Source organism: Sphaerodactylus townsendi, linkage group LG02 (genome assembly GCF_021028975.2).
Source record: "Sphaerodactylus townsendi isolate TG3544 linkage group LG02, MPM_Stown_v2.3, whole genome shotgun sequence".
Taxonomy (NCBI): Eukaryota; Metazoa; Chordata; class Lepidosauria; order Squamata; family Sphaerodactylidae; genus Sphaerodactylus; species Sphaerodactylus townsendi.
The window spans coordinates 104,075,545-104,147,633 of NC_059426.1; the positions used below are offsets into that span (position 1 = coordinate 104,075,545).

At 41.5% G+C, this 72,089-nt stretch overlaps 1 long non-coding RNA gene across 1 annotated transcript; it reads left to right on the plus strand.

The window, feature by feature from the left end:
- Window positions 1-12,426: 12,426 nt before the first annotated feature.
- LOC125426009 lies at window positions 12,427-31,005 on the plus strand. Its single transcript, XR_007243483.1, has 3 exons — window positions 12,427-12,563; window positions 30,179-30,247; window positions 30,922-31,005. It is a non-coding gene; the product is annotated as an uncharacterized LOC125426009 (long non-coding RNA).
- The last annotated feature ends 41,084 nt before the right edge of the window (window positions 31,006-72,089 follow it).

The window sequence follows — 72,089 nt, forward strand, 5'->3', positions numbered from 1 at the left end:
GCTGTGGTCTGGTAGATCTTGTTCCTAACATTTCACCTGCATCTGTGGCTGGCATCTTCAGAGGTGTATCACAGAGAGAAGTCTGTTATAAGCATATCAGCAGGGTCGTCCAGAGAACCAATGTCTCCAGGTGACATTTTCCCCTGTACGCCTCTGTAACAGACCCTACTTCCTTTCTGCAGCAGACTCTACTCCATTCCCTCTCCATAACCCATTACAGTGTCACCTGGAAATATTAGCTTGAACCAGTTACTTCTAAGCATACCTTAACATGATGAATGATTTCACATGTCATGTGATTTGCCCGTGCTGATCTGAATCATAGATATTCCAAACAAGCCAACAAATTTTCAGTATACAACAGCAGCAGCCGCTCCCCAACATCCACTGTGTTGAATAGCATAAGCTGCGCCAATGCAAACTATATGAAATGCTGCTAATCTGAAATTATGAAGAAATAATCAGTATGATCATCTTGAGTGCCTTTATGGCCATTGAAAGCAAGACAGATCTCATTTTTTTAAACATCTCTGTGGTGGAAAGTGCTATCAAACCACTGCAGACTTATGGAAACGCAACAGATTTTCAAGGCAAAAGACAAACAGAGGTGGTTTGTCATTTTCTACCTCAAGCAACCCTGGACTTCCTTGGTGGTCTCCTATTCAAGTATTAACCAGAGCCAATCCTGCTTAGCTTCCAATGTCTGGTGAGATCAGGCTTGCCTGGGCCATCCAGGTCAGAGCTGTAAAAACTGAATCATCTCTAGTTCTCTTAAACAAACTGCACATTACCTTTTGTAGTTGTATAAAACAATGTTCTACCCATGAGCATTCCAAGAATAGGATAACAAATCTAAATACAATATTTTTTTCTTAAGAAGTGACAGCTCTAACTCCCCATGCTCCCATTTCATCTGTGTATTATAATTTTTTATATTTTTGCTGAATCAGGAGAATAAGGGTATTTTATCAGCACTTTTTATCAGACACTTTTACTCAAATAGCATGTTAAGATTTACAGGGCCACAATATTTTAAGGTCATATTATCCTTCTAAATCTAATGGATCATCTGTACCTTGAAATTATCCTCTTAAAAGTTGAAGATGTGTATGAAACACAAACTGACCATCCTCTGTGAATCGGGAGTAAGTTCAGTGTTTCCTATAGAGTTGTTCCAGAGTTTTACTAGAGTAGCCAAGTCCTGAATCTAGTTCTTTGTGAAATGGACTAAGTGGTACTTTATTGCAAAGGGCAAAAAACAGGAAAGAGCTTTATCTGTGTAATGTAACACTATACACGATAGACAGCTTAATAGCTAAACCTCTGGCAAGTTGGCTTATTTGGCTTTTAAAGTTCCTGAATGGACTCCTTGGATGTTCTAATTCTTTGGAATCTGAGCTCCTGCTGTGATGGATTTAAGGGTCTTCTGGCCTCTGTTATACAAACCTACCCCTCCCCAGGTATTTGCATGAAAGCTTAACTGTGGTAAAATTGCAACCAGCCTCAGAGGCCACCTCAGCTGGAATTGAAAGACAAGATGCGTATGTTCTGGAGTTCCCACCAAGAGTGAATCTTTTCCATAAGGGTCAGAGAAAGGAGGGATACAGACTGGTATCTGTGAAACGACACCAATCAACTGGAAGGCTACAGCTATAAATATTTTTCAAAAGTTCCTGTAGAACTCTCTGAAAATATATGAAGTATCCTGCCCCTCTGAAAATAAAAGAAAGCTACTCAAACTTTAGAGCTGAGCTATCTTTTAAAAAGTTTGCCGACTTTTTAGTTTTTTCCTATTGTAAAACAAAATATTTCCCTTATTTTGGATGTGCTTGATCTGCCCAACATAAAAGATAACCAACTTTTAATTGGCAAAGCAAGCAGTCTGTGTTCCCCCCTCTATTTTGATATTACACCTGGGAAATGTAGGATAGCGGGCTATTTAAACATATTGTTTGATCCCAAGCTGAGATAGGTGGTTACCAAAGCAATAATTAACACATTTCCTCTTACACTATCTACAGGGAGATTTACGAAATCTCTACACCAGAAGCACATTTGTGCATATTGTCTAACTTCTGAAAAGTCGCTGGAGCATATTTTGTTTGCCTGCCCAAAATTTATGGAATTTGGACCAATTTTTTTCCTTAAGGCTCCAATTTTGGCAAGCCCTTGCCCTCCTAACTCCAAATTGGATTATCTCTTGAATAATCAGGATTCCATGTTATTGGAAATGGTGGCCAATTTCCTGATTAATACTCTAAAATAATTGTCTGAGCTTCTCTCTCTGTATATATTATGTTTGTACACTTTCCACATTCCTCCCAGTTCTTTTATCTTGACTATTTGTTATTCAGTGTTTCTCTTTTTGATGCCTAATAAAGGCTTCTGTACTATATAAAAGATAACTGGAGCTGCAGCCACACATCTGTCAGAAATTGTATTATTATTGTGCTATCACAATAATTGACTACTGGATTTCTCTGTGTGGGCATGACAATCCTATTGTGAATTATTGTGATAGTGCAATATCCAAGGATGTGTAGATGCGGCCCAGAATAAAGTTTCCTATGGGTGCCTTTCCTGGATGGTTGCAATGTGATCTTGTCGAATTGCCCCATTGGATGATGGCTTTATCATGGATTTGTGGAGTTTCAAAGGGCAGTAGAGTGCATCAATGCCACTGCATAGACAAGCATGTTTGGAGCTCAACTAAATGTGATGGTGTTTGAGCTCTCCAAAATGGGCAGTGGGAATAGGCACCCTTTCTCCTATTCCATGGTCCTAATCAGAATTGCCCCCCACAGCACTTGTGAACAGTGGTTAGTTTGTCCACAAAATAGCTGGACTTTGGGATGTCATTACCTCTAGATGAGACTTACTATATCAAACATTCTTTTCAAGTAATTGTCACCTAATGACAGCAGCAGTAGCCTTCAAAATCAGTTCTCTTCTTCCTCTTGTCTGCATCTCCCACTCCAAAGAATGGTTATGGTTATGGCATACACAAAGGTTGCAGACCCATTTCATTGCTTATAACAGAGTTTTGAGTGAATCCTAGAGCATCACTCAACATGATAATGTCATTTCTGGTTTTTGTACTGGAAGTGATGACATCTGGTTTTGCAACACCGGTGAAATTGTCTCTCCCCCCCCCCCCCCAAATGCTGCTACCAGGTTGCCAGCTGTAGTTCTGCAAATGTGTGAGTGCGTCTAAGTTTGCAGAAAAATCTAAATTTCTCTTGCAAAAAACCTGGGGGGGCGGGAGATGAGGATAAAAACTGCAAGAACTTTATTTGCAATGTTTGCATAGGCACGGGTATCACAAAAGGCAAACTACCAGAGTCCAGATGTCAAAATGCTGATGGAGGCCAAGAGAAGAAGGCCAGGAGAAGAAGGATGGAGGCCATGACCAGTGGGAGAAGAAAGCCACGGGCTGAGCCAGCATGGTGGTGAGATGGGATTCTCTCTCTTCTGTGAGACCTCATCTATTCCCCTCTTATGTATCCATAGGCAAAAAAATGTGATTAATCAGTAATACCTGAACTTAACAATTAACTATTTCAAAAATATTCATATGATCAGCTTTGTTTCATGCCTAAGCCAAAACTCAACATTAATAAATGAGTACAGCTTCAGACAATGGTTTAAATTAGTGAATGAGCATTTTAATAATTTGTTGCATGCCTCAAAGCCAAGAGGATAAAAGGAGCAAAGATGATAAAAGACATAAAGAAGCTATTATTCATTTGTTAAGAATAAACAGTAAATTTCAGCATTAAACGGACATTCAGCTATAGTTATGAAGAGTTTCTCCCTTTTAAAAATAACTTTCTGAGTCCAATTGCTTCGCTTAAAAATTAATTGCAATATACTAATTTTTTTCTCACTTCCTCAAGTACACACTCTAGATTACCATTTCAAAAAAGACACATTAGCAAGGACAATTAAATTGTTTTGGCTGTGCACAGCAATTCGATTGCTACATTTTGTTCCATCTGTTTTTTTAAAAAAAGTCTCTGAAGCAGATTTCACTTGGTATGCTGTGAGCACTTCTATAGTTTCTGTCAAAGAGGGCTTAGAAAAACCTTCCTTCCTTCCTTCCTTTGTCTCTTTGCTGCACTGCTGAGATATTTGATGGTTACAGTTGTTTTACTGAATGAAATTCAAGCCAGAGAAACATGCAAAGAAATGAATTTATAGCTATTCAAGCCCCTTTTTCTGTCATAAGATCCTTATAGTCAACACAGAGCTGAGGAGGATAGCCTGTGGGTGATTGGGAGAAACCACAGCACTAGTGCAAGAATGATACAATTATACCAGAACTCTCATATGGTCTGTTTAAAAAAACAACTTCACATCATTTCCTCTGTAAGAAAGGAGGAGGGAGACAGAGAGAGGTTCAAGAAGGTATGAGACTGGAGACAGGAGGGGAAATCATTCACAGCACAGACAGAGGCCTCACACAGACCTTGTATGTGTATCCAAAGCCTGCGATTGGTGAGCCTCCGGAAAAGTTTAGCCAATGAGAACCCTGAGATGGCCATTCATGAAAGCCAGCATGGCACTGTTTTGTTTAAAGAACAGGAAGTGTGGTGAGGGGGGGAGAGGCGGAGGTTGTCTGTTATCACTTTTCATCAAGGTTTCCATTGTAGCTGAGTAAAACTCTGAACTTTACATTCTAACTTCATTTACTCAAGACATCAAAAAGCTCTGTTTCTTGAAAGGTTTCTGGAATAGTGTTCAAGCAGCGTTTAATTCTAGGGGGCCACTTGTTTGTATTTTGGAAATCAAATTCTCTCTTTGCCAGTGCGCTCTTGCCATGAAGTCATTTTTTGTGCTGATTGAAATCATCTGTTTTCAGTTCTCTGACAAATTAATTGAACTTTCCTCTGACTCAGGGGCCTTCTGACTTTTGAAGCAGATTTTGTCTACATGCCGTCTCCCAGACGAACACAATTTAATCTCCTAGGCTTTAAATGAACTTTATGTTTCCAGAAAGCCAATGAAAGAAGCACTTGTTCTGGTGACAGTATTGCTGCTTTTACAAACAGGGAACAAGAATAGAGGTTTATGGAATATTTATTTTACCACAGCTGATAACTAGCTCTAAAACGTGTTCAATTAGATCCTGCAATGCACAGAGACAACAGTGTCCCCAGTTTTGAAATGCTTGTGTTAAATCCAGAAACTGTGTTCTGCAAACAACCAAGTCAGCTGTTCTGGCAGTGAAGTAAGGTAGTTCTTTAAAACCAACAACCACTTTGTGCTGGAGTTCTATTTAATTAATCAAATTAAACCTATAGAAGTTGATAGTTAATGTCTGGTAATCCTGTTCCAAGATTTTGAAGCTGGTTTTGAAGCCAACGTTTTAGTTTAGGGCTTTTGTTGACAAACTTCAGGCTGGTTGATACTTCAAAATTTCTAAAAGGATAGATGTTAAGGCTTGAGCTTAGCTGAAACCAAGATATGAGTGGGCTAAAATCTGTTATGCTGAAGTGTTATGCTGAAGCACTGCATCTGCTTGAAAGCTATTTGTAATGTTTTTCTGAGTATTATGAAAAGGCTGCTGATCTCTGCCTTGATGAGCACTGGCACAAGATTGGTCTCTGATTGGTCTCTGGTAGGAGGGCAGTGAAGGATACAGTGAAGCTGTTTGCATCCCTCATAGATCTTTGCCATGAGATGGCTGCCAGAAAGCCACCTCCTGGTAGAAAAACAAAGCTGTGATTTAGCCCTTGGGGTAGTAGTCTGGAAGCTGGCAGTAGTCCAGCATGGCATATTGTAGGCACATGGAGCAGAGAGTATTTAGCACTTATCTTCAGAAGCGATGGTTTAGTAACATAGAGAGTCTGGAGAAGTGAGCAGCCATAACAATGCCTTTCAGGGCCATCTTGAAGCAAGATGAGGGCAAAGTTTAAAGTGTCCAGCCTCTGTCAGGGCTCAGCAGTGAGTGCAAGGATCAATCATAGTATTGATAGTATCGAAGATTCTCTGGAAACTTCTGTCAGCAAGGAAAAAAATACTGAGAAGTATGCTCAGCCTTGCAAATGTATGAACTTCCAGAGTCCTGATAAAAATATACTACCATAGTATAAAAAGAACAGTGATACATGGGAATTAAGATCAAATAGAACAACTAAGTAAATAGGAATTGATTAAAATGCATCTAAACTGAATGCTGTGTAATTAATATAAGGAGTATTTTATAATATCCAATGTACTCAGTGTTTCTCGTTTATCCATGGTCTTGCTTCCCTCTGATCTATTGTACTTATTTATTTAGCTTTGTAAATAAGGCTTGTTTCGGTTCTACAATTCATGTACTGTGCTGTGAGAATTTCTATTGCAAAGCCCAGCCTGGCTGCTTTCAAAAAATGATAAGCCACCTGGAAAGATTGCTGGGAAAAAATTCTCAGTGAAATGCCAGATTTTATGCTGACCAAGTGAATTGCTAATCTATTTATACAATGATGCCGGCAACTGTATTCCCTTTTCTTGCATGAGTTTCTCTGCATTTGCTGTCCCCTTCCGGGTTTGTCAAGGCCCAAGCTAGAGACTGACCATGGAATCTGCAGCTGTTCATATTTTTTACGCTCACGTCACAGTAGCTATTAAGGCACTCTCAGAGCTCAGTGGTAAATGTTCTGTTAATCCAACACAACACAATGTGAGAAATAGACATTTTAAATTTGTGTGCAATATCTTGCAATGTTAAAATATTGTTCTGGATCCACCTGTTTTTTTACCACTAGTTCTATTTTTGTGGAATTAAATATCACTGGTTCCAATGGGAGAGGTTTAACCACATGCTTAATGTGCTGAGTAAAATCAGTGGGGCTTAAAAGAGCTTAATTTGTACATTCAGTTAGCCCTGTATTAGTGACAAGTGATGTCAGTTAAATAATGTAGGAAATAGAAGTTCCTTCTCTAGAGGAACTTCCTGTATATTGGCTTCCCGTAGCTAAACCACAGAATGCTGTTGTTTAAGTCCTAATGTTATCTTTGCAAGTATTGGTCTGAATATTTTGGCCTTGGCAATTCTTAAAAATCCTCTATGCTATCACTTGGCACAAAAGGGAACAATTTGTTTTTGTTTTTTTGAGTGGCGATACAAACATTAGCAAACTCTGTCCGTATCACTGAATGGTTGTTCAGTTCCATGAAGTCTTGTTTTTTTTTAGGTTGTAGCCAGGACCAGAAGCAGAAGTAATAAAATACAATCAAAGGGGGTGAGAGTGGGAAGTTATTCTTGTGATACTTCCGGCTGCACTGGAAACTGCAAGAACAGGATATCTTATTTTTAAAAACCCAGACTTCTGTTATATAACTTCCATTCCAGTTTCACAGGAACTCCAAGAGGCTTCACAGTAAGGTTATTTGTTTGCACAAAACCTTTTTGGGTTCCCTTATCTCTAAATAAAGTTTTCATGCAGATGAGGCAACTGACAGAGATGCAGAAGGAGACATACACACAGCTCATCTTGAAGAGATCAGACATGTACATGCCAATTATTTCAATTAACATTAAAAAGCACTGCTGTATTAACAATGGTCTAGCTAGTCAACTGCCTCTTTTTCAAATAATGGCAAGCCAAATGCCTCCATGAAGGTTCCATGCCACTTCCACCCTTCTACCCCTGTTTGTGAACTGCATCTGAGAGTGAGATAGATAAAAGGAACCCCTAGTTTCAAATGTATTCTGTCCTATGAATAAGCAGTTCAATAAAGCTGATGTGAACAATGGCCACCAATAGTTCAATTGTTTATGAATCTGATTAAGTTTAAATCTCAGCAACTGGATGGCACCACATTTTGTGGCAGTAAATTCCATACCGGTACCTTCAATTGTGCAACAGCAAACTTCATTGCCTCTGTTCTGATCTTATTGCCAAACAATTTGGTTGGGTGGCCTTGCAAAGAAAGAGGTTAAAATGTCTTGCTGGCTACCAACTCATTTGGCTGCATAATAGAGTTAGACAATAAAGAAAAGGAGTTGAAGAAGAAGAATTTGGATTTATACCTTGCCTTTCTCTCCCTTCCTCTCCCCACAACACACACCTTATGAGGTACGTGGGGCTGAGAGAGTTCTGACAGAACTGTGACTAGCAGGAATGCAGGAGTGGGGAAACAAATCTGGTTCACCAGATCAGGTCCATTGCTCATGTGGAGGAGTAAGGAATCAAACTCGATTCTCCAGATTAGTGTCCACCTGCTCTTAACCACTATATCATGCTGATGTGGTTTTGAGTTCTTATCCCAAGAATTAAGGGTGAATGTTCCTTTTTCACTGCTGCTGGACACTGTAGGGTTTTTTTTCAGTGAGCTGACAATCAGTACTGTTTGGCATGTATTCTATCACTCCATGCAGCAAAGTTGGAAGCCTTGTCCAGTCTGAATCCTTCTTCCTAAGGAATGTGCTCTTCTGCTGGAGGAAGAACCATATCCACATTAAGTTTTCTGCTGAAAGAAGAAGAGTTGGATTTACATCCCCCATTTCTCTCCTGCAAGGAGACTCAAAGGGGCTTACAAACTCCTTTCCCTTACCCTCTCAACAAACACCCTATGTGAGGTAGGTGGGGTTGAGAGAGCTCAGAAGAACTGTGACTAGCCCAAGGTCCAAGGTCACCCAGCTGCCGTGTGCTGGAGTGCACAGGCTAATCTGAATTCCGCAGATAAGCCTCCAATGCTCAAGCAGCCCAGTGGGGAATCAAACCCAGTTCCTCCAGATTAGAGCACACCTGCTCTTAACCACTACGCCACTGCAATCTAGGGAACCACATCCAACAGAGGAAGGTTTCCTAGACTGGAGGAAAGCTTTCAACTTTGCTGGGGAAAGTAGCATGATGCATGCATTGCTTTTTAGATACATCACAGCCTATTCAAGTTCCGTCAGCACATATATGACATGGGTAGCCCAATCCAAGGGGAAAATTCTGCAGAGGCCAGGGATGGTATGGTGTAGGTGGCACCATGCTGCTTCCAAAGACATAAAAAGCAGGGAAATGTTTAAAAACCCTCCTGCCACTCAAATTGTACCACTGGAAAAACAGACTTACTCCACACTTTCATGTGACATAAGTCTGTGGGCTTGAAGGGTAGCTCCACCCTGGGGTATGCCCCAGCCTGCCCTCCCCTGCACTGACATCCACTCAGATGCTAGTGTAGCTCCCTGGCAGCATTTACTTCTGGTTTTGGTCACTGTGGAGTTGTGCACCAGATGCTCTCTCCACCAGTGTGGGTGCCAGTGGTGGGGGGAAAGGCCAGCACAGCCCCCAGCTGCTTTTAATGCTGTTTTGACCCCCCCCCCCAATCTGCATTGGGTCATAAAAGTATTTTGCCTCTGTGTGCATCACTTTGTATTTATGTATATACTGATGGGTATTAATTAAAAATGTCTATCTGAGAAAGATATTGGAGGTATGCTGGATAGCTAATTGTATAAAAAGGCCAATTCCTTGGTGGGAAATTAGTAGGTAATTGACTCACTATTGAAACTATTGTCCTTTCTGTCCCATTACTTTGCAAACCTGTAGCTCTATAAAAGTTGCAGAAAAGAGTAACTCATATTTTCTAGGGTTTGGAATGCTTTGTAAGGAAACACAGGTTTTCATTTTTCAAAAAGAAAATGTGGGGGACATAACAGAAGCCATAAACTAGCTTTTGCTTAGAAGCTTCTTAATCCTTTATTTTATATTTTCTGTAATAATCTAACATAATGAATGAATTTGGCATATCTTTCTCCAAATATAAATATTCTAATAATATAAATGACTGTTGCGGATTGAAGTTGTCAGTACAATGCTTAAGCTATGAAAATATAAATAGAAAATTTAAGATAATTCCTCTAAGGACTTGTTTGTTTGTTTTTATATTTTTTGCCCAACAACTGGAAAGAGGCTTTTTCCAGTCAGCAAAGAAACTGAGGCAATACAATGTTGAGCCAAGCATTACTAGATCACCTCCCTGGACTCTTGTATAATCTATGCTCCACTTGAGTATGCTGGAGTGGATGAAAACAGGCTTAAGAGGAAAGGGGTGGCTGAAAAATGTGATTTTCACCAAGAAGTCCAGTCAAATCTTGGCTTATGATTTGGTTTAGGAATGTTTCCTGCAGCTTAAGAGTCTGGAAGTATTTTATCAAGGTGACAGCGGATTCTTGAACATACATATTCACACAACATATCCTTTGCAAAGATATGTAGCAGCAATGTGGTATAGTAGTTCACAACTGCAGAAAACCTCATAAATGTTACCTTGGATCAGTTGCTATCCCTAGAATTTACAGGATGCAAAGCTATGAATGGGGAAGAGAGAACCATATACACCCCCTTAGAAACTGTTTAAAGGATGGGAAGGATAAATGGTTAGCTTGTAATGGCATAATCAAGAAGATTATTTGACATCATTAGTCCTGACGAAGGATCCTATGTAAGAAGGCTGTTCCTTATTCACACAGAGACTAATTTAATATTATCAGTTCCTATAATGAATAAGAATGGGTAAACTTCATTGTTGAAGCTTGAATCTGGGTAGCGCATTTTTTTTAATCAGTTTTTTTTCCAGACTCAGGTATACTGGAACTGACAAATATCAGTATTCCTGATTTCCTCAAATTCCAAAACAGGTGTGGTATTCAGATTTAGGTTTTATTCAGTAATCCAAATTTCTTCAGATCCATTGTAACCTATGTGGATGCTATCTGTGGGTCTGGGGAGGTTGTTTTTTTAAGCTAGAAGCACCAAATTTGGTGCTTCTCCATAGAAGAACCCCCAGGTTTCAAGCAGATTGATGCAAGGAGTCCAATTCCACTGGCTCCCAAACAAGGTGCTCCCCAAACATCCTCCATTGTTTCCAATGGAAAAAAGGGTTTTTTTTATTCAGGGCAATACCAAAGAGGCATGCCTGCATCAACAACAGGTAAATGGCTCCCATTCCAAGAGCCAACACAAGGCCAACAGAACCAAAGCAGAATTCTGGTGCTCCAGCAGAACCACAAGCCAATGTGAGAAACCCAACAGAACCCATGTCCAGAGAATTCCAGCTGAACAAACTCAAGGGAGCACTTTTGCAAGCCCAACAGAATCAGTGTGTAACGGAGAAGCCCAATGTCGGTGTGTAACAGACAGAACCAATGTCAAATCAGAGAATCCCACCAGGTTTTTTTAAAAAAAACAACAACAACAGTCAACTGGCAATCCACTGAAGCCCAGCACAATGAACTTAGGCATGGGGGGTGGGTAGGGATGAGAGGGCACAAGATCTTCTTGGTGGTTGCTACAGGGTAATGCCACTGGCAGGGGAGGTGGGGGATGAACAGCAATGGAAGTGCTTTCACCCCCTGCCCCACCATCTCCTCTGCTTGTGCCAACATGCCCTCTTGGCCTGCATGTGCTAAATGTACCAAGAGAGTTCATCTCTCCAGCAAATGAGCTGGTCAACCTGCTTGGCAATCCAGCCAAGATGTGTGTGTCCCAGGTGGTGGCCAACATATAGACCTTCTGCTGAATGAGGGACTCAATGCTGTCTTGCAAACTTTGCACCAGCAATGCAAGAAGCAGTCTGCATGTCCTGCAGCTAGCTTCAGAAAGGTGGCCACATTTTCACAAGTCATTTGGATCATGGGAATGACCAGAGACACAGTTGTCATGGCAAGTGAGAGGGACTGCATGTAATCCTTACAAGGCATAAGGATTTCAACAGTCTGAGAGTTAGTAAACCACTAATGATGTTTGAACCAGCTCTCCTCCAGCACAACCTCAGAGATCGAGGTGGTCATGACTGTCTTCTGCTCCATCAAATTCTCAAGCATGAGATGGAGTTCTTCCTCTTCTTTTTTTCTCCTGAACATTGCAGTACTGAGGTTACCAGGAAATCTCGAAAATGTGTACCCCCCCCTACCCCTGCTGTTTATATCACTTCCAGGGGAGAAAGATAGAAAATTATGCTCCAGCTGTCTTCAATGACCTTCTTTATTAATCTAAAGTGATATTGCTCATCACATATTGAAGACTTGAGGAGTCTTTGATTGGAATGTGGAATCAAGGAATTCTAAATTCTGTTGGCTTTAATAGTAACTGGCCAGGAAAACCAGACAACAGAGGGCAAGCAAATTGAATCAAGCCAATATCCTGATCCCATGCCCATTTATTCAGAAGTCTCACTGACTTCCTTGGCACTGACTACCAAGAAAGTATGCAGCCTGTGTTTTTTTGTTTAAAAAAACCCTCTCCATTTGCTTTGGAGTTACTGTGTAAACAACAAGCATTTGGTTTCTGTGGCTTCATACTGAGAAAAGGGAGTTGTCAGTAATTAAAACGACTAGGGTTGAGAGTTATGTCAGGTCTGATCCAAACCCCTCTGGAGTCAGTGGCATTCTTTTTGTCAATTCAAGTGATCTCTGGATCATACGCACAGTGACTTGGGACCTTAAAACAACTCTGAAAAATGTTCTGCTGAAACTTTCCAGTTCAGTTTGAAGATGGACACACATGCTGTCAAAGCGGATGACTCAGATGTAGGGCTTCCTGCAGTGTCACTCTTGAGAACAAATGTCTTCCCTTTCAGTAAGTGATACAATATTTCTGTCCTGGCAACTGCAAGACCAGATTGCATTTTTAGTATTCCTTTGACAGGGGAGAAGCTTTTGTTGTAATGGTCTGCTGAAACACTCAGGGCCTAGCTGGGCTGCCGTAATGAAGCTGCTGTTCTTTGTTTCTCCTGCATGCCTCCCGGATGCAGCTTTTTCACATGTGCAACGCACTGGGGTGTCAGGAGAAGCAACGTAACTGCTCAAAGCTGTTTGGTTTGTCACTTTGGATTTGTTACATAAGGCCGTGTTAATGTGAATGGGGCCTTCTGATTATACAGAACAGACTGTGGGAGAAATTCTCTGATGTCTGCCTAAAACAGCAAGCAGACTCCTTGATTATTAACATATTGGGTTCTTATTCCTGTTTCAGACATTAGCATGGAAATATGGGAATGGCTAGGAGACAAAAAAACAGAGAGGTTTGCAGATTCAGTGCAGGAGGGGGAGAGCGGAAAACAAAATATCTTGTGTTCTTAGACTGAATTTTCTTTGTAAGTAAAATGTTACTGAATTTTGATGATCCTTGCTGAGTCTGTCCTTACTCCTGTGTCCCACAGAAAACAATAAAAATCTCTTTAACTCAGTGAGAGAGCTGTAGTCTCTGGTAGATTCCGCATGGGCCAAAAACAACAGTGTGAAAATGGTGTGAAAATGGTGTAAAAGGGTTTAAAACAGTGTAAAAGGGTTTACACCGTTTTTACACTGCTGTTTTTGGCTAATGTGGAATCTGCCATTCACTTACATCAGAATACATAGCTATAGATGTCCCACATAGGAAGGCAGCACATCAGCTACTAAAGGTTCTGTTTTTGTTGTGTGTATTGGACTGTAAAACATGGTATTTTCGAACAGGTACTTTAGAGGTAGTGAAAGGAGAGGGAGGGAGGGAGGGAGGGAGGGAGGGAGGGAAAGGGGAGGGAGGCCAGCTACATGACAACTGTCACCATCCTTAAGCATAGGTCTGGCAGAACATCTCAATCTTACAAACCCTGCAGAATTGCAATAAGTCCGGCAGGGCCCAAGTCTCACTTGAAAGTGTGTTCCACCAGGCTAGGGTCACGGGTCCTCGTTGACCCTGGGTAGATGTTGAGTCAGAGACCACCAGTAAGTTGTTCTCGGTTAAACATAACACTCTTTGGGGGTGTATTGGGAAAGGCTGTCCTACAGATACGAGGACCCCAGACCATTAAAGGCCTTAAAGGTTAACATCAGAACCTTGACCCTGATTCAGCACTCCACCTGGAACCAGGTTGCTAGTGGAGCACTGTTTGAATATGTGTCCTCCCTGGAGTCCCCATAAGGGCCACCCCATTCTTTACCACTTAAAGTTTCCAGAGCAGTCTCACCGGCAACCCTGCATAAAGTGAGTTACAATACTCTAATCTAGGTGATAGTTGCATGGATAATTGTGGCTAAGTCAGGGTGAGTTAGTGGACCTGGTAGAGATGGAAGAATGCCACTCGAGCTATATTCGTGATCTGCATCTCCATTGATAAGAAAGCATTCAAAGTCATGCCAAAACTCCTGATGGTCATTGCTGGTGTCAATTGCACCAACAAGAGTGGGAAGCTGGCACTTCAATCCCAAACCTCTGGGCCCAGGCACAGAACCTCCACTTTCAATGGATTTATTGCAGTTGAATCTGTCTCAGTTATTTCACTGCAGTCTCCAAACCACTGGACAATATAGCTGGGGCAGCATCTGGCCAGCCACCCATCAACAGATAAAGCTGGTTGTCATCTGCATACTAATGACAGCTCAGTCAGAAACTCCAGTCCAGATAGCTGGGTAAGGGGCTGCATGTAGATATTAAATAACATTTGGGAGAGAATTGCTCCTTGACTCTGCACACTAATGGATGTCATGATGATATTATTTTTCTTTGTGCTACCCTCTGTTTGCAACCTTGGAGAAATTAGACTAGCTATTGCAAGGCTGTCCCATGTATACCTGAGTCAGCAAGGCAGTGGGCCAATAGCTCATGATTGACTGTGTCAAACCAAGGGCAGATTCCACCTGGGCCAAAAACAGCAGTGAGAAAATGGTGTGAAAATGGTGTATGTAGTGATGCACTGCTGCCCCAGCAGCACCGTGGTAGAACGTTGGGACGCCAATGGACCTACGGCCTTGCTGGTCGCACCGCACCCCCACTCCTCATCCCCCTATGAGTCACGGGTCATGAACTGTCTGGCTCAGTCACCGGGCGCAGGGACAATGGTCTTGCCCCCAGGTGAGGATTAGGCTCAGACGCTTACGCTCCTCTCCGCACGTAGCCAGGTGAGATCATGCATCACATGATGATCTCCAGGTCTCCCGGTCTCCCGCTCATCTCCCTACCCACCTCCTTTACACGCCCACAATGAAACCCTAATAAAAGGTGCGAGAGACCAGCACAGAGCAGAGTTGTCAGGATCATGAAAACCCGCGCTTCCTGTTGCTGACGCTCTCCGCCAGATGAAACCTCCTCCGCGTCTCGCCTATTCCTTAGCGACGACCCTGCGGGGTTGACTACAGGCGTAAACCATTTTAAACCATTTTACACCATTTTCACACCATGCGGAATCTGCCCAAGTAATCAGATTAAATCAGATTAATAGCAGCAGCACTGACACACCTTGATCTAGCTGTCTACAGAAATTGTTCGTGAGGATGACCAGCGCTGTCTTCATTCTGTGGCCAGGTCCAAAACTGGATTGAAATTAATCCAGAGTCAATGTGTCCTCCAGGAAACTTCGAGCTGTACCACTGCCACTCTCTCAACTACTTTATTCAGGTACAGAAGATTAGACACTGGGTGGGAGTTGGGTGGTTTAATAGGATTTTAAAAATGGCTTCTTTAAAAGCAGGTTTTCCTACATTTTCATTTTAGTACATTTGTTTGCATATCCCCATTTCTCAGGATACCCCTGAATGTCTTTCATTCTCTCTTTCTGCCACTCAGGTGCTTACCCTCTCATCTCTAATTCCACATTTTACCTTGCCTCTTCAATGCCGATTCCCCATGATCTCAGTGAGTGATGTTAATTAACTTGTTTTACCTTTCTGAAAAAGATAACATTAACCCACATAAGAAAATCTTCATAATGATAGTAATGCACTTTATGGGAGAAGTTGACCTTGGAGGAAATCTTGGAGGATTTTGATCTTGGAGGAAAGCACCTTTTGACTATGGGTGTCTCACCTTTATCCTCAAAAAATGCTCTGATTTTCAGAGCAGCTGATTTCCCTCTGCACTGTTCACTCTTACCAGTCAGCTATATCTACCATTGCTGCACTCTCTGAATAAGGACAAATAGATGTCTTTACAAATGTGGTTTCAAGCATCTAAAAATTTTAATATAAGAAAACAAAACTTCTCTGGACTCAAAGAAAAAGGTCCTAGGAGATGTAAACTATTGTACTCCACAGCATTTGCAATCTGTCTTCAAATTGCATAGAAATAAAATGTCTACTTCAAGGTAGGCACACGATGGAATGTGCTGCTGAGGAAAAGGTGCTGATGTGACCACCCCACCACCTCACAAACACCTCAGAATCATATTTTTCAACCAACAAGAAAATTATTCATTTTCCAAGCTGTGTTGACAGCCACAGAGCAAAGAATCCTAAATGTCTGACCACACACGAAAATAGTTGCTTGGGACGAGTCATAGCAATCTTAATGTTTTTGGTTGGAAATAGCTTCAGAAGGGATTGGTTGCTGCTGTATCCTGTCACCAGTTCCTTACCAGCTTACAGTGCTTTCATTTTGATTAATAGTACCGCACATTTTTGGATGCCTAAGTCACCAGAGACGCAGCAAATATTTTTGGTGCTACTCAGTGTATTCATTTGCCAAGGGCTTATCTGGTGCATTAATTGAAGAACTTTCACTTTTCCTTAGTTTAGGAGCCCACCTTGGAAATCCACTGGTTGGGCTGAACTTTATTAGATATGCACTATTGTGGAAAGTTAGAAACCAAAGAGAACTTGTCCCATTGCCCAAAACTGAGTCATTGTTCCTCCAGTCAACAACAGATTCAGAAGCTGTGAGAGTTTCCTGAAGATAAGAGACAAATTGAAGGAAAACCTGACAAAAGGATGATGGTCCACTTTCAAGATAGCATTTCCTTCAAAACTCCTGCCTGCTAATTAACCATTCCAAACATATTTTCAGCAGCATTAAGGGATTTCCTCATCAAAATAAACTTCCTCTCTTGCTATCTTCTTCTTTTTAGCCTCTGGGAATACACATTGCTGTAACAATCAGGGTTAAAGATTCAAACGTTGCTTGTATGTATATGTGTGTGTGTATTTATATATTCATTTGAAGCTTTGCCAATATTGCCCTGGAATCCCAGTGCCTGATCCAAATCCCATTTCAGTTAATGGGATTTTTGCTGTGAACTTCAAGGGAATGGGGACCAAGCTTCCTAGCCTGCAGTCCAGATTGTTTCACTTATACTGCATAATGTGCTTGTAATAAACTACAGATGGACTCCAGCCCTAAAATTCCAATGTCAATCCACTTCCAAAGCTGGAGGTGTTTGTACCTATGGTTGTGCTTGGGCATAATCTCAAAAACAAGCTGCTCATTCCGAGTGTGCACACTCCCTAATCCACCCACCCCTTAGCCAATAAACTGCACTGTCTGAAAGATCAGGTCCTAATTTCCCAAGTAAGAGATGCCAGGACTCAAGGCTCCCTGGAAGTCACATCTCATGACTCTGTCAGGGAAAGAACCAGACTTGGTAAAGTCTGGTTTTGAGATGAGTCACTCTGGAACCAGTTTTAACATAAGCATGATGAGAGACACTTATGATGATCCTATATGGATTAGAACAGGAATTTAGTCTGCCTGTCTCCAGCTAATGAACAGGTGAGACTCCCATATATGTTGGAACAGTGGCCAAGGGAACTTAGGCTCAGTGATTTTAAGCCAGTATCTCTCAGTTTAATTTATCTCATAGAGTTTTATGAGGCTGAAATACGACAGAACCATAGACAGGGAAGCACCATGAAGAAATGTGGAAGAACCATGAAGAACTTTGCATTCCTGGAAGAAAGGTGAGTGATATAGGCAATTATTATTAATTCATTGAATGTGGATGAACTTTCAATTCATGATTACATTAACACATTCAAAGTTGACTGAAATAAAATCCATCGAAACTGGGACACCAACTGCCCAGTTTGGACTGGGCAGAATTAACATTAACTGCTACTGTCTAGAGCCTGGATGTAATCTTGCTTGCCTCCTTTTCCAAGGAGGCCCAGGTCACAAATGTAGCCTGAATGGCATTTTTCCATCTATGCCAAGCTAAGCAGCTGATGCCTTATCTGTCTCTTCTCATTCTAACCCCTCTGATTCATTCAATTGTCACCTCCAGATCAGACTACTGTATGCAGGGATGTTCTGGAAATTTCAGCTGGTCCAGTGTGGCAAGAATCCTTACAGGGATGCTGCGATCGCATATACCATATATACTCATGTATAAGTCGAATTTTTCAGCACATTTTTAATGCTGAAAAAGCTCCCCTCGACTTATATGTGGGTCATTAAAAATTTTTTGTGTTTTTACTTTGCTGGCCAGCAGGGGGCGCAGTTTTTATGCTAGCGACACCAAAATTTCAGGGTACCCTCAGAAGACACTCCTGATGATACTAGCCAAGTTTAATAATGTTTGGTTCAGGGGGTCCAAAGTTATGGACCCCCAAAGGAGGTGCCCCCATTCCCCATTGTTTTCAATGAGAGCTATTAGTAGATGAGGCTACCCTTTTGAGGGTCCATAACTTTGGACCCTCTGACCCAAACTTCACCAAACCTGGCTGGTCTCATCAGGAGAGTCTCTTTATGATACCAGCCAGGTTTGGTGAAGTTTGGGTCAGGGGATCCAATGTTATTGATCCCCAAAAGGGTGCCCCATCCCCCATTGTTTACAATGGAAGCTAATGGTAGATTTTCCATTTCTGATAATATCCCTCTTAAAATCTAAGTTGGGTTACATTTGGACATACATATGATGATGAGGAATTCAGTTTTGAAGGATTTTAACTCCTGTGTTTTAGCTTGGTTGCTGATTGAGCTAAGGTTTTTGTACTTTTAAAGTTACTGTTGAGACCATATTGTTCTTGTTGACCCTCTTTTCCACTTACAGAGCCAGTTTACTGTTTTTCTTTGAAATACATATTCAAAAACATTTAACCTACTGATGCCTCAATTGATGTAATTTTATTGGTATCTATTTTTATTTTTGAAATTTACCAGCAGCTGCTGCATTTCCCACCCTCGACTTATACACAAGTCAATAAGTTTTCCCAGTTTTTTGTGGTGAAATTAAGTGCCTCGACTTATATGCGGGTCGACTTATACATGAGTATATACGGTACAACCAATGTTTTGCCAGCTGCAATGGCTCCCAATTGAATACTCAATCAGGTTCAAGGTTTGGGTGTTAACTTTTAAAGCCCTAAGTAATCTGGAATCATGCCTGAGGGACTGCCTCTCCCAATCCACACACACACACACACCCCAGCTGTCCTCAACCAGATCCAGAAGTTTTTTATCTCTATTTTTCCCTCTAGCAATTGAGACCTATACCCTGAGGAATCTGGCTCAATTCCACAGGGTCTGCAAGACTGGGATGTTCTGTCAGGCCTGTGGTTGGGGCAGCAATGGTTACCATTTAGCTGCCTCTTGCCCCAAATTCCCCCAATTTTTAATCATTTTTATTTTTTTAGTTTTTATATCTTCAGTTGTTTATGGTTTTGTTTTCCTCTTCTACTCTTTCCCCTTTGTTAACTAGCCATCCTGCATTGACCTTCAGCTGATGGGCACCAATGGGAATTTTAAAATGTTGTATCATGAAGACCAATTGGACTCCATTTTCATCAAGAGCAGATTGGATGTCTGCCCAGTGTTTTCCACAGCAGATTTTACTGATTGGAATTTTTATCACTAAATGGTATCAAAAAATCAGGGAATCCATCTTCCCTACATTTCAAGTGAATTGGACAATAAGATCCAATTTTAAAACTCCTTGAATAAGGTTCCCCCAGCTATCCAATTCACAAAGTGGAAGAAAAGCAGAAAAATGGCTGCGAGTTTTCTGGAATGGAGTGTTATTATTTAAGAGCCTGCATGATGTAGTGGTTAAGAACAGGGGGAGTCTAACCTGGAGAACCGATTTTGATTCCCCATTTCTCCACATGAGCAGCAAACTCTTATCTGGTGAGCTGGATTTGTTTCCCTGCTCCTACACATGAAGTCTGCTGGGTGACATTTATTCCATGGTTCACAGTTCTCTCAGAACTCTCTCAGCCCCACATACCTCACGAGGTGCTTGTTGTGAAGAAATGAAGGGAAAGAGTTTGTTAGCTGCTTTGAGACTCTTTCCGGTTGAGAACAGTGGGGTATAAATCCAAACTCTTCTTCTTCTACTTAGTAACTGCAAATAAAAACAGTTCTTCCAGAATGTCTTAGTGAGGCACCCACCTGCCAGGCCAATCAAGTTGCAGAGGAAAGGGAGCCTACCAATCCAAATCTAAGCAATGAAAAATGCAAAATATTACCACCAAATCATTAAGCAGAGGAAAGGATAGAAAGATCCAGGAGTTGTTCTGAAAAGACTTTGACTTTCTTCAATATAGTTTACCCAATCTGATGCAGCTAAGCCAAATAACTTCAAGGGTAAGCAAAATGTGACTGCACATCTGTGTAGATGGATGGCTACCAAGGACAAGGCCTTCTTGGTTGTGGCACTTCACTTATGTAGCACCTTCCTCGTAACTCTCAGTCTGGTGAGAAATCTTGAGACTTTTTGAGCCAGTACATTACATACTTTTATGGAATATTGTTTTCAAGGAGAAAATTAAACTGAAGAGAACTGATTTTGTTCTCATGTGAGTTTGTTCATTTTTAATAATTTTTATTGTATCATTTGAATTTTACAGTTTATAGTAATTTCCTTCTTCATACATTTTCCAACAATACTTTTTCCCCCTTTTCTCCCTCCCCCCATTTCTTCTTCTTCATAGTTTTGTCACATAAACAGCAGTAAGTTCATTCTCTGTAGCCTCTTCTCCCATATTTCTTCATTGACTCGAGCTTCTTTCATCCAGTCCACGTATATTATCCATATCTTCAAAATTTCATTCTGTTTATCTTGCCACATCTTATTTTTGGTTAATATATCGAAAATATCAAGTGTCACTTGTTCCCAGATATATTCTAACCATTTCTGAAGTGTCCATTTTTTCTCTTCTTTCCAGCCCAAGGCTATTGTTGCATGGGCTGCTTTAATCATTATTTTATACATATAACCACATTGTTTATCCACCCTTCTGTCTTCCATTACACCCATGAACACTAAGTCATTATTTAAATTAGTATTAATCTTCACCAGTTTCTCGATATATAACAATACAATTGTCCAAAAATGTTTTACTTCTGCACATTCTATCCACATATGGCTATAATATGCCTCTTGGTCTCCACAGTGCCAGCATTTAGAACTAAGTCCTTTTATCATATATGCTAGTTGTTTTGGTGTTCTATACCATTTTAATATCACTTTTCTTTCTAACTCCATATATTTCTCAATCTTTATATTTTTCCAACTGTCTATTAATTTTTCAGTATTACCCATGTCTAGAAATCCTTCCTTCTCCCATTTTTGATTCAATGTTCTTATCATGAATTCCTTATCATCTACCATATATTTGTATATATGCCCTAGAATTTTCCCTTTGCATTTTCCATATAGCTCCAGACATTTCAACATTATACATTCTCCTTTTATCCATGAAACCTTTATCCTTTCCCAAATGCCTCTCAAAACCAACCAGTTCTCGTTTCCTCCTATCTCTATAACATTTTGTAATGTCATAATTTCTCCTCCTTCCTTATGTGAGTTTGTTCATTACCTTCTAGTTTACTGTTTGTGTTTATAGGCACTGTCTACTGTTTACAAAATTCCCAAAGATTCAGGGGTAGTGCCTGAGGAAGACCTCAATAGGATATAATGATGTGGCTGGCCTCCACACGGGCCAGGACTTTCACAGCCCTGGCCCCGGCCTGGTGGAACACTCTTCCTCCAGCTGTCCGGGCCCTGCGGGACCTTGGTGAGTTCCACAGGGCCTGTAAGACTGAGTTGTTCCACCGGGCCTTTGGAGTGTCCAGTGGCTGAAATGTGCGCCCCCTCTCTCTCTATTCGATTACCACCATATGCTACCCTCTTAGAGGGGAGTCCGGCTGTTCCCTTTCCTTAGGGAGGCCTTTAATTAAATTGGGTTTTGGGGTGCCTGATATCTTTGTATTGACCGCTGCCTTTAATAGATTTTAATAGATTTTATTGGTTTAATAATTTTACTGATTGTAATGAATATTGTTGTGCACCGCCCAGAGCCCCTCGGGGATGGGGCGGTCTACAAATTCAATAAATAAATAAATAAATAATACCATAAAGAATCTGAAAATTGTCCAGACTTGACAGCCAGGTGAAGTTTTCAGATGAAATGGATAAATGGGCATATCTTTACATGGCAAAGTTTATAAGATATATTGTTTCTGGAAAATGGATACTGTTTATAAGACAATGCTGCATTATCAGAAGGAAATTCACACAAATACTAACACCAAATCTGGTAGGTGGACAGTTTTTGGAAATAGATACAGAAACCATGAGCTGTTTTTTTTAAAAAAAAAATTCTGTATGTTTATGTTTTAATTTCAGTCACACAGTGGGAGGATGGGATCTTGCAGGAGTTATATTGAACATGTTGGGTAAGGGGTAGCACCATCATGCACAATCTGCTGCCCCCATACATGTGCTAAGTGTAAATGTATATAGCTAAGGGGCATGCCAATCATATGGTAGAAGTATGTTTGGAAATTTCTGCAGAAAGAATGTGGGGAGGATTGTCTATTTCCATGTGGCCAGGAAGAGATGCTGTGACTCAGCGTGTAGGCAGGCATTGGTCCCAGCGTCTCTACCCATCTGGCTTTAGCTCACTTTTCTATCTTCAGTCTTTGAGCTCTGCCTTTCCTGTCCTTTGGGACCCTGCTTCTCTGCCCCTCCTTCACCAAGTCTTGCACCACAACCTACAATGTTCCCATGCATGTTTATTTTTTTTTTGGGGGGGGGGGGGATGGCTATTTTATTTTCAGGTTTTTTCCTAATAATTATCAGCATAGATTTTTGCCTTTTCACTGCAGCAGAACTTCAGGTGGACCTCTTTATTGAGCTATCCACTATGAGCACAAGGTCTCTTTCCTCCTCCATCTCAGCAGGTTCAGAGCCGGTTAGCATTCAGACCACTTCAAGTTGGAATTTTTTTGTCCCAGTGTGCATCACCTTACACTTATTTACAATGAACACCATTTACCACATTGTTGCCTGCTCAATTTATGGAGATTCTCCACTAGCTCTTCACAGTTAGTCTTGCTTTCCGACACTATGGAAATTTTGTGCTGTTTGCAAAAATGGCCACTACACAGCTTATTCCCTAGTTCCAGATAATTTATGAGCAAACTAAATGGCACCAGTCCTAATACTAATTCTTTGGGACCCCATTGCTTACTTCCCACCATTGAAATAACAGTCTATTCTACTGTTCCTTTCATTTGGCCAATATTTATTTCATAATATGACCCATCAATGTATCCCATGACAGCTAAGCTTATTCAGGAGTCTTTGGTAAGGTACATCATCAAAAGTGTTTTGAAAGTCTTCTGGATCACTGTTGTCTACATGCCTGTTCACTTTCTCAAAGAAATGTTTATGAGGCAGAACTTTCTTTTGCAGAAGCCATGCTAATTTTCTTTCAGCAAGCTGTGTTCTTCCATATGCCTAATAACTGTATGTAGTTCCCACTAATTTGCCTAGCACAGATGTTAAGCTAACTGCCCTGAAATTTCCTGGTTCCTCTCAGGACCCCTTTTTAAAACATTAGGGTAATGTTTGCTCCACTCCAGTTCTCTGATACAGTGGCTGATTTTCTTGACAAATTACAAATACTGGTTAGAATATCAACAAGGCCTTGACCTGAATGACCCAGACAAGCTGATTGTCAAATGTCAAAAGTTAAGTAGAGCTTAATACTTATGGATGGGAGACCACCATCACCAGAGGCAGGCAATAGCAAAACTCCTCTGTAGTCTCATGCCTTAAAAACCCTATGAGTTGGCTGCAACTTGATAGCACTTTACATACACACAGGTCAAGAAATCTGGAGCTTGTGATTTTTGTAACAAGATCCACACTGAATTTCAACCTAGGATATTGCCACATGAGTTATCTGCCTTGATTTCAATGCTTTTGGAGATAAGTTTTTTTTTCCTGCTGTCCCACAGCATTATGCTGAATTTGTATATCTCTGGGTTTCCCTGGTATTTCAGTTTTGTCTGAAGTTTTGGGGGAAATTGCAGCAAAGCCTTCTGTGTGGCTACTGTGTGGGTGGAAAATCTGGATTTTCTGGACAACATAGCAACCATTTTTTCATACCCTATCCCCAGAGCAGCTTTTTAAAAGTTGGCACTAGAATAAATCATTAATTCAATGTAGTGCTGTATAATTGTAGTAAGTTACCTGAATTTTCAAATTTCATTTTAAAAAATTAAATCTCTAGACCCCCTCACTATGGAGATATAAGAGAATATTTTCATAAAGGAAGAGGATAGAGACTTAAAATGAAAACTGATGATTCAGTGAACCTGTTACACTTGTAGCTATACAATATTAAATCAATATATTGATATACTAGCTAGCACCAATTGTTTTTTAAATTGCAAAAGTTCTGGTGGCCCAGGGAAAAGTAGTAACCAACAGATCTATCTGTTGTGCTTTGATTGCAGCTGCATTAGCAGTGGGGAAAACTACAAAAATCATCTCCATGTGGAAGTCACCTGACTGATTTTCTTGCTAATTTCCCCACAGCTGTGCTTTTGTAGGTAAACACTGATATGCCTTAATTGGTCTTCAGATGCAGGACCCAATATCAAACCCTCCAGAGAAAGAATCTTTCCAGAGGCATAATATTTAAAAGTAGATTTCAACTTGGAAATTGGTAGAAGTATTTTTCTGCTCCTGTACTGGAGAGAATGTTTTCCCTTAAATGTTTCCGTCATAGTGAAGTGAACTCTCTAGGGAAAGCCCACAGTTACATTGCCTGCCTCTACTTTGTACTCTAAATAGCTTTCAAAAAACAGTGATTTTTATTACCAAATGAGTCATATGCTTGTTTTTATGAACTGGTGCACATGTTGCATATCCATTATTAATTCATGCTTCTGTCCATGATGATGAAGTCAGAGAGAGTTGCAAGGAGGCAGCTGCTTAGATCCAGTGGCCATGTATGTACATTCAAAGCTTGCAGCCAAAATCAACAGTGTCTCTTTACACTTGGTGTAGGGAATGATGACGTTACATAAATTAGATGTTTGAACTAATGACTACAGATGGAGGATCTTTTCCCCCCTGAAGAAATACAACTTCAACAATTACACAGTAGTAATTTCTTGGTTTGTAAATTGAGAGACAATTGGCACAGCACAATTAAGAAGTTCTGGGATGTCTTTTTAAAAAAATCTGCCCCCTCATTTTTTGTTCAGACACTACATACAAAAAAAGCATCAGGATGAAAAAGGCTCCCCTCTCCACCCACCATTTCCTTCCACCTGAAGTTAAAACTCTCACGCCTGACATTTTATGGTGCTGCAGTGATTTTCCGTGCCTGCAGCCATTTGAGTAAGGTTACCCCAGGCTGTTTGCTGGGTGTAACAACATGGGTGCCTTTTAAGCCCAAAAAGGACATCGTTGTACTCAACTTGCTCTGCCAATTCCAACAATATATAGTTTCCCTTTTTAAATTTTTGATGAGCTATCTTCAAAGACATGAACACACAATATGAGAATCTCAGCTGATTTTCATATCACATGCTCATGTCTTTGAAGATAGCTCATTGAATTTTTTAAAGGGAAAATGATATATTGCTGAAATTGGCAGGAGGAGCTGAGTACAACCATGTACTTTTGGGACAGAAAAGGTACCCAGCAGTGGAGTACCCAGGAGATCCTCTGAAGATGCCAGCCACAGATGCAGGCGAAACGTCAGGAGAGAATGCTGCTAGAACACGGCCATACAGCCCAGAAACCACACAGCACCCCAGTGATTCTGGCCATGAAAGCCTTCGACAATGCATAGCATATTTTTATTCTGGCATTAACTTTTGTACCAAACTCCACTTTGTCAGCTCCACATGTTGACAATTCTCCATACAGCTCTTATTGCAAGTGTGAAAACAGTTCCTCTGTGCTTCCCTTGCTCCAGCTGCCCATCGCTCCATTTCCCCCTCTCTGCTATTGAAGGGCTTTTTTTTTTCAAAAATGACTATTGCTGGGAATTCACTATAACGCAATAGCCTTAAAACAATTTGTCACAATTATTTATTTGATCTTTTGAATTCCCAGCTTGCTTTTTAAAAAATAAACTTTGGGAATTCAGAGGGTCTAGTGGATTGTAATAATAATTATATTATTGGATTTGGGAAAGGTTACATCAAAATCTGGAATGTGAACAATTAGGGGATGACATCATGTGGCTGCTTAAAACCTCCCACTGCAGTTCAGATATTGATTTGGAGCCATCTTCTGTGTGGAAGCAATCTAGTAAAAACTGGCCCCAAGCCAGCCGGGGAACTTCATTGCTGAAAGTGGGGATTTTAGACATCTACCTATCCAGAAGTCAGAGACTCAGCTCTGGTTTGGCTAGTTGCCTTTCTGTAACAAAATACTGATCCTGTGATGACTATGTATATTCAGGGTGATGCAATGTCACTCCATGGTCACACAGACAAAATGTCATATAGATATTTTTTAATTCACCAGAAAATAGATCTTCTATGAACTTTTTACTAGTTTAACACATAGGAACTTAATTGTTGTGACTGAACATTAAAATGCTGTGCTAAAACCATCCAGAGCTATAATTAATCCAGAAGTGAAAAATTGCTGAAATCATTGTTGAAAACTAGTGTACTGTTTTCTAATTCATGGCATTTTTTCTTAAAACATGTGTTCCATTAAGATTTTTTGGCTCCTGACTATCTCCCACATTACAACATGACTATAAAGTGTTTTTAAGTCTGAACACAGCAGAAATATCATGTTTATCATTATGTCAGAAATATGTAATTTGCTTAATTTGACCTGATCTGACATTTGTATCTTTTCTGCATTTTGTTTAACAAAAACCACACTTCTGCAGGCAACTCTCAGTGGTGCGCGTTGTGTATGTGTATTTGCAAATACAGGACTATTAGAACACAGACTAGCATGGTCTTAAATTATTATGAAAGACATAATTTTGCTGAAAAGGAGGCCTTTAGACTGATCCAGGAATGTCCCCACAGCTGCTTGGAATGAACATCCAACACATATCTGAACCCTCCAGTCCAGACACATGGAGACTTCAGCATGAGCCAACGGGTGGCACTGACACACTTCACCATAGAAAGCTATTTTCTCTTGAGTGAAGTGTAAAGGAAGAAGTCAATTTATTAACACTAACTAAACTGAAAGAAAAAATTAAAATGAAATAGTGTCCGTACAGAGGCTTTGAACTGGAGCTAAATAAAGACATGGCAAAAATCCATCTCAAGAAACCAGTGTTCACGTCGCTGAGAATATATTATGTAAACAAAGTTTCTAGGACAGTAAATTATGAAAGAGGCACTGCTGAATACTTCACTCCATCAACTGAGGTTTGTCTAAAACAAATGGTGTAGAAAACTGAACAGACAAGCAACCTCTATTTCTACTACAAGTTATTGTCAAATTCCAGACTTCAAGGTCAAGAAAAAAGTATTTTCCAACACCAGACAAGTTGTCTATCAAACTGGGGAGTTGTCTATCAAGCACTTAAAATTAGTTTTCCAAGACCTTCTTTCGGAAGCTGTGTTCAGGCTTCAAAGTCTGAAATCCATTCCTGACATGATGTTTTACAAAAGAGTGAGAAGTATAGGAGCTAACCTTCTAAGGTGCCAGTGCACTGAGACAACAAAATGAGGCTTGTCTTAATTTTTTAACATAAAAACCATGCGTTCAAACACTAACCTTAAATGTCCAACACACCCAAACAATAGAAACCAGACAACTTCAGTGCATTTGACAACTCTCCCTCAACTCTAAGATACTATCTGATTGAGTATTTCCCTGTACTAATACAGGATACATGATTTAGGGATGTTCCATACTGCTTGTTGTCTACTTTTTGCTAGGAAGGAGATGAGGAATGCCTCTTTAAGCATTAATTTTAATTGTGTAATCTAAATTAAGAATTATTTGTATTGCATGTGTGCACTCCTTCCTATTCCTGAGCTGCAAGTTACAGCCTGTGGAAACTTGGTACTTGACGATATAAAGGGAGACACTGGCTACCAAGTGGGCCACCAGGGCCCTTCGGTAATATTTGACTAATAACCCATTGTGCCTTGTTACTGATCATTCATTCCTGCAATGAATGAGCCAAATGAAGGATCATAATGCTTGGGTGCCACATTGGTATCTCCCTCTCTTCTCCTTCCGCTTCTTGGTGCAGCAGTGCACCGGCTGGATGCATGCCAATGTGGACTTCATGCCAAAGATCTTTGAGTGGGACAAACAGGACATCTTGTCAAGAAGGAAGTGTGTCTTGGGATGATGACGGAGGCCTCTGGGGAGACAGGGGCACAGGAAGACCCCCACCAGGAAGCAAGGGGAGAAGGCAGCCCCACCACTTGGGAGTGCCACCGATGGAAAATATCACTACCACTAACAGATATCATCATGTATTACTTCACCCGAAAAACCCTTCTAAGACTTATTGATCTGTAGTAATTTGTTAAAGCTTCAGTGTCTTAAATATATCTGATGCCCAGGTAATCTGCCCTCTATACTAAACATTAACACTGTGACATTTAGCCTGGTTTTCCGTCTTTCCCGAAGCCCTTCAGCTCAGGATCACACCACTCAACTTTTTAATTTTATCTGAAGCAAGGACTTAGGTAAGGGGGGTTCTTGGGTTCAACCCCCCCCCCATTCATGTCCGAAGCTCCACCCCTCCGTTTGTGGGTTTTTAAAACATTTCAGTGTTTGTTTCAGTTTTTGGCCTGCAGGGGGCGCATTGTTTAGGCTAGCAGCACCAAACTTTCAGGGATTGTTTGGGGGACTCTCTTGATGATACTACCCAGGTTTGGTGAGGTTTGGTTCAGAGGGTCCAAAGTTATGGACTCCCAAATGGGGTGCCCCCTTCCTCCATTGTTTCCAATGGGAGCTAATAGAAGATGGGGGCTACATCTTTGAGGGGCCATAACTTTGTACACCCTGAACCAAACTTCACCAAACCTGGGATCCATTATCAGGAGAGTCTCTTATTGATACCACCCAGGTTTTGTGAAGTTTGGTCAAGGGGGTACAAAGCTATGGACTCCCAAAAGGAGTTTCCAATGGGAGCTAATAGAAGATGGGGCTACACCTTTGAGGGTCCGTAACTTTGGACCCCCTGAACCAAACTTCACCAAACCTGGGTGGTATCATTATGAGAGTCTCCTAAAGATACCCTGAAAGTTTGGTGCTTCTAGCTTAACAATTGCACCCCTGACAGCAGGCACCCCCCAAATTTCCCCAGATTCTCCTTTTAAATCTACTCCTTTCGGCATGGATTTAAAGGGAGAATCTGAGGTCCTCTGTTTAGAAGAAGAAGAAGAGTTTGGATTTATATCCCCCCTGTCTCTCCTGTAGGAGACTCAAAGGAGCTTACAATCTCCTTGCCCTTCCTCCCTCACAACAAACACCCTGTGAGGTGGGTGGGGCTGAGAGAGTTCCGAAAAGCTGTGACTAGCCCAAGGTCACCCAGCTGGCGTGTGTGGGAGTGCACAGGCTAATCTGAATTCCTCAGATAAGCCTCCACAGCTTAAGTGGCAGAGCACGGAATCAAACCCGGTTCCTCCAGATTAGAATGTACCTGCTGTTAACCACTACACCACATTGAAAGAGATGCTGTTTCAGGGTGGGGGATAATCCACCCCCAAACAGCATCACTTTCAATGTTGTTTAACTAGGGACCCCAGATTCTCCCTTTAAGGTGGATTTAAAAGGAGAATTTGGGCTCTCTAGTTTAAACACCATTGAAAGTGATGCTGTTTGGGGATGGATTCCAGCATCACAGAGGCTGCCCGGGGGGGCAGGGTGGGGGGGGGACTCAGATTTTGCACTGGGCTCCATTTTCCCTGTATGCCTCTGCCCAGAGGGGAGGGCAGAAGGAACTGCCAGCTGGTGGGGGAGAGGGCAGGGGAGTCTGCTGTCCCTGGCCTCAAAGAGCTGCTTTTATAAGTGCTAGGCCAGGGGCGGGGCTTGGGGAGGCGTGGCCATGCCCTAGGGGCGGGTGGGGGTGTGGCCCCATCCCCAAACCCCACCCATAAAAAATCTATACCTACGTCCCTGATCTGAAGATTCTAAACTAGAATGTAATCTCTTCTTTGTAGTATTCTGTAGTACTCAGATCAGTTACTTCATTCACATTGAAACTGCAATTATTTTAAACTGTGCATCCTGTTTTGATTGTTAACTGCAGTTTCTGATTGTACACACTGAGGAAGCTGTTGATTCTTCACACAGGGGAACAGCAAAAGCATCTTTATAGGTAAGTTGCCTTTGAAGGAGAGAGCTGTCACAGCTTAGGGCATTCTTGTCATAATCAGTTTACTTATAAAAATATGTATGTTGAGGAAATGTTAGGTGGTGAAGAAAGAAGCAGAGTCCCAAATTAAACATACATCAAAGTTGCTCTCCAGTGAGATTACAAATTCAAACTGGTGCTTCATAACTGTCCTTGCTCAGTTATGAAACCTTGCTGGTTTCAGCTCCCTGGCAATGGAATCAGTGTTTCGCCAACAATTAACTGACCATGCGTGACCACTGCTTCCCAGCAGTGACCTGATAATTACAACCCAATTTCTATAACATACCTCTGCGTTTTTATCTTTCCTGTAAAATATTTTAAGTGTTTTTTTTTAAAAAAAACAACTTTTTAAAAGAATGGGCTTTTAAAATAACCATTTGAAATTTCAGTAATCAATGACCTTTTGAAAGAAACACTTTTAGTATCGACACAGGAAAAAAACACATTTTGGTTGGTCTGGAGCAAGCCTGCAAGCCCACAGTTCCCAGATAATTGCTAAGATTAAAACTGGGAAAGTATTTTACAGAAATTCCAAGAATGATACAATATACTACCTAGTGACAGGATCCAGCAGAAGAATTAATGGAAAGTATTGATAGAGAAGACATTTCCTTTTCTTTCCCTTCTGTGTGCAGCTTGCATTACTGAAGGAGGAGACAAACTTGATTTCATCTGATTCTTCATCATCACTGCAGCAGCACATCTTGGAGAGAGAAAGGCACGGAAAGATCCAACATTCTGTATGGACACGTATGCTGGATACAAGCTTGAGTACTCCTAAGTAAATCCTAGATGCACTTACAATGCAATCCTGAACAGAATTATACCCTTTTAAGAAATGTATGTTTTGCAAGCCATGAGCTTTTGCATCTCCCTCTGGTACATAAGCAGCCAGTTTCAACAAACGTTCAGAAATAAACCCATATCTTTCATAGGCCACATGGAGATATCAATTCTGAAAACTAATAAGCAAGAACCTGGTTTCAATGGATTGTTGTTTTTGCAGAACCAGTGGAAGTGCTTGAATTCACACATTGGTGTGAATTATGAACAGTTTTACGGAAGTTGGGTTATGGTAAAGCAAAAAATTGTTCCCTTACTCTATAAAAACACACATAAGTCTGCTAGTTGCATGATGTGCAACAGCATAAAGTCAAGGGTTGTTTCCCCACTTACCTGCTGCTGTGCGCTACTCTCCCCAATTAGCGCAGGGTCCCCCGCACTCCCCACTACAGGGGCGGCGACAACGCAGCCTCCCCGACGCTGCCACTGTCGCGCCCCCTCAGTGCACGTCATTCCTGGCGCTCCTCAAAACGGTGCCTTTTGATGACCCCGCGCAGAGTGCGGGGTTGTGGGGAAGCACGGGAGCACGCCAGAAATGACACACGCTGGGAGTAGTGCGCAGCAACCTTTGGGCAAGGTAAGTGGGGAAACGACCAAGGATTTGAAGGCCTTCTGTGGTGCCTTCAGATATTTAAACTCAAAATTACATGTGACAATGGTAATGTTTAAATCTGAGTCTGCCCCAATCTCACACATATCTGGGTTCAGGCCCATCTTTAAGAACAGTGCTGCATGGGAAGGAAACTGAACCTTCCTTCAATTTACTCTATTTTGGGGTTTTTTTGTAGCTAAGCTCCAATGCTAGAAATGAGCTTGGCCTATGAGAAAGTGGCTCTGAGAAGTAAATCACGGGAAAGGCCTACTCTGGGATGTCCCTGCTGCTTTTAAAAGTGAACAGGAACTTGGTGCCATAAGGGTTTGTATCACCAAGTAAAAATGTTTATGTTATTTCTTTTTCTCAGGACTTTTACTTCTGAAATATCTGAAAGCATCTCATAAACAAATGAATATTGAGTAAATTGTGTGTGTGTGTGTGTGTGTGTGTGTGTGTGTGTGTGTGTGTGAGAGAGAGAGAGAGAGAGAGAGAGAGAGAGAGAATGCATGTATGCACAGGTTAGTGTGCTGGTACTCTTCAGGCAACATTGGGTTTAATTTGTAAACAACCATCAAAGCTACTTTTAAATTATTCAAAAATTAAAACATATAGCTTTAGTCATATAGTTATTATACATTGTACTGGAAATCAGGTTAAAAATTATGAGCTCCTAAATGTTTTCAAATAGATATAGGATTCAGATTGTACAGGATACAAGATACACAATCATGAGCAAAGTAGGCATAATGGTTCACTTTTGACTACTTCAAATTAAATGGCACTATTTACAAAGCTTCCTTTCACTTGTGTTTTCTATGGGCAGGTTTTATCCATATTCTATATGCGTGTTCTCGAGCATATAAAAGGGATTTTAATATAAATTGGATTGAATACAAAATGTGTAGGGTAATATGGTTTTACATGATTCCCATGAATTCATATTACTTCTCCACTTTCCATTCCATTTTCAAAACGCTTGATAAAAATACATGATTCCCATGAACTGAAACTGAAAGCAAAAGAGTGTTATTTTGTACATCAAACACCCGTAACTCATAATGTGTTACACAATAGAGATTGCTCAGCCCTGCAATATACCACAGCATCTCATAAAACTATAGTGCTCTGCATAACATACTGCTCTCAGGAGTCTCCACCACTGAGTATTTGCTCACTTAAACCCCAGGGTAGTTGGGAAATTTTCATGGAGCTTATAGTGATTTATAATGGGAAGCATAGGCTTTTTCAGCTACATTGTTCTCACTGACAGTGTAAAGAAAGAGACCACTAAATCTCTTCTCATCATAACTAATGATTAAGTCAGCAGCTTTGGGGGCGAATACAGAATGCCCCTCTGCAAAAACAAAGTATTCTATTGTAATGCATTACAATTTTTTTTAAAAAAAAATCTTTTAAGTATCCCATAAAGCTTTTGCAATATCTTTAACTAGATCTTCTCTCATTGTCACCATATTGAAATAAATGGAATGTGTCAGGCTGGGTAATGCCCTTTCAATAACTTTTTCGGAGTTCGCTCAACAGTTTGGAAAGAAAAAAAAATAAAGAAACGAAGCAAACTTTCTCAGGATCTTCTATGGCTTGAATGAAAGATTGGCCCACTAAGGGTAAAAGGCTTAAGCTGACATCAGTGCTAATAGGTGGAACAAGAATGGATAATTCTGCTAAATCAGTGTTGCTTTACACTGTCTTCTATGTGTCCCAATAGCTTGAGAAGTAAATTACCCAATTAAAGAATGGGATTTGATGGCAATTCACTGTGATATAAAGATCTAATTTAAATGACTGTAAATAGATCATAGTCTAATCGCAGGACCGATTCTACATGCAGGTATGAAGAATTCGACATGCATTCTCTAGGCTATTGTAAAGACTCTTACAATGTCATGCCATTGGAAACTAATTGTCCTGGGATCTTAGGTAAAGGTCATAGTTCAAATTCAAGAGTTATGATCAGTGGGCCAATTTTAAAAGACTTCTGTTATTTTTATCCCTTCAAACCCCCTCCTTAATGCTGTTTGACACAGGATGGCATCTACGTTACTTCTTATTGATGATAGCTTGTGTGTATTTTAGCACAAATAGGAAGGATTCAGAATGAAGACATGGTTATTTTATCTCTTTGTCTCACTTTATACACTCTTTCTTTACCAAAGGTACAAGAACAAAACAAGATGAATACAAATTTCTTTCTTTCTTAATTGTATTGTGGTGGTGTACTAAAGTCCTTAGATGAATCAAGCAGTCAATAGAGGATACTGATGTACTAAATAATTTAGAAGAAAGACTTAAAAACAAAAGTTAGAGGCACTTGGCATTCTTAAGCTACAGAAAACAACTGCTCAATCCTCAAATCAGTTGGAATGGAGTTCAAGCTAGGATATAATTTTGGCTGAAAATGAAGCATTTTGTTTTAGGACAGTGATGGCGAACCTTTTCCAGACCAAGTGCCCAAACTGCAGCCCAAAACCCATTTATTTATTGCAAAGTGCCAACACGGCAATTTAACCCAAATACTGAGGTTTTAATTTAGAAAAAACGGTTGGCTCTGAGGCGCGTGTTACTCAGGAGTAAACTTGGTGGTAGTTGGTGGCTTTGCTTTGAAGCAACCATGCAACGTGTTGAATGGGTGAATCCTGACCCTAGGAGGGTTTACTCAGAAGCAAGCCCCATTGCCAGCAACTGAGCTTACTCCCAGGTAAAGGATAGCGCTTTAGTTCTTCCCATGAAAATCAGTGGGGTTCAACAGCTCTTAACAAGGTTACCTACACTGCTTCCCCAAAATTAGGTTTCAGGTTTAAGGCTGATAATAACCCTGAAATTATGAAATTATTATCACACTGGGGGCTGGCGGGGGAAGGGGGAGAGGTGTGCTGAGAGAGGGAAGTAAAACTTTTGCTTTCCAAAACTCAATAAACCCCCCACCAGGCACCACGCTTCCCTTCCCTGCGAGGAGACTGGCTGCCTCCTCGCAGGAAAGGGAAGGGGCCGCCTCTGGAGCTCCAGAAGGGAAGGGGCTGCTTCTGGAGCTCCATGCACAGGCGCCCTGTTTCCCTTTTCTGCGAGGAGACTGGCTGCCGCCCCAGCCAGTAGAGCGCCTTGTGCGCATCTCCCAGCTGCCGCCTCTGGCGGGGGCGGGGGAAACGGGGAGGGGGAGATGACAGCTTGCATGCCCACAGAATGGGTTCTGAATGCCACCTCAGGCACACGTGTCACACGTTCGCCATCACGGTTTTAGGATTAAAATTGAAAACTAAGTAAAGATATATACATGACACAGGTAACATGGATTTAAGCTGATTCACATGGGTCAATTCTGCACAGCAAATGTATAATGGATTGCAGTCATTATGAAGGAAACTGTTTTGCTTTTCCCCCATTCACATGCGTGCCATTCAGCCAACAATTGGAGCCCATGGAAATAATCCAGGTTGCTTTTGTGCCTTCGCATGGAGATGCTTCTCTTTTTAAAATTTCCTGCAACATATGTGTAGCTGCACAAGCATATACACATGAACTCCGCAGACATGCCAATTGTCCCACAACACGATCTGCTGCACCTGCATATCTGCGCATGTGCAACATGCAAAATAAAGAAAAATGGGCCCCCTTGCAACAGCAGGGCAATGGTCGGTAGATTCTCCCTTACAATGGATGGCACAGTGGAAGGGAGGCAAATAAAGTGCCTCCTGCCTGGTTGTTCCCACAGGAGCAGCTCCAACCTGGGATTCTGCAAAAGGATCGCTGGGGTAGCGATTTCAAAAATCCTAGTTTGAGGGAAATAAAATGGAGCAGACTGGTTTTGGGGACAGGAGTTGTGTAAAGTTCTCCCCCCTCCAAAAAAAACAGGCAGTATCGTGTCCTATAACTGTTATATTTTCTGTGTGGAATCCATCATGGATAGTCAATTCTCTCACCAATGTAGTCACTCCTCAGCAACGTGTTCTGTCAGTAATGGAGAGAAAATGTTGTAAAATGGCAGCATTCTCCATGATTTCAGCACTGACTAATCTTTAGTTTGGGTAGTTTTAGAAGGTAGCCATGTTGGTCTGAGGAATGACAGCTAGATTCAAGTAGCACCTTAGAAACCAATCAATTTATGTAGACTGCTTTATGTACCCTGATGGGTTGAAGGATAAAAGATATTTTAACCTAAGTATATATATTTTCTCCATGACTATGAAAGCACTTTCTGTAGTAATACATTGAAATATAGGTATATCCAGAAACAAAGCAAATTCCTTTTATTCAAGTTGGATTTTGGTGGCCAAGAACTGGGTGAGATGAGGCAAAATGAAGTGTGATCAACAGAGGTGTAGCGCCAATGGGGCGGGGTGAGGGCATGATGCCCCAGGCATAGCCATGGCAGAGGTGTGGCCAGGCCACGAAGGGGGCATGGCTGGGGCGTTCTGAGGTGTGGTAGGCAGCGCTGCAGCAGGGCCACATGGTGCACAGGCACCCCAGGAGGAGTTTCCCCTCGCTCCACCTCTGGTGATCAGTTCATTATGGGGGATTGTTATTTACTCTAAGCATTTGTGGGGTCAATCAGACTATTCATGCAAAAGACCATTATGAACAAAGATTTAAGATACATGAGTCATGGCTGTCCTTTGCACATAAGAAATAAAAGCAGTGAAATACTGGTGTTAAGAAAAAACCAATTTTTTTTAACATCACAAATTCCTAAGAAGGGTACACAAGTATAGGAGTTCTCCATTGATTATTGCTCACTATGAACTTCAGATAGTTTTAATGAACACTTGAACATGAAGACTTATTCCCTGCCCATCTTGACTAATACCCACTGATCTTCTTATGCTATATAAAGTTGTGTACTATGTTCATGATCCAACTGCATACTCTTGGATAAAGTTGTACTGGCCAAGAATGTTCTACACAGAGACATAACTCCTCTGCTGTCTATTCTTACTAGTTTCTTAGGTTCTGTTTCAGCCACTGAAAATCTAGCTTTCTCTATTGCTCCTTTTCCATACAGACACATATCTTAACAAACTAAGGAACTCTCTATTGCTGTTTCTGTACAGACACATATATCAATAAGCTAAGGAACTCTCTCTACTGCAGTAATTTTGTTCAGCATTCTTAAACAGAAACAGAATTATAGCTTCCCAAATTAGTTATATCACAGGCTCATTCCGCACATGCAAAATAATGCACTTTCAAACTGCTTTCAGTGCTCTTTGAAGCTGTGCAGAATGGCAAAATCCACTTGCAAACAGTTGTGAAACTGGTTTGAAAACGCATTATTTTGCATGTGCGGAAGGGGCCACAGTTCAGTCTGTAGCATCAGTCTCCAGTCTCCTTACTATCTCCCTTCATGGTCAGATCTGATATTGAATCTTACATTTCTTCATTGCATGCACTGTGGCATTAAATAAAATCTAACAGGGAAAGATTCAATATTCTTTGAAAATAGCAAAGTAGGCATTGATGCCTGATGGAAATTTCCCTAAGCAGCAAACTCACCATCTAGATCAGGGGTAGGGAACCTTTAACACTCAAAGAGCCATTTGGACCCGTTTTCCACAGGAAAAGAAAACACTTGGAGCCGCAAATAATTTTTGACATTTAAAATAAAGATAACACTATATATATAGGGGTTTTTTTTACCTTTACTCCGCTCATTCTGAGAAGCGCATGGATGCAGCAGGGAGCAGGGCGGGCAAGGATGAAGCCAGCGGCTTGGCCTCGCCGGCCGCTGGGAAAGCGCCCGCCCCGCTCCAATGGGGCGGGCGAGAGGGGAAGCCCGCGGCGCGGCCCAGCCGACCATGGGCAGTTGGTGCGCCCGCCCTGCTGCCTGCAGGGCGGGCAAGTATGGGGCCGGCGGCTCGGCTCGTGGAGCCACAGTGCAAGGGCAGAAGAGCCGCATGCGGCTCTCGAGCCGCAGGTTCCCTACCCCTGATCTAGATAAACAAGTGTTTGCAAAAATATATTACTGAAGATATTAAATGCTCCCAACATGAATCGTATAATTTGGTTTTAAGGGCCTAAACTGGAAGCATTTTTTTCAAAACCACTGTAGCACTAATGAAATCACTAAGAATTCACATGGAATTAGTGAAATGAATGGTTATAAACAGGAGTCTGTATGTTTCTGGCTAAAGAAGGTCTTTATGTATTAGAATACAAACTGGAGAAATTCAAAGCATGCACAATTACTGACTCTGTGTATGCAATGCTGAATGTATATGTGCGAACACAATTGTACATGAATCTAATCAATACATTCATTCCTTATTAGAACATAATTACACATCCCAGGAGGTTGAAGTAGAAGAGTCCCATTAACCCCTCATGCCCTTTTCAAATTTTCCCTGATTTTCCATCTAACAGACTTCTATGTCACTCCATCAATTAGTAGCTACTGTCTATGACATTGTTACATAAATAAGGATGTCGATCTGTCAGAATGGGTCTCCCAATTCCAGGGTGATGATAAATATCTGTCGTACTGAATTAGGCTAAAGACATTGGAATAACAGAATAGCTACTGTTGATTATTGGATAGTTAATGTGCAGAAGACAAAAGGTGGTGAGGCCTGGTCACTTTTAGAAATCATTAATATGGATTTAGGCCTATTGTTTAAGAAAACTAGGTTAACAATAGCATGCTTAATTTTTACTTTGTATACTATCTATACATGGTATATGGACGCATAACTTTAAAGGCAGGCTCTTGAGCTGAGATCCAATAAATATAGTGCTATTAGAATAAAAGGGAACAAAGTTAAGATATATTTTCCCCCACTTTTTAGGTAGCTGTGAATTTAGCTCTCCTAAGAAACACACTACTATGGAAAAATAGCTACAGGAAATCACATATACAGTAGAACAGTATTCCTATTAGGAACAGTGAAGGCGCTATCTCCGAGGACTATCACATAGCTTGGACTGTAAATGACTGGTTATTACCAAGACTGTCTGAGATTTCACTCTGTTTCCAAACTATTTCTGCAATCTTGAAGAAAAAAGAGACAGAAGAGTTTTTGTAATTAAAAATGTGATTATATAGTAAGCAGCTTAAAAAACAGTGGACAAATCATTAATTGCAGGCAGCATGTAACTTCATTGAGAGTGAACATAATATGAAATGCCATGTGAAAAAGTACAAAGATAGGTATGCAGACAAGCAGTACTTTCTGTCATCACGTAGGTTGTTTCCGCCCGTGTAGAAATCAGTGCCCTAGGGACGGTAAAAACACCATCCCTGGGGTGCTATTCACACAGCTGGCACTGCTGTTTCACTGTGCTCACCCCCCCAAGCGGCGCGAAGACACCGCTTTTGAAACTCGCTCCCTGAGCAAGGTTTTTCAAAAGCAGCGTCTTCCCGTCGGCACGATGCAAAGTGCACCAGCATGAGGGCGTCACTTTTGGCCCCTCCGGTTTCCCATTCACCTACCTCTCCTCCCTGCGCAGCTCTGGATGGCTGGAGGGACACAGCCACGCTGCCCTCCGATCCCTGGAGGTTGAAGGACAGCTTGGGCCTGTCCCTCCAGCAGTCCAAAGCTGCGCAGGGAGGAAAGGTAGGTGAACGGGATGACCTGCGGGTGGCTCCATGCGGAGCTGCCTCTGCAGGTCGCAGCAGCCTTGGTGTTGCTGCACGAGACTGTGCGAATGGTCTCATGCATCCACCAGCATGAATTATGCCAGTGGAAAACCATTTCCTGCCACTGTGCAGAAACAGTCAAAGATAATGCAATAAGGAAAGAACCCCCTTTACAAATGGACTTCAGGCAGTAATCTACTGATGTTTAATAGTCAGTAGGTAGGCAGCATCATTCCCCAACAGCTTTAGTTTCTGAACTGTCTTCAAGAACAGTCCTACATCAAGCACATTACAATAGTCTAAAAAGGAATTACCAAAACACATTTATTTACCTTATTCATTCCTCACTTTTCCTCCCCAACTGAGACCAAAAGTGGCTTTCAATATTCTTCCCTTCTCCATTTGATCCTCACAACAAAATCACATGAGGTAGGTTACGCTGACAGTGTATGACTGAACCAAAATCTTCCTGCAGACTTCCATGACAGGTGGGGCAATGAACCTAGTACAATAACTACACTCTGCTAGCCAGATTCACTATATCATGCTAAAAATTGCCAGGTTTGAGTATGAAAAAAGGGAGCACACAACTTGCCGCTACTAGTATCTGAGGTCCAAGGAGCAAAGCAAGGTCCAGAAGAACAACGAGGTTACACACCTGATCTTTTGGGAGAAGCATGAAGTTGTTCTGAACAACTAAAACTAAGATACATTACTGTTAGGAGGTTCTTCTTGTTAGGAGGTTCTTCCTAATGTTTAGGTGGAATCTCTTTTCCTCCACATGGAATCCATTATTCCTTGTCCTAGTCTCTGGAGCAGCAGAAAATTTTTTTGTTTCATTGTCAACATGACATATCTTCAAATATTTAGACATGATTATCATGTCACCCTCTTAACCTTCTCTTCTCCAAACTAAACATGCCTATCTCCCTAAGCACCCTCTCATAGGGCATAGAATACAGACCATTTACCATTTTGGTCACTCCCCTGGACCCATTCCAGTTTGTCAATTTTGAATTGTGGTGCTGAGAACTGGACACAGTATTCCAGCTGAGATCTGACCAATGCAGAATAAAGAGGTATTATTACATCCCTTAGTCTAGACACTAAAGTCCTACTGATGCAGCTCAGAATTGCATGACCTTTCTTGGCTGCTGCATCACACTACTAACTCATGTTCAATTTGTGGTCTACTAAGAATCCCAGATCATTTTCACGTGTACTGTTGTCAAGCCAGGTGTCACCTATCCAATATCAGTGCATTTCATTTTTTTCTGCCTAAGTGTAGTATCTTACATTTATCTCTGCTGAAATTCATTTGGTTAGTTTTGGCCCAGTTCTCTAATCTGTCCAGGTCATTTTGAATTCTGACCCTGTATTCTGGGGTATTAGCTACCTCTCCTAATTTGGTGTTATCTGCAAATTTGATTAGCATGCCCTCCATTCCATCATCCAAGTCACTGATAAAAAATATTGAACAGCACTGGGCCCAGGACAGAACCCTGCAGCACCCCACTAGTCACTTCTCTCTGGGATGAAGATGAGCCATTGGTGAGCACCTTTGGGGTTTGGTCAGTCAACAATTACAAATTCATCTAAAAGTAAGATTGTCTGGCCTGCATTTCACTAGCTTGCTTGCAATAATGTCATGGGGGACCTTGTCAAAAACCTTACTGAAATCAAGATACACTACATCCACAGATCATTCCCATTATCTACTAAATGTTTTACTCTATTAAAAAAGAGAGATAAGATTAGTCTGGCATAACTTGTTTTTGAGAAACCCATGTTGACTTTTAGTGATCACAACATTCCCTCCTAAGTGCTTACAGACTGTCTGTTTAATTATCTGCTCCAGAGAGCCGCAGGTTGCAGATCCCTGGCCTAGATACACCTCTGCCTCTCATTTCCTCAACCCTCAGGGAGCAACTATTGCAAGGGGTATCCCCAGTGATGGGATTCAGCAGGTGCTTGTAAACAACCAGTTGTTAAATTATTCGAATCCCACCATCAGAACCAGTTGTTAAATTATTTGAATCCCACCACTGGGTATCCCCCTTTTTCCTGGCACAGTGACACATAGAAAGTTTCTGCTAAGTTATTGTAGTCAGACTTCTCAATTGCTTTGGGGGTGCCAGGAACCAAACAGAAATCTTTTGAGTCCAGCAGGATCAGCAGCTCAGTTTGTGAAGCCTCTGTGCCAGTGAAGCTGGCTCAAAGTAGAGCTTTATGGGCAGACTGCAGTTCATTCACATCTTTATCCAAACTCACTGAGAGAAACCTAGCAAAAAAAATGAAGACTGACGAAAAGCAGCTATGTGAACAACTTCTGAATTTAATTTGGCTGGGAATTATACAAAGGGATATTTGCTGGGTTAGTGGAAACCCATGAACATACATGCTCACCAAAAGCAAAGTTCAGGTTAGGAACAGGTTAGGAATTGACATCTGGGATGTGGATCAATACTGCCCTGCAAGAAATCCTCTGATCTTCCAATATTTAGTTTTCCAGAAACACGTAAGAGGTGAAGGATACAAAATGTAGGTAACTTATCATGCCTCCTGCTTGTTGGCAGAGGGCCTGTGCGGCAGTCAGGACATTGAACTGATTAAGGAGTGACAAAAGCTTTACTTAGAAACAAACAAAATGGATAGGCAAGAGAAAAGCCCAGCTGCCTGGCTAGCTGAGAGAGAGAGTTCAAGACTGTTCTAGAAGTAAAGCTTAAGAATAGCATTAGTTATAAAAGGACTCAGGGGTGGGGCAAACTGGAAAGTTAAAATGACTCAAGAGGAAGGCAGGCAGAATTGGCCACCATGCTTCAAGCCAGCATCGTGAGGATCACTCAGCTCTGCTCTGAACAGCAAAACAGTAACTCATCCTTTGCCCCTGGTGGCGATGTATGAGAAGGCAACTGGTGAGCTGATTCCTGTCAACTGTTACTGCTGGTGTGCCATGGCAAGTAACTCCTACAACACTGGTAGAGCATCCATGCAGTACTCAGCCACTATTTCCCCCTGCCATGCCACCAGAGATTCCTTGAAGGGCTCCTTTAATATAAATAATTGCCACTGTGCTGTAAGTTGATCTCTTTATAACAATGTAGTGCCAGAATATACTAGTGTCTAGGTTTCATTTTTAAAAGACTCTAGCCTTTTTCATTTTTTTAAGCCTGAAAAACCCTCTGGTGTTGTAGTGAAGGAAATGGTGGGAGGAGGGTCTGTGGCTAGGTAAATTGTGCCAGAGCATGTGGGACTTTCCTTCTAAAACGCACACCTTCCCATCTACATAGCATACAAATGCACTTGGACTCAATCTTCCCCCCCAAAAAGGGAAAGATCAAAGACATAGAAAAGCTAGAAAGTGGACCATTGGGAGATGTTGTCATATGGATATTAAAAGCAACAACCGCTGCTTGCTTGGATGACAAACAGACAAAACTCTCAGGTGTATGCAACCCATGTTCCTGGGCTACACCAGCCTTGGAACTCAACAATCTGGGGTGACTTCTTTAAAATGTGCATTCATAACCTCATTATTTCCTCCTTATGGCCCAATCAATAATTTTATAAGATTGGCTGACCAATCACTGGTTTTGCCTGACAAACTTGATGGGTGATCAGGGATGGTAACAAAGGGACCTTGACAGTCATTAGCAGTCTGGAATCTCTCTGTAGTTCTAGGAATGTGACACCTAGCAGAGATTAGGGAGGAGGACTGCTGGAAGCTTCAGTTGTATTTAGTGAGAGAAAGATGGGAGGTTTTGAGCTGGTTTTCAGCAGGTCTGGAAACATCCCAAAGAACTGCAGAAGTATTGAAGTTGCTTGTGAAGTCTGGTGCATGTCTTCTTTTCCAGATATTTCTGAAACTAAATAAACAAGATGTTCTTTTTTTTAAAAGCAGGTCACAAGTCTATCATTATGTGTAATAATGTGTACAGCACCTCTGATTTTTCTACACACTGTGTTGTTCATTGTTGCTTAAAGAATTTGGAAATGATGCATGGAGAGGTGGCAGATTTTTGGTGACTCAGGAACAAGCACTGCCCCTGCTACCTAAGACCACAGAATGATTTCAGGCAGCAGGAAGCAATTCCACAAAAACATTTCTCATTCTATCTGCCAGACCCTGGTTCCCAAGTAGGGGTGGTGGTGTTTGCTTGTTGGCTCGGGAGGAAGTGTAGGTAGCTTCTTGTACTTCTGTACTTCTTTCAGATTTACACTGCAGTCCTCAAAAAAGGGACAGTGAGAACACAAGCTGTATGATGAAGGAATGCCATGAGATGCTATAGATCCATGATCAGATCAACAGATGACTTTTCCCAAATGCAACCATCAAGAGGAGACACAGATTTGGAAATATACAGAAGGATTCAGCATTCCCTTCCCACATACTCTCAATTCATTTTAAATCCTTCCACCCTTTCATACAACCCCACATTATAGTTGTCCAATAATGATCCTACCCAGATATCTGGTTTGCCACATATGCTGCTTCTGTTAGGGTTGTGTGCATTCCCAGTGAAAAACCTTTGAATATGCTCCAGGATAAAATGCAACAAGACAAGATTCAATGAAGATTTTGTAAAGGCTGTGATAGAAATGCAAAGCAACTACTAAATTGCTGGGAATTATTTTAAAGGAGAAGAGATTCGGTGATAACAATATCATGCAAGTTACTCTTATCAAAGATAAAATATTTTTGTATTTTACAGTGCCTTACTATTAGGCCATTCCTAGAACAAGTATGCACTGTCCTTTAAGGCAAAGGTTTGTTTATTACATTGAAAGCTGTAAAATTTGCTCTTACAGCTAGCAAAAGTTAAACTGGTATAAAAGATAATGGATTTGCTATGTTTCTGAACACTTGTCTACTTATTCTACGTAGAGGTACAGTGAAGATATTCTGAATTTCTTTTCACTGAGAATATAAATCCTACATTAGTTGATTGCAGCAAAAAAAGAAAAGGTTTTGTTACGTATGAGAGATAGATTCATTGTGGGATATGCTTTTGCTATTATTATCTCATTTCTAAAAAATGTAGGGAAGTATTGCAACGCTATTATAGTCTAATGGTCTATTCGTGTATACAGCTGGATGTTCTATTATATTGTATGGTATTTCATGAAATGTGGTGGGCTTTGGAAAAGTATGCATGTGCATTATGTCACAGAAATATATTAATGGTATAATTTTAAGCAAAGTTACCCCCTTTCAAGCTCACTGAAGACAATGGGCTTAGAAGGGTGTAACTCTACTTAGGTCTCTCTACTCATATTAACAGCTGTCTTAATTTGATACCAAACAGGATGTCAGATATGAAGTAGCACAGGATGACCTTGAACTTTATATCGGTGAGAAAGGATTGATTATCTTTTCATATGTACATTTGTAAAACATTGTGGGAACATAGTACCACAGTGACTGAAATCCCAGCATTTTCTAATGGTAATACTGCAAGGATGCCAGCAGATGTTCAGTTCTACATGATGTGTGTGAGAGAGAGTGTGAGTGTGTGTGTGTGTGTGTGTGTGTGTTTAACAGCAGTTGGTCAAACCAATCACTGGCACAGATCTCTAAGCTGTTGAAATAAATTCACAGAAACCTTGCTTGAGAATGCAGAAAACAGTGGCAGCTGCTGCAGCTGCTGAACTACAGTAAAGTAAAGGCCAAGATGAATACTTCCCAGTATGATTTTAAAGAGCACAACTTGTCTTACAAAGATCATGTAAAACTCTCATGGCCTTCTTTGATTTGCCACAGAGTTATGTTAAATGGGGGGGGGGGAATCAATGAGCAAAGCCAATGAGGTACATTTGTAAACTAATGTGTAGTTCCCAGTACCTCTTAAATATGAGGAAATCGTTTAACAGCTAGACACAATAGTTACTTCTTCATCTTAGTATTCCATTAACAGAGGAACAGTTTCTCTAGGACTGAGTAACAGTTATCAGGCATAACTGATTAAAGACCATGTTCATCTCACAAGCTTTGCCAGTTCTGTTTTTGTTCAGTATTATCTGTTGTTTTTTGGCTTTGTTAAATGGAAATATGGAGGGAAGTAATGAGAATGGTGAACTAAGACCTGAGTTTAAATTTTCTGGGCATGTCTCTCAGCTTCTACTTCCCAGCTGTAACAATGGGCTACTATGTATATCAGGTTAATCTGCTGCAGCAAAAACCTTGTTGACCAGCAACTTTTTATTATAGCAGTAACTTTTTTATGTGGAAATGATATTGAGTAGGTCCTCATTGTCTGATCTAATGAACAAAAATCAAGTCCGTGAATGCTTATGCCAGAATAAAATCATGTTAGCCTTTGAAGTGCCATAGGTCTTCTGTCTATTCTAGGGTAATAGTGAATTGCTGTATATGTTTATATCAGGAAGATGAAAGGAAGAAAAGGTATCTTCCATCATTTTGGACTCCAGCTCCAATTGTGCATGATTCAGTTACCAGCTGTCATCTGTGAAGGCATTTGGTTTTATTTTAATTGATATTTTATGTCTTCTTAATTGCTGTTAGGTGCTTTGGGAGCTAATTTGGGAACAGAAAAGTGGGTTAATTGTACAATATATTACTTCTCAAGAGAATTAAGATTATTTTTGAGAATCAGGGAAGGATTATGAAGTATATACAGAGATTATGGGAAAAAAGATATGTTGAAAGTTCAAGGAATGCTGGTGCTATAAAAAGTTGCCTCTGACCCTTGTGAAAAGCCTGCAATTTCTTTCTCAGTGGATTTTTAAAAGGCCAGACTGGTCACAAAGTAAGTCAACATGCAAGTCTTCTTGGGCAAATTGTGATTTGCACTTTTGATAAACAATGTAGTGGAATTGAGACTGCAGATCCAGCAATGCACAAATGTAAAATGAAACCTATTTACTTTAGTTTTGATAGTGAAAGGAATTGTGCAAGATTTTATTCTAATCATCTTCTGCTCTTGGATACTTCATCTATAATGTACATACACAAAAAGGCTTGTGCGACAATCTCCTTCATCTTCCACATTGTATCTCAGAGAGCCATTTTGTGAATGAACAAACTGCAAGGTTGATTCCAGAATTCCTGAGAATGGTTGCACAAGATCTTACACAAGTGAAAACACAAGTATGGATATAATGTCTGATTTAGTACAAGTGGCTACTTTGGTCTTATTTAAATGTTTCTACTTGTACAAAAATGCTAGTATAAGTGGAAATTTGTGATTGATCCAACCCTATGAATGGAAAATATTTCATGTGCACAGAAAAAAACTGAATTACTGCTGGATCACAGCCATTCATCCCCTGACTACCAGTTCCATGCATATTTGCTATTATAAAATCATTGTGAGAACAGTCTCCTTGTGAATGAAAGTTTGTCTGTTTATTTCCTAGCATCTTCAGCTGAAAGATTTTGTGTCCTGCCTAGAAATGGATGTTTTAAATAATTAGGAGTGGGACAAAGTTATAAACTGCTAACTTTGCATTCTAGAATATCTTATAAAAAGGCTCTTAAGCATTGATGGGTGAACTTGCCTCCACTCACATTTTAACTGGGTTAATTATTACAAGCAATATCCTTTACCTTTTTCTCCCTACCCCCCCCCCCCAAAACCTAAATTTGTTCTAGATGGGATTGCATTTTGTGCATGTACATTTGCAGACTACCCCTTGGGAGTTGTAGTTTTTATGTGAAAATGGTATTGTAGTTATGTGACATTCTGTGTATTTTATGTATCACAACACCTTGTCCCATGATTTGGAGTATGCATGTAATCTCAGGGCCCACCTCTGGCTCAGAGTGGAAACTGGGAGCATTCACACAGTTTCCAGTCCCTCTTGACAACCAGCAGGAGCTTTTGGGAGGTAGGTACAGGGGGCAGCAATCTAAATCCCCACATGATGATGCCACTTCCAGTGAAATGAAGACGTGTGGGCATTGCACTGGGGAATGCTCTAGCACAGTGATGGCGAACCTTTTCGAGACCAAGTGCCCAAATTACAACCCAAAATCCACTTATTTATTGCAAAGTGCCAACACAGCAATTTAACCTGAATACTGAGGTTTTAGTTTATAAAAAAATGGTTGGCTCCGAGGTGTGTGTTATTCGGGAGTAAGCTTGGTGGTAGTCAGTGGCTTTGCTTTGAAGCAACCATGCAACTCTTCCAACGGGTGAATCACAACCTTAGGAGGGTTTACTCAGAAGAAAGCCCCATTGCCAGCAACTGAGCTTACTCCCAGGTAAAGGATCGTGCTTTAGTTCTTCACATGAAAATCAGTGGGGTTTAACAGCGATTAACAGGGTTATCTACACTGCTTCCCCAAAACTAGGTCTTAGGTTTAATGCTAATAATTGAGCCCAGTGGCCCAGGCCAGCCTAGATGTGTGTGGGCGGGGGAGTGACTCTGTTTTTGTGTGCCCACAGAGAGGGCTCTGAGTACCACCTCTGGCACCCGTGCCATAGGTTCGCCACCACTGCTCTAGCACTTGCCCCAAAACTCTATGGGAGAGTAATAGAGCATCCCCTTGGTGCAATGCTGGTGATTCCCTATCATGTTGGACTTTATGTCATCATTTGTGAATGCAGATCACTCCCCACTCCTTTCTGTCAGCCTGCTTCTACCCACTGACCAGCTGAAACTCAGTAGGCAGAAAAAGGAACCATTTGCTAGCATCTGGAATGCTACACATTGGGACCTTCAGCAGACTAGAGAGGAGCCATGGTTCTGAACTTCCAACAATGCCACAAAAGAGTGGGAAGTGCAAAATAAAATATTTTATTGGTGACAGTGGTTCTTACATAAGAGCAAGCTGCCCATGCAAAGTAGTTCTTTAACCCCCGGGCCTTGTCTCACCCACCTGAATTGTACCAGTCATGCTTGCCTCAGACTTCACCTTTCCAGCTCACAACCACCTTTTAGATCCCTTCCAGCTGCTGTGCCCATATTGTATAATTAGGCAGTAGTATTCCCTGACTCACCATCCTTGCCAGCTCAGGAGCATGCCCTCCCCACCCAGTACTGAGTCCACTTTCACTAGCCAGGTACACCAAATATTGTATCAGGCCAAACCTGCCCCATGGGCTAAGCATGCAATTCCCCGCTGGTTCCATGCCCCTGTTTTGCCTGGTGGTGGGTCATCCAGTGAGTCCATCCACAATAATGCACCAATAGCGGCAACATACCAATTATCCATGCAAAGCTGATTCTGTTTCTGATCACACCAATGGAAAAGCAGTACATAAATGTAAATACATCTCATCTTAATGATGCATGTTCTGCCCCTAACTTTGGAGGCATAGATGAACTTACCAACAATCCAGCCTACTGTGATAATGAATGCTACCAACTGTGCAGCATATACATGTGGTCTCCACATGGCAACAGGCTTGTGAGGTTTCTTCATTGCTGGTATGGCTACCAATAAAGCATACTTGCAACAAGACTTTCATAGAGGCAGGTTTGCTCACAGTCCCCTGTTCCAGTTCTCCACCAAGGAACCTTCCCCTTTCCTGGGTCAATGGGGCTTTTGATTTTTTTTTAAAATCAACCACTGAATGTCATCATATTGATACACGATGATACTGTGGGGAGGCAGGGAAAACCTTCTTTCCAGCAGCATTGAACCATATAACCTGTGTGAAAATGGCCTGTTTAAAATTGAGAACATATTGTCGAGAGTATGGAGATTTGATTCAATAGGAAAATAGCATTATGAAAATAATTCTATTTTTTGGTGTGCATTGTTCGCATTATTGCTACTTTCCAACTGGTTAACCCATAAAGTTATGTACATAAATGAAGGTGACTTATACATTTTTTCTAAGGGATTTTGTGCACACTTGTATTTTAGTCCTTGCATAAGTCCTATGCACAACCAAACATGCTAACATTTCATGGATGAAAAGAGGGACAATCATATATTTAATACACACCTAGCTTTCTCTCCAGTCTTCCCTCAGGATATGCAATTCTTTCAACAGCTCCTGGAAACCTGGATGTCTCAATTGAATTCTCTCAGGCCTTCAGGAACTAAAAGGATGAACTTCTGGACTTCTACTGGTTTCTGCACAGGAGGCATGATAATAAAGTGACAAAATTTATTCTGCATTCAGAAACATTTTAAAGAGGCAGACCAAAATCAGCAAAATAGAAAGAAGATAACAGAGGCAGGTAGGGTCACTGTATGGAAGAAGGCAATGGCAAAACACCTTGGTTAGCCTCTTGCCTTGAAAACCCTGGTTGCCATAAGTCAGCTGTGACTTGACAGCAGTTTACACCCACACACAGAAGTACCTGAAAACAAGGATTCTCTCAGGGATCATAGCTGGTATATTTAGCAACATTTGAAAACATATTTTCCTACTTTGCAGGAAAGTCTTTCAATGGAAGAACAGGGCATGATATGAACAAAACTTCAGCATCAGTCCATTGTACATAGAATATGTAATATCTGGCTTTTTGTTCAGGTTATTTCAAATGGCATAGTTGTTTCCATAAGGAACCAACTTGGTGGACACTTGACTATACTATCACTGAATGATTATAAGTATTTCAGCCACCTTGCTTGCCATAATTTGAGCCTTTCCCTTCATTGTCCTTATAATGCATTACAAATGTACTGCCCCCAGAGATCTGACGACATCTGAGATCATCTAGCGATGCTATTTATTGCATAAGTTTTCAGTGACACAGAGACCTGCAGTTAGTTTGAATAACAAAAAGTTTCAGATAAGATATTGCATCATAGGGAACACATTTTGGCGATGGGAGTTGGGAGCAATCCAATCATCTTGGTCTGAAGGAGATTCTGACCTTCTGGCAAGACTCTATGATAAGGTCTACAATAGCTGGAAGAAAGAACTCTTAGCCCTATGCTATATCAATAATGTGGTTTTGTTGACACACTTTTTGCACGCTTACTCAAAAATAAGTCCTAATGATCTCAGAGGGATTTACTTCAGAGTGGCTAGGAAAGGGCTGGAAATTCATCAGCTATTCATTAGTCTACATTTGATAAACACATACAGCACAAGTTGGAATTGGCAAGATTAATCAAACATGCCACTGAACATTGTCCCCAAATTCAGAAAGCTGTTTGTGAGCCATGCTGACCTGAGTCCACCAACTACCAAGGTGGTGTCTCTGACCTATGAGTCAGTAAATTGAAATATTTGCAGCCTCAGATTGTGAGCATGGCTTTCACATATGAGGTATGCCAACTGGAAGTTTTCCTGTTGTAAAAAGAAAAGCAAATAAACTCCCATGACATTCTTCATGTCTGTAGTCATATCCATACCAGCTGATGGAAGTGTATTATGCAAAACAGAGGTCAGTGGTCACATGTCTGATATTCAATCAAGTAGTAACACTGAATTAATGTTATTTCAGCAGCTTCCTCTGTCTTCTTCCTCTTCTCTTCTCCTGTTGTATCTTCAGTCCATAGAGTCCACTACATAGTGGCGTAGCGGTTAAGAAAAGGTGGATTCTAATCTGGACAACCGGGTTTGATTCCCCACTCCTCCACCTGAGTAGCAGAGGCTTATCTGGTGAACCAGATGTGTTTCCTCACTCCTACATTCCTGCTGGGTGACCTTGGGCTAGTCACAGTTCTTTGGAACTGTCCCAGCCCCACCTACCTCACAAGGTGTCTGTTGTGGGGAGAGGAAGGGAAAGGAAAGGTAAGCCACACTCCGTACAGGAGAGAAAGGTAGGATATAAATCCAAACTGCTCCTCCTCCTCTTCTATTAGCTGAGCCAAATCTCATATTTTAACTCCTTAGCACAGGGACTGGGCTTTTTTCTTATTATCCATATAGCACCTATGCACACTAATGGTAATATGTAAATAATAAGCAATAAATTACAATTATTTGTTCTTGTGTCTCTGAATTGAGGTTTAAGCCATACAATATGATTCAGGTAAAACCACAAACTGTGGTTGTCTGTGAAAGTAGAACTGATTCATGTATGAGCTACACATGAAGGGAACAGGAAGAGAGTGAGAAAGAATAAGTTCCAGTATCTCCAACTTTTATTATCTTAATGACAAACCATGGATTGTGATTATGTCTGACTTGAACAGTGGTACTGGGGAGGGGAGGGTGCCTCACTGTACAAGCCTTACAAATATTTTATTCTGGACAAGCCTGGGCATTTTTACTTAGAAGTAAGCCTCATAGCATTCCATGGGTTTGAATTCCAGCTAGGTGCACTAGGCTTTGCAGCTTTAGTTAGAATTTATCAGAAAATAATTATATGCTGAAAATTATGAACCTCCCACACTGAGTTGGTGCAGAGGCTGTAAGTCAGAAATTTCTGGTTTATACATTATCTCAGTTATAAAGTATATTTCAGTCTCAGCTCCCTACTAGAAATTTCTCTCCTTCTTCCTACCCCATTTCTTCTCCTGTTGTATCTTCAGCCCATAGGCATATAAACCTACCACCTTCTCATTATAAGGGATGAAATTCTTGGTCTGGTGCCTAAAAGACAGGGACATAGACACCAGACAAGCCAGAAGGGAAAAACATTCCAAAAGCAAGCTGCCACCACTGAGAATGCCCTGTCTTTGGTTATGACCCACTTCACCTCTTTTGATCCTTACCTGCCAACAGGACTTGGGACAAAGATCTTAGTTGGTGCCTTTAAGTACTGATAAGACCTGCTGGCTTTGCAGTTCCAAAAGAGGAAAGAGTAATCAACAGGTTTATCAAGTCCCTTATTAGGTGCCGTTCATGGCTAGGGTGGTTCATTTGGATCAGTGGATCACTAGTTGCCTGCCTTAAGCTGTATACTATTCTGCATGAGTATTTTGATAGTCAGCCTGAATTTGTCCTCACATTGTGATGCTCTTCTTTTATCCCAAATTGGCATCTAAAGTGCCTTTGTAGTCTTTCAACCTTCTCCATCTCACAAAGCTAGGAGAGTAACACATACATTGTCAAATGTACAATAAGAGATGCTTTATGGTACTTCCACTACAACTAATTTTTCAGTCAACGTTTTCATCTGCTGGTGCCCACATAAGACAACAGAGCTCTCATGATCTACGTAAATGTGAGTCTGTTCTAAAAGAATTAGGTTTATTTAGATATATGAAAAATGATATCGTCAGAACAAAGGCTACTGGATTGTAAGGCCGGAAAGCAAAGGAAATAAACATGTAACAATCGAGGACATTGCTACACAGAGAATGAAAAGAAAAAAATATTTTAAAAATTGGCAATATATACAAATTTAAAACAAATGTATATAGGAAAAATACTGATTGTTATGTCTGTGATGGATGCATGCAGCACAAAAGTATATGTTCAAATATGTTATTTTATGAAGTCATGAGGATATTTAGCTTGTATCCAGTGCATTGGAGCCCCTGCCTATCAGATGAATTGGACCCTTGCTATGTTGATCCATGCTTTGGTAGCTCTACTCTTGAAGATGACACAGATGCTCCAACTAGTACAGCTGCCCATCTTCTATCTAGCACCAGGCAGCATGTTTATGTCCAATCTATGCTCTACCACTTACATTGGTAAAATTTGCCAGCTGAATTTACTTCAGGATAGAGGGAAGGCAGCAAGGTATAGCCTGATCTCATTGGATTTCAGAAGCTAAGCAGGGTCAGTGATTGGAAGGCAAACCACCAAGGAAGGCTCTGCCAAGGAAGGCAATATCAAACCATTTCTGTTTCTCACTTGCCTCAAAAGCCCCTTGCTTATGGGTTGCCATAAGTTGACTGCAACTTGACAGTACTTCACACTCTCTCTCTCTCTCTCTCTCTCTCTCTCTCTCTCTCTCTCTCTCTCTTAAAGGAGCTGATTTTTAAACACTTAGTGGTCTGGGTCTCACACACTCACATGGGCATGCATATTAATTATGAAGTGGACAACAGGCTCTGCTAAATTCGTGATTCTTCCTATTTAACAAGTGAAAATAGTGATAGCAGCAGGGGAAACGGGTTTCTCTTAGTAATTGTAATTGTAGTAGTAGCAACTGTAGAGAATAGCTGTGAGAAGAAATATCCTAATTTCATAAAATAATAATATTTACTTGATACAAAAATACCAATAATCTTCTTTGGCTATTGTTGAAAAGTAACAGCAATAGTGTTGCTTATACTTTCTAGGCAGTTATCCCAAATATTCCAAAGAGGAATAAGTAAGGAGGCAGAGAATGTGCAATAGAAGACAACAGAATGCTTCCAAACTGAGCTCTTTGTACTTTTTCCTTCCTGGCTGAGCATCTACTTATGAGAGATGGCAGATATTTGTCAAACCCATTATCTGCAAATTATTATTATATAACAAATTAACCCAAGTGGCCTTTACATAAAGGATCAGGGTGAGGCTTGTTTGGATATTCCTCATTGGCTCAGAAAAGCCACTAAACCTTTCAGTATAACTCATGTTTATTTCTACTTCTGACCCAGTAAGCTATGAAGTTCAGGGCAGCTTAGCAAATTACATTTCAAAGGCATGAAATGACTCCTAGAATTCTCCACAAAGATGGGCAGAATGAATGTAGATGACTGAATCCAGGTCAGAACTGTAAAAATGGAATACTATGGTTCAAAAGTCTCTCTGGCCGTTTCCGCACGGGCGAAATATGACGTCGTGGAAACGGTAAAAGAACCGCCATAGCGAGAGCGTTCGCACGACAAGCAGCGGTCGGAGGTGCTGCGATGATTCAGCTACCGCCAGCTGAACGCTTAAACCGGGCGTGAAGACGCCGTGATTCAGAAAACGCTTTTAAAACCACTCTCTTTTCCCCCTGTGACGCGATGTCGACGCCGCGCTTTCCGATGCAGCAACAGCCGCATGAGGGGAGCCGTCTTCTCAAAATGGCGACTGCCCAGGACGCGCCGATAGCTGGGTCACCTTTTCCCCCCACACACACACACGTTCGTCCCTGGTGCTTTCCCTGCATGGCCAAGCACCTTTCCCAGACCCATGCACTGGGACTGACAGTAGCTGGGAGGGGAGGCACTGACAGATGGGGGACGGGCAGGACATCAGGGCAGTCACGTTGTCCATCGCACTGCTGCGTGGGCATGACGTCGGGCCTGCATCGTTTCCGCCAAGCGCGCAGGGCGCTAACATCGCGAGACGCCGGGCCTTCCAAGAAGGCCAGCGCCTTCCAGTGCGAACCGTCCACACATTTCCTATGCGGGGCTGCGGACGCCCGCGAGTCTCCGCCTCTGTCTGTGTGAAGCAGCTTTTTTTCAGATGTCGTCGCAATTTGCGACGTCATCGCGTCGCTGCTTTTGGCCGTGCGGAAACGGCCTCTGAAAGCAAGCCTATTGTGTCACTAAGGCATTAACTAAGGCAAAACTACGCATCACAACCGACTGGATCCTGCTGGACCACATCATCTCTTCCCTGTAACATTCAGCATGGCCAAGGGTGTGACATCATTCCTGTTTGAGATCCACCATCCTTAGTTGCTCTGATGTGGATGTCTGAGAATAGCTCGATCTTGTCAGATCCTGGAAGCTAAGCATGGTGAATCCCGGTTAATATTTGGAGAGAGATAACCAAACAATTCCAGGAGTGCTGCACAGAGGCAGGCAATGGCAAACCACCTGTGAAGGCTGGGTCGGGGGAGGTTAGCATGGAAAGCCCTATGCAGTCACCAGGAGAGAACTGTGACTTGACAGCACTTTCCACCAGCACTATCCTTGGTTCACTTAAATGGCAGCAGGGAAGTGAACAGTATGATGCCATGTCATATGTTTTGAAGAAGAAGAGTTTTGATTTATGCCCCACTTTTCTATCCTGCAAGGAGCCTCGAAGCAGCTTACAAACTCCTTCCCTTCCTCTCCCAACAACAGTAGGTACGTAGGGCTGACAGAGCTCTGAAAGAACTGTGACTAGCCCAAGATCACTCAGCTGGCTTCATGTGTCTGATCTGGAAAACAAATCTGGTTCACCGGATAAGAGTCTGTCGCTCATGTGCAGGAGTCGAGAATCAAACCTGGTTCTCCAGATTGGAATTTGCTGTTATTAACCACATGACACTGTTGTGCATTGTTAAACATTAGCCTAAGAAGGATGAACAGTAGAAGTGTTGCTCTAAGTGACCACCAATACAGTCTACTTTTATGTCATCTGCTTTCAGCTATGTTCAGCTGAAATATTTAACTATCAAAAGGCTGAACAGTATGCAAAATGGTATACAGAAGCAATGAAAGAGAAAGAACACCACATTAAGTTTCAAATCCTCATCTTCTGCTCCTGTTAATGTGTAAAGCATGAATTTGTACATCTTCCCAATCTGTGTGCACTTGTTAAAAGAATTGATCTTACATCTTACAATGGGACATTGCACAAATTCTCCCTTTATAAATTAACAGGAGTGCAAAATGGTGAAATGCAAAGCAATCACCCTTCTACATATGTACAAAAGCTCTCTCAGATGCAGAAACAACCTGCAAGAAGAGAGGAAGGGAAGTAGAAAGCTATTTTCTAAAGAGTAGGAAGAAGAGTTCCTTTCAGTGAAAACTTTGTGTACGGGAGCCTGAAATTTGCTTCATAATTGTTCTAGTCCAATATCATCAGTTGGGCAAGCTCTATAGGCTGACATACATTTATGTTCTCTAAATGCCGAGCTCGGCGATGGCTGGGTTATGCTGGGGATGACAGTGGAGGTTCCGAGTTTATTTATTTATTCATTCATACATTTAATTTAATAGACTGCTCTTCCCCAGAGGACTCAGTTGGAGTTGGAGAGAGAGGGAGTTGCCCCAGGAAGACCGCCACTACTACACACATCGTGAGGAAACTGGGGAGCAGTGAGAGAGCTACTCTGGGAAGGACTACTATACAAACTCTGCAAGTGCAGGGTGGTGGTGAGAGAACCACCTGGGAGAAACCAACACTCCATCAGTGTAAAAATCGGGGGATGGTGAGAGCACCAACCCGAGAAAAATCACCACGCCAGCTTTGTGAGAATGGGGAGGGGGGTGGGCTGTGAGAGAGCCACCCCGAGAGAGTCACCCAGGAGAATGCCCCAGGAGATCCAATTACACCAGTTGGGAGGAATCATCATGCCAGGGAGAGAGCCGCCCCGGGAGCAACCACCATGCCAGCAGACTGAGAGTGTGGTAGAAAGAGACTGCTCCGGGATTACACAGGATTATTCTATTGACTGCAGAGTGCTCAGAACCTCTTTATCAACTGCAAGAGACCAGAGTGTTGGTGAGAGAGCCACTCTGGATGAGTGGGAGACAACCATTCAGGACTGGGAAGTGTGGGGGCAGTTAAGGAAATACCTTGGAAGAGACTGAGCGAGACTGCCATGCAGGCTGTGAGAAAGCAGAGGGGTGAGATTTCAACTCTGGCTGTGGGAGAGCCAAGACTGTTGCTCAGGTTACTCCCTTTTTCCACTACCTTTGCCTTACTTGTGCCTTCTGCCTTGCATTGTGTTTATAGGAACCTGTAGGGTTTTTCTTAGAATAGGCATATATAGGGTTAGTGAGACTATTTTAGGGATTGTGATTGGGGTCAATAAAGTTGTTCATTTGTATGATTAGTTTAGTACTGTCCCCCTTTGTAGGTTAATTTTGTTCCCTTAGGTAGTACTGTGTCTATTTTTAGTTAGTACAGTGTGGGAGTTATGTATATATTGTGGGAAGTTTTAGTCCTAGTAGTAGTTTAGTCCTATTAGAATAGTGTTAATGGTCCTATCAGAGTAGTGCTAATAGTGGTCAATTCCCCACGGTCAATTAATTGTGTGATACTCACACAAAATATCAAGGTTTCATAAGAACTCCCCACTGCCTGATTGCTGGACACGGATTCATCCCAGTTCTGGCGCTCCCTCTCCCCTTATCATGTGTTTTTTAAAGAACCTGCATGAAAGTGTACTTTTTTAAAAAACACACACTGAATCCAGATTGGTGGGGAGGATCGGGGTTTGAATCTAGATTTGTTTTTCCAGCTGTAGGGAGTGATGCAGAGCCTTCCAGCCAATCAGAACGCAGTGGGCTTTTGTTGTTGTTTCACACCAGCAGAGGTTACGTTGAAATGTGGCTGCGTGGAACGTGATTTCTGTGCCAACTGTAAACTAGAATTTCACTTTTGTGCCAGCGCAGCTGCATGGTTAAGAGTACCGAAGCAGCACATAAGCGTAGCTTAGTGCAAAAACCAGCAACCGTCCTATCTACGCATGCGCGTGGTGACATAGCTGCACAAAAAGAAAAGTTTTTTTTATATTCCCGCCCCAGCACAGTGCAACGGCCAATCAGGACGAGGAAAAAAGAGCCGCTGAGCAGATCTCATAATCGTGGGGAGTGCTGCACTGTTTCAAAGCGTGGATGGATGTCGTCATCACACACATGCTGTAGTAGGGATGGTAAAACCATGATGAAAAGGTGCCATTTCTTTTGAAACCTGGTTGTATCTAGATTTAATTTCTCAGTGGGGAAATGGCCAGTTAGTCCTATCAGAGTAGTGTAAATGGATTGATGCATTGGTAAATGTATTGTTTGAATGTATTGATTTATTGTAAATGTTTTGACTGTCCATGTATTGATTTTTTCATATGTTAATATATTGTTAGTGTTATTGTATTGTATTATTGTGAACATATTGATTTGCTGTATTGCTATGCTGGGGATTTCATATCGATATCTGATGTATTGTTTTAGTGCTGCTGTTGCTATGTTTAAGTGACCATCAGAGTATTTTGGTCTTATTTCTAGTTCTTAATGCATTATTATTGTTATTATTGGTTATTCTATTCTATTGTACTGTTTTATCATGTTGTTAGCCGCCCTGAGCCCTTTGGGGATAGGGTGGGGTATAAATTAAAATTGAATTGAAGATATTCAGAAATCCTTCAAACAGAGAACAGTAACACAGTTGCACACCAATGATCCTGCCTTTGGTCCTTTTCAAGGAATGAATGGTACTCATATGGTACTCAGTACTGCCATATGTTTACCCCGTCTCAGCCACAAGAAAGCTGAATATAACTTCTTTTATTCTATATTCACTGTACTTCTTAGTAAGTAAAGTTCAATCTGAAAGATTCAAATATCTGCAGAAATAAAGTAACCCTGTAATTTTGCCAATTAAGTCCACTTAGTCAAGTAAGTGAAGAAAGATGTCAACAAGAAATAATCAGGGAAAATGCATACACTCAATGTAATTGTAACATAAGAGCTTCCCAGGAGCCTGTGACAGTTTCAATTTCTTGAACTGTGGCAGACAATCGGTTTCCACAAAAAATTATTCCCATTGAAATTCTAATTGTATAGCCCTGGAAACAGGAATGAGTGTTTGTGGACATAGCATGGGCTCTAATACTATGAAATAGCTGCAGAAAGTATTGAATATATACATGTGTATCTGAGATATGTTCATAATGGAAAAAAACTCCTCCCTATAGTTTTCCTGTGCCATGGATAGAACTTGTACTGGATGTCTGCCCTTTTGGGATGACTGCAGAATCAGTTTAGTTGGATATCGTGAATGGTCAGTTTCCTTTGGGGCTTACTAAAGGTCTTAGGTGTTCTATCAACATTGCCTTTACTAGGAAAGCTGCAGAAACCTGCAAATATTGTGGCTGGAGTGGCCATGTTATCTTCCATTTACGTGCAACTGGCAAAAAAGGAAAGTTGTTTGGAGGAGAGGACTCAAGTCCACAACTGAAGAGCTCCTTAGAGTATCTTTGCTTCCTTACCCTTCCCAGTGAATCCACAGTGCTCCTCTCAATGGAGCCTGTCATCAGAGTGGCCTGGTCATATCAGTTTGTGTTTGTTGACTGCCTTCATCTGACATTTCCAGGCTTCCTGATCAGTGGATAGTGGCAGGATTGCTTTGGACTCTGTGCATCTGTTTCTTTCTGAGGCTCAGTCCGCACATGCAGAATAATGCACTTTCAAACTGCTTTCAATGCTCTTTGAAGCTGTGCAGAATGGCAAAATCCACTTGCAAACAGTTGTGAAAGTGGTTTGAAAACGCATTATTTTGTGTGTGCGGAAGGGGCCTGAAACTTGTTGGGGATGTTTTTGTCACACATTTCCCCTCTGCAAAGCATCCACAAAATACAATGAGACGCTAGTGCCTTGCTATCACCAGTGGTGAGGTCTTGAGACTGGGCATGATTCTTTTCTAGAAGTTCAGCTTGATGTTTACTGCTGGATGAAACAATCTGGAAATCAAAATAAATAAGGCCATCTTCACATCGACGGTTATGCTGTTATTTATTTTATTCATCACCTGCCTTTCTCATTGAGACTGAAGATGGATTCAAATTTCACACAATGGTATACAAACCAATTTTTGTTTTTATGGCAGGAGCTTTTTGGTTCATGCAAACACTCTGCTGCAGTATTTGACTTGCTCTACAACCTCCCAGAAATCCATACCCCTTAATCCTTAATAAAGTTGTTGCTATGTCACCCTGTCTCATTTTAAAACACTAACCCACTGTACTAATCTTAGATCTAATCATTCATGTTAATATAAGCGTTAGGGTGAATTAGGGAGTTACTTCCCCAGTCTGTGCCATATGCAGCACTTAAGTACTTGTAATTGCAGCAAGAGAAGAAAGAGACGAGTGGTACAGAAACTGTGTCAGACACCAGTGCTCAACTTTTATAGAAAAATAGCTGCAGTATAACTTTCCCACAAGCAATCGGACACTAGTATTTTTAGCCAGTTGAAGCCAGTGTATGTTAAGAATAGCAGTTGCTACAGTGGGAAAATACATAGTTTCTATTATGAGGGAAACCAGAATAACAGCTGGCTAGTGATACATTCATATGAACTCTGCAATTATAGAACATGCAAAAGAATAAATTTTATAAACTGTTTACAGTGGGAATGAGGAAAAGACAATGTCATATCGTTGACTTCTTTCTGCAGTGGGAATAACGCTCAGCTATAACAAATTGCAAAACTCCTCCTTCCTTCTGTTTATGTGGCACTTCCTGCATAGGGGCCTTCATAAGAACAACATAGGTATTTTTCATTGGGGAGAAATTAAGATAGATACCATCTGTGCATCTGGACAGACAGTGCAATATTTATAAATATAAATAAGTCAGAAACCAGAAGGGGAGTCACTGTTGGGCACAGATGATCTCCTTCATTTAGTTATGTACACCAGACTTAAATGTAATGGGAAAGTTATCTTTCCCATGTAGAGGAAACTAAAACAGGATCTCGTTTCTAGGATCATATCATAATTCAAAATGATAACAAGTATGTTGTTAGCCATTTTCAAAACACTGAGATTTGTTGGGAGAGAACCGCACATTTCTGGTTTCCTACAGAAATAACAACAGTGGACAGGAAACACAGATGGATAAAGTTATGAAACTGCAAAATACTCCTTTATACTTTAGAAGACAAAAATGAAGAAAACATGGAAGTTGGAAGGGCTGAAGAATGGTGTCTTCATCTCCCTCAGTCTATACAGAATACATTTGAATTGATAAGCCCCTTCTGTCCTCTATGCCCTTATAGTGGTACTTGTTTGTTTTAGAAATAGGGCCAAATCAATATTTTGTATGTGTCTCTCTTCTGCTCAGTAGAGAAAATAAATCTGAGCTTCAGGATTAGAGTGCACAGTTCAGGAGGATTTCTTCCTTTATGAAATAAATCTGTGTCAATTGATTTTTGTTCTTGATGTGAATTAATTGCAGCACTTTATCAGGAATATTATCAGAAAAATTATAGACCAGTATAGATTGTTAAGCCTAGATTTGAGCTGAATGGGGCTAATCAATAACTAAGGCTTGTCTTTAGGTCATTAGCTTTTTTAAAAAGTCAAACAGTATATGTGAGAAATGTCTTAGCTGGAATATCAAAGGAAGCTTATTCTATAAAAGTGAAAAAAATGTATTTGTAACATTCAATTATCATTTCAGATAAAATAATTTGTTTCTTTGTTATGAAGAATTTGGAGGTACTAACAATGGTTTGGTTGGAGGCACGATAACAATGAGTCATGTCTCTTTAAGAAGGTTACTTAGCTTCATATTGGGCCAGCAGGGAGCTATCATACCATGCGACAGAATACTGAAAGACTTATTTCTTGGATCTTCGGAACATCAAGCACAATGGTGTTCATAAACTTAGAACTTTCCTTCCTTCCCCTTTCCTCAGTGGGCTCCTGATATTCAGCAATATAATGTTCAGAAATATAAGAGCCCTGTGGGCAAAATGCTGTGGGGATGAGGGTAAGTAGCCACTGTGAAAAGGATCTACTTGCAGAATTTCTACAAATGCAAAAGGTGCCATCAGGGCAAAAAGATTCGAGTCCAGAAGCACCAGGATTTCCAGGATATAAGATTTTGAGAGTCAAAACTCCCTTCATCAGGAAAGTAGGCAATGACCCCTGATTTCCTCATTTCCAGCATCCCTTTGATTTGTAGAATTTTGTGCATGAGACAACCACGATTCTGAGCAGCAACTTTTCAGATATCTCAGGAGGTTTCATGCAGATGAGGGAGGCAGGGAAGAACAATCTCAACTGATGTTGCCTGTTTGTAGAACCCCATCCAATCTCCTATGTTACCTTTGGTACCCACTGGCTATTTAGAATAATTTGGTTACCATATATTGGCTTCACTTTACTTGCTACAGCTTCATCATGTAACAACTCATTCAACATGAGACAAATACATGAACTTTGAGAGCCAACATGGTCAGGATTGAGTATAGAACAATATATAATCCTCCTAACTCAAAATTAACTCATTGGGTAGCCATGAATGAGTCACTGCATTTCAACCTTGATTTGTTAATCACAATGTGTAAATAGTCACCAAGATCAAACACCAGTTGCAAGAACAAACAGAATGTATACTATAAAGCACTTTGTACACTAAAGGTTTCTACAAATTATAAATGGTTTGCTAATTGTTTTTTCATATATAGGGACATCTTGGACCTCCAGTGAACTATTTTATTTGTTATTCATTTATTTTTTAAAATTCTATGTCACCATTACACTAAATAGGATCCTAAGATGGCAAACATCAAAACATTTCAATATTAAAAACATTTAAAGTAAAATGTATTGTCGAAGGCTTTCACGGCCAGATTCAACTGGTTCTGGTGGGTTTTCTGGGCTGTGTGGCCGTGGTCTGGTGGATCTTGTTCCTAACGTTTCGCCTGCATCTGTGGCTGGCATCTTCAGAGGGGTATCACAGAGGGAAGTCTGTTACACACTGTGTCCAGAGAGAAGGAAATGTTTGGAGTATAGTCCATGTCCCAGGGTGGGGAACCAATCAGTAAGTGTTTGGGTGGAATTTGTTATGCAAAGATGTGGTTGATAGTATTCACAATTCACAATAGAAATTCACAAACACCAAGACAATTTCAACAGGAAAGAAGAGACTTTGAAAATTAGAAAACTTGGCTACCAGTACTTAAAAACACCAAAAGCAAACCCTAGGGCATGCTAAGTTCATGAACAATGGACTCCACCCAAACACAGGATTTGCATTCACCAATACTGCTGCTGCTGTAGGGCATGAAAATGTGAATCACTCCCTAGACTGATAAGCCCCACCTGCAATACAATACAATTCCCTGGAGAAAATAATGTTTTGGTGGGTGGATGCTATGGCATTGTACCCAACTGAGATTCCTGAGGAGCAGCAGTGGCGTAGGAGGTTAAGAGCTCGTGTATCTAATCTGGAGGAACCGGGTTTGATTCCCAGCTCTGCCGCCTGAGCTGTGGAGGCTTATCTGGGGAATTCAGATTAGCCTGTGCACTCCCACACATGCCAGCTAGGTGACCTTGGGCTAGTCACAGCTTCTCGGAGCTCTCTCAGCCCCACCTACCTCACAGGGTGTTTGTTGTGAGGGGGGAAGATTGTAAGCCCCTTTGAGTCTCCTGCAGGAGAGAAAGGGGGGATATAAATCCAAACTCCTCCTCCTCCTCTTCTTCTTCTTCTTCCTCTTCTTCCTCTTCTTCTTCTTCTTCTTCTTCTTCTTCTTCTTCTTCTACAAATCTCCAGGAGTGTCCTAACCTGGATCTGGCAGCCCACCCACTGCCGGCGGCCAGAGAGGACATGGCAACCCAACCAGGCCTGAAACAATCTGCTTCATTTTGGAATCCCTGAAGTAGCTGGGCCAGTGCTCACTCAATTACCTTGCACAAGATTTGAGACTGGATGGTAGTTTTTCAACTCTCCTGGGCCCACAGTACTTTCTTTAGGAGTGGATGCACAATTGCTCACATCAAGGCAGGAGCGACCACCCTATGTCTCAGGGGACATCTACTGACTCCTGGACCTAGTGTGCCATCCTCCACCCCCAGCAGATTTAAACAGCAGGAGGGGCAAGGGTTGAACAAGCAGGTGGTAGATTTGAAACCTCTAAGAATCTTGTTCACGTGCTCAAACTGGACAAGCTAGAATAGATGTGAAAGATTTTATCTGTAAAGAGTTTAGCAATATTATTGCAGCAGACAGCAGAGTAGTCCATCTCCTCCTGTGAGCATAGAGTAGGTTTTAAACATGTGCTGTAGCCTGTGCCTTGTCAGATTTATCCTGATTCCTGAGTTTTTCTCCACTGTTTCGTCAACCTTCTCCCTTGTCTTTTAATAATCCACAGTCCTCAATAAACCAAGGGGCTGCCTGGGCTCTTAGATCTAAAGGAGGGGCAAATATATCAATTGCCCACATAATTTCCTCAATTCAGAGTTCAACCAGGGCATCGACAGGTGTACTAACCATGCCAGAAAAAAAATCTCCATATTCCATCTGAAATGGGGAAAGAATGAAGTAGAATGTCATCTGTATTATTTTTATGGTTCTGGTTTTATTGAGTATGTTGGAATTTTTATACTGTGCTTTAACGTATGTTTTAAAAACTGTTGTTCACCACCCTGAGCCCCTAGGGGGAGGGCAGTTTACAAATTTGATGATGATGAAGACGATGATGACGACTAACAGACAGATCATCTTAATTGAGTCCCCACCCCTGCAATCTTGGTATCCCTGTAAATATAAACCCTTGGAAATAGTAATCTGGCTATGACAAGGGGGCAATAGTCAACCCCCTCCACATCTTCAGATCACCTTCTTCCTCCCCAGAGCCAACTAAGAGATCAAGAGTGTGACCTGCACAGTGTGTGGGGTATATTACTGCCTGAGACAGGCCCATCATTATAATTGAGGCCATGAAATCTTGAGCTGCTTCCAACAAGGTAGCCTTGGATGTTGAAGTCCATCAAAACAATTTTAATCTAATTAACTTTACAAAATTAATTAAACTTCTGCTCTCACAAGGGCCATCAAGACAGCTAACAAAACAACAAATGCATGATAAAATCACATTTTAAAACTAATAAAATGAACCAAAACAAAACACCCAAGTATTTTTAGATTTAACACAATTTATATAACAGCCACCCTAGAAGTTCTCACCACCACCACCAAGATTTCCTCCAACAGCTCAGGCAGAGAGACAGTTGGGCAGCAAACTGAGTGGTACACAAAGAGAATCCCAATCCTATCTTGCACTCCTAGCACTAGATCCACATTCTCAAAACTGGACAGGGCATTGAGCCAGTGGGGAAATTTTGTATAGTTTCTACAGTGACACTACTGCCCCATTTGCCAGACCTGTCTGATGTAGTACTGGGTACCCCAAAGGATATAGTTGTGAGAGGTTGGAACACTTTCTTCTCCCCCAGCCAGGTCTCAGTGACATATGCCAAGTCAGTCCTTTTATCCAGAATTAAATCCTGGGTGGCTGTTGTTTTGCCCGTAGCTGACCTGGCACTTAAAAGCAAAATATTATAGCCCAGCAGGTTATTGATATTACAAGCATCTCCCTGGCTGGAAGAATGGGAAGCAGCGAGGGACTGCTGTCCCTTCCCCTTCCTAACCTGTTCTTTTCCACCACTGTACCTTTGTATTATCCTAGGATTGTAGCACCACCTCCCACCCCACTCAACTCACACATTCCCTAGTGAGAAAGCACGCAAGGACAAACAACCACATTTAAACACTACAGTCCAGCTGCTAGCTCTCACAGGACAAACAAGTCCACAGACCAGCTCCCACCTGATCTGGACAAAACAATAATGCAAAGGATAACTAGTTCTCCTAGTTCAATTATCTTCAGCCAGCTTAACTCCACATGTAGGCAGTAGGGTCATTTGCCAGTCTACTGCAACTCATGACACACCCAGGCGTAGATGCTGATCAGATCCCTGTGGCTTATCAGGTCCCCAGGCTGTGAGCCACATGGTAAGAGCCTACTTATAGCCGATAGTCCTAGCCATTATTTGTAGTAATCCTAGCAATGATCTGTGCTATAGAAAAAGATCTTCAGAGTTAGAAAACCTTTGTACATTTGCACTATTTTCTGTGAACATTTAGTAATCATCAGGACTTAACAGAAAAAAGATTTTTACTACACAGAAGCTCAAAAATGGGAGGGGGGGAAGAGATGTAGTTCCTTAGAAGGAGGAACAAGTATTCCTGCTTATTAAATTGGTTACCACTAATGATAAGGTGACTTTGAAGTTTTAGGCTGGATTTGGGTGGTGAGTGTAATTTAACATAGATTGAAACAGAAATACTGAAGTAACACATGACCCCTGATTTCCATTAGTGGAAAACCCAACAGTATTTATCTGATCTACCTGCAGGCCAGGGTTGACCCTTATCTTGGCAGCAAAAAAAGGGTTCAGTATGGTGGGTGGGGCCAACCATGACGGGTGATGTAAGGGTCACCTGTTTAGGCAGGCCTTGGAAAGTTGAATTAATGCAGTACCTGTTTCACCAGAAAGGCTGTTAAAAAATCTAGCAACTGGACATAAGGTATAATACAACAAAGCCCTTTGGAAACTGAAAAGATGCTTCAGAAGGGGTATATCCTTTAAAAAAAAAAAACAGAGGCTAGAATATTTTGCTTTCTTAATATAATGCAGGGGTCCCCAAACTACGGCCCGGGGGCCAAATGTGGCCCCCTGAAGGCATTTATCCGGCCCGCCAGGCATGGTGGCGATGGCTCCATTCATGTGTAGTGGGGGCTCGAGGGAGAGGAGGAACCGGCCCCAACGGCTGTTGATTGCAATTACATGATGGCACCCCCAAATCTCCATGAATTTTCTGACCCAGAGTTGGAAACCTTACATGTGGCAATGCCTGCTCCGCCCTTCCCTCTCGGTTACTCCATGTGTTGCTCCTTTCAGGCTTTGTTCCGCCACTCCCATTGGCAATTTCTCAGCCAGGCTTCGTAATATGAATCGCTCACTGGCTGCTAGGGAGGAAAGAACCCAGGAAGATACCTGATTCTGGGTTAGATGGAATGCTTCATTGGGAAAGTTCTGCTTTTCTTTTTTACAGGGGAAGGTATTCCACAGCCTCCCCAACAATATTTGGAGACCCCCTGTACTTGACATACTTTGGTCACTGTTGTAAAAATAGACCATGACAGAAAGGCTGAAAGGTGAAATCAAACATTTTACAATCATTTGTGCATAGGAATTTGTTCATAGTTTTTTTTAGTCCGGCCCTCCAACAGTCTGAGGGACAGTGAACTGGCCCCCTGTTTAAAAAGTTTGGGGACCTCTGATATAATGGATCCATTTGAATCATGTTAATGCTAATTGTATGATATGTTGTTTCTAACAAATCTGTGACTCATTTTAAATAGATTTTAAAATAAATAAATGGTTCATCATAGAAAGTTTTGAAGAAGAGTCTTTGATTAGGAATTGAAGGTGTTATGGATCATTAATGGATGAGATCAAGAGAGATAAGGCCAAATGAATTTCTAATGTATGTGTCCATTGCTTTCTCAGGAACATTGCCATCACCTCCTGGGAACTGGAATTATTAGGGGAAAACTCAAAATAATCTCAACAGAGAAAGAGATAGGAGTGTTGCAGTGCATTGTTACTCCAGACTAAACCCATGAAAATCAATGTAATAACTTTGCATAGGATTACACTAATATTTCAGTGAAGTAAAAATAAACACAAGTCTGTTGACACCATTAACAGTACATCAGAATAACTCTCTACAGACTAAAGCCCGCTTCATCAGATGCAGTACTTAAAATCACAGAACTGGAAGAGACCACAAGGGCCATTCAGTCCATCCCCTCCCATGAAGGAACATACAATCAAAGCATTCCTGACAGGCGGCCATTCAGCCTCTGTTTAAAAGCCTCCGAAGGAGACTCCACCACCCTCTGAGGCAGTGTATTCCACTTCTGAACAGTCCTTACTGTCAGAAAGTTCTTCCTAATGTTTAATGAGGTCTGATCGACGCAGAATAGAGCGGTAACTATGACTTCCCTTCATCTGACACTATACTCCTATTGATGCAGCCAAGAATTGCATTGGCTTTCATAGCTGCCACATCACACTGCTGACTTGTTCAGCTTATGGTCTACTAAGACTCCTAGATCCCTTTCACATGTGCTATTGTCAAGCCAGATCTCACCCATCTTGTATCTTATATCTATATGAACTGGAAAATTCTAGAGGTGAAAATGTCAACATTTTCATTCCCAGGCTTCCACTTGTTTAGCCATTTTACCATTCATGTCATAATATTTCTCTTATGATCCAATCTGTAGCAACTTCAGGAGTGAACATGAATTGTAAATTCTCTCCAAAATATAAAAGCAGGAGTGTGGACCTGTTTACAAAATTCAGAGAACAAACACATTATCTCGGTACATGTAATATCTGTCCAGCATAGATGATCTGTCACCCTTTCATATAAACCATCAAACTGAAAAAAGGAAACCCTGTGACAAGATCTTTCACCTTCCTTTGATTGTCATTTTCCAATTGTTTTCTCTTTAAGACTTGGTGTATGCTTCATTGATGTTGTATTTTGGCCCAGTTTATGCTGGGACCACCCAAAGAAATTCAATGCCAAGAAAATGTTGAAGATAAACATAGAGAAGACATTCTTTGTATTATCTCTGGGTATATATTCTAGCCATAGCTTGCAATATGCGAGTTTTGGGGAAGGGAAATCACTGTCCACAGGAGCAGGCTTATTCCTTGGGGAAGTAGCTGCACTAAAGTATGAAAAAAGAAAAGCTCTGCCCAATTATTTACATTTAAAAATAAAAACACATATATGCCTTTTCCTCCTACAGTGGGCTCAAGCAGTTATGATTACCATTGCTATATTTATTTCTTTAGTTGCTTATAATATTTTACTGATTTACTAATTTAGTTGTAGTCTTCCTTTCTTGATGAGATTCAAGACTTTCATACTGTTTTGGGGTATCATATTGGTCAAGGGGGGTAGATTTGTCCTGGGTACGAGCTGGGGATGAGGGAGTGCCAGGTGCAGTGCACAGGTGGGCCAAACTCCCTTGGGCTTGCGCAGTCATGGGTGCCTGGCTGGCTGATGCTAGAGGAGCCAGGAAAGACGGTCGCTGCCTGCACCTGGAAGGAAACTAAGTGAACATAACCTTTTTGTCTGTGCTCCACTCTGTAGCCAAGCTTGTGTGGTGCTTGGCATGGCCATTTTAATTTTCCCTTCAGCTCCAGTCCTTATAGTGCAGCTGTGTGATTTGGTTTCTGTCTTCCTTTTTATTAGTTTTGTTTTGCAAATGTGCCCCCATTTCTACTAGACAAGGTCTCTACTATTGGCATTGTTGATTAAACTGAAGTGAGAATGATAAAGAAGAAGTATGTTAAGAGTGATAAAGTGGATAGTATAATAAAGGGGAAGTATGTTAAGTCCATAGGCAAGTATAACTGAAAGCACTGATGAACAGATACGATCTGTTAATTCACTAGATGTAAAATGTGATTGGATTTTAATGATAAGATGTTCCTTAGAAAAGCATAAAGCAACATTAGGGTTTGTTCACCAGAGAAACTGATATCTGTTGTCTGGAGATCAGTTGTAATGCTGGGGGATCTCCAGCCCCCACATGGAATCTGACAACGCTAAGCAGAAGGTACCATCACCCATCCCACCCATCCATTTTCTCCAGAAAAACTGATCTGGGTCATTGGAAGATCAGTTCTAATCCTGGGAGAACTCCAGAGCCCACCTGGAGGCTGGCAATAATCTCAGACCCACTGCATCAGAGTGGAGAAGGGGATTCTCAGAGGGCAAGGCTCTTATATGCAAACTCATGAACAGTGGTTAAAAGGTTGATTGTGACATTTGTGAACCACAATCAATGTTGATTGGGTCAGCTGATTAATATCTCTGGCCAGACCAGAAATGGCTGGCCGGATCAAAGCTCTATCCAGTTTGCAACAGCAGCATTCACCTTTGGCTGTACATGATAAGGGTGTGAAGGTTATTAGCTGTCCTCTGCCCCCAGATTCAATTAGCCAGAAGCACACTGCTTCTCAACAAGGAGGCTCTGTTTTCCCTGGATTAATTTGTCTTTTCCTTTTACTAAAAAAGTAGCATATGCTAGTGAGGCCTATGCATCCAGCTGTGTCAGAGAAACACTTCCCTTTCGTCTGTCCCAGTGTAAGAAAAGGCCAGATGGATCAGACTGAGGATGCATCTACACAGTGGTCAGCTATATGCTTGAACTCAGTCCCAATCTTGAACCTCTCAGTTTCATTGGGTGTTGCTTTTTTTTCTAGTGCAAAGCGACAAGCTAACTGTAGGTTTTATTCTGGGTTAATGTTCTGTTTGCTGTGCCTTGGAAGGTCCAGGCTAGCCTGATCACATCAGATTTCAGAAGCTGAGCAGGATTGGTCCTTGTTAGAACTTGTGTGGGAAACCACTATGGAGACCTAGAGTTGCTTCACAAGGGCAGGCATTGGTCAAAGCAATATTCAGCCACAAAAGAGCAACAATAACAAAATGACCAGTGTCTATGACAAACCAGAATAAAAGTTGCCTATCTACTTTGCAGATTCAGATTGCCTCTGACAGAAGACTATGTAGGTGGGTGTCAGATGTTGGGGGAAGGCACAGTTTTAGAGCTTGCCCTTGGCACTATATTCCCTGACAGTCCTACATAGTACCAGGGAATTGAGAAGAGGAGACACAAGAGTTATGTTTTCAATGGCAGCCACATGCCTGATTTAACATGTTATCAGAGGCGTACCAGGGGTAAATGGAGCCTGAAGACAAATTGTCTCCAGGTGTCCCCCCAGCCTGGGGGCAGGGCTCCGCACCCTCGCTGCTGCCCCACCCTAACTATGCCCCCCTCCCAACTAGTTGCCAGCAGTCCCTTATGCCCTCCCCTCCAAGGAGGCCAGAAGAGATCAGGTCTCCGGGCTCGAGCAGTGAGTGCAAGCACTGAGCGCCGGGGCCTCAGGGGGCAGGGACCACATCTCCCTGGGCCACATGCCCCTGGGGCATGGCCACACCTCCCCAAACCCACCCCTGGCCTCAGTGCTTATAAAAGCAGCTCTCCATGGCCAAGGACTGCAATCTCTTCTGGGCAGAAGGGACTGCTGGCTACTGGCTGGGTGTCCAGTGCAGAGGGGCTGGGGCTGGGCACCTTCGACCCTGCACATGTCCTTGTCAATGATGACATGGGTGGGGTCAAGGGCGCTCCTGCTGCTTCGTCATCTTCTAGCGCCCTCGACCCTGCCCATGTGTCATCGACATGGGCAGGGTCGAGGGCTCCCAGCTCTACCCCTCCACTGCTGTCTTCCTGGTCACATGGGGGCCCAATTTTGCGCCCCATGTGACCAGAAGAGTGGCAAATACTCCATGTCCCTAGGCAAATACTGCATGTTATGCCATTTGCTGCACTTCTAAAAGGTTTTTAAATGGTCTGGAAGGCCTGAATATAATTATTTGATTCACCTGCAGAAGGACAAAAGGATCAAACCAGGATGGACTTAGTCTGAGAGATAATTCCATAAATCTATACAGCCTGTATAGAGACATTATCAATTATCAAAATCCATACAGTTCCAAACTAGTTGTCTTTTATCAAACTAAATATTGAAGAATCCCAGACCAAATAGTTGAAACTAATTTGAAGTGTTTACATATGTTTTAAAGCACATGAACATATGAAACTGCCTTATATTGTATGAGACCATTGATCATCCACCAAAGTCAGTATTTTCCAATCTGGCAACAGCTCTCCGAGATCTCTGCTAGACTGAGGTCCTTCACATCACCTACACCACAGGTGTCAAACTCGCGGCTTTCCAGATGTTATAAACTACAGTTCCCATCATCCCCTGCCAGAATCATGCTGGCAGGGGATGATGGGGACTGTAGTCCATAACATCTGGAGGGCCGCAAGTTTGACACCTGTGACCTACACCATAATATCTACTTGAGACGCTGGGGATTGAACCTGTGGTCTTTTTCATGACAAGAAGATGCTCCACCACTGAGCCATGGCCTTTCCCCCTTAATATTAAACATTCTTCTATATTATTAACAAAAGCACTAGCAAATGGTCATTGCCTCCTGGCAACTATTCTGAAATTTTCCCCTGTGGTACAACAGCCATACAGACCTGGCTACCTCTCTTTTTAGAAACCAAGCATTTATTCATGTTATACAAGGACTTTGGATAAGACATGCCTTGGGAGATTAGCACTTTCCAGTCCCAATTAGGACTGTGATGCATGAGAAGAAGGGGCTTCAGCCTCCCACCCAACCACCCCCCACCCCAAATGCCATTTTCTCAACATGAAACATAGTTAGCATTTACTGATGGCTACATGCAAGTGTCCCTGTCAGGGAAAATAGCAGTTCCCTACAGCTGTTTCAGGCTGGGGAAATGGCACATGATGGAAGGCCTCCCTCCCTGAGCACCATGCTCTTTGATATGAACTGGATCTGCAACTTCACATGGGAAGCATAATGCCCCCTCCCCTTGAGAATACATCTGACCTAA